General features: G+C 43.8%; 1 pseudogene; it reads left to right on the forward strand.

The window, feature by feature from the left end:
• Positions 1–4,507: 4,507 nt before the first annotated feature.
• Positions 4,508–49,870, forward strand: LOC128338958 (protein ZBED8-like; annotated as a pseudogene).
• Positions 49,871–72,089: the final 22,219 nt, after the last annotated feature.

The following is a 72,089-nucleotide window of genomic DNA, read 5'->3' on the forward strand; positions in this document are numbered from 1 at the left end:
ACATAGTGCCAAACTGAATATGTGCACAGTGACTTATATTATTTAATTTTTAAAAAAGAATTACCTGTAGCCCCTTCGAGGGGCTTCCTAAAGGCCGTGGGGGATCTACAAAGGTTCCCCTTCCCCTCTCTGGCCTCTAGGGCCTCGCAGGGATAATTTGAGCATGTGCGATGGCCATTTTGTTTTTGGCGGCCATTTTAAAAAATATTTGATTTTTAAAAATGGCGCCCCCTTCAAGTGGTGCCCAGGACACGTGCCCTGCCTGCCCTACCCCAGATATGCCCCTGGACAATGTAACAGAAATAACCAGCAGCAGTCTCAACACATTTTGAGAGGGAGGTCTTCTTCATCATTGGATAAGACAGCTCCCTCCTCAAAATAATATTTCCAAAGGAATTGAAACTTTTTACATAAGTAGTCTTACCGAAAGCTTCAGATCCTTCAGGAATGTTGTCTTGAAGATAAAATACTTCTTTCTTATCCCGTGATAAAGAATTTCATCTCAAAATGTGTTTGGATCACTAGTGAATTTTATCTATTCGTTTGTTTCCCGCATCCAAAGAATGGAAGCAATCCATTCTCTTTAGATGTGGATTGTGCTTCATATGTATAATACTGAGGTTGACCATATCCCCGTATTCCTGGGGAGCAGAGGATGAGAGGTGTGGCATGCCTATGGCCACCTAGGGAGTTCATGGCAGAGGCAAGATTGAACTGTGCAAGTTCAGATTGACAATTCAGTCTCTTAGCTGATCTGTTATACCAGCTGTCTGGTTTATCACTGCAAAACCAGTGTACCTGGATCCCACACGTGATGCAGCTCATGGGGATCAGGTGCTGTTTGTTCCCAAACAGCCTTTAAAATATTTTTTTTAAAGATTCACACCATAATAAGAGTCTTCATTTTATTATCCATCCATTTGATTTTCACTGCAATATTTATGACAATCATGAGAAATGAATACATCCTCCCATCCCATTTCATAAGTACACAGTGACTGATGCAGAGTGAGTACAATTTAGTAGCTAGTGCAGACTGGTTCTAGAATAACAAATGTGCAAAATTAAGTCAGTCTATAACAGCCATCTTGTACTAATGCGTAAATCAAATATGAAGAAGCTTCTGTGATTTGGGAAGGATTAAAATGCAGCCAGTCAATTTAATCCATTAGATTAAAAGACTCAATTTGGCAGGCTCCTTCATAGGAAGACAAGCCAGACTGGTGTTAAAATGTTTTACTATTACTATTTCCACCAAATGAGGGATGTGACACTTCAAAGGTAAGTGAAGGTCATAAAGTGGGGCATAAGAACTACCAACACAATCAGAGCATCTTTTTTGGCCTATAAGTACCAATTAGAAGAGAACCAACCTCAGTGGGGCACTATAGGGAATAGAGGGTATGTTTCTGTCCAGTTAGGACAGAAACCACTGTGCCACAGTGGCAGAGGAGTAAGAGGAGCTAGGGGCAGAAGGGAGACCCATTTCAAGAATGAAGCCGGAGAACTGCTTCCCAGAGGAAACTGCTGTCTTATCTCACTCCATGAAGAGCACTGCTGTTGATTATGTAGCTCAGATCCTCTTTCATTCAGATTACCAAAGTTTTCCTGAAGATTCAGATAGCAAGCAGATTGTGCAGATGTCTGGACCCAGGTCAAGCAAAGCAGCTGGTTATAACAGGTCAGAAAGGAAGCTGTTGAACCAACAAAGGCTACTGCCAACTGAGGGTGTTGTAGAGCTAGCAAGAGCCCTGTCCCTTCAATTTTGAGCAGGCTCACACACCCCTAAAGGACAAAATTGTTAAGCATATAGAAGAACCGGCCTTGCTAAAGGAGAACCAGAATGGGTTCTGCAAGGGCAGGTCTTGCCTCACTAAATTTTTGGAGTTCTTTGAGCGTGTCAACAGTCATGTAGATCAAGGTGATCCAAAGTGACCTGGATCATGCAAATGGCCTGTGTGCATGTGTGGAGGTCAATCAAATGGCCTCCATGCACACGCAGAGGCCTGGAATGGTCTGAAGAAGACCTGAACTGGGAATGAATTGGCCGGAGCCAGCCCTGGACACTTGGTGGGGGAGGCCAGCAGAGACTCTGCCACCCTCTCTTGCAGCTGCCATTGTGAGTAACCATTTCTAACCCTTTTAAAATGTGCAGTAGGGGCTTTGAATTGGACACAAGCTGGTTTGAATTTGAATCAAGCCAGGGGCCTGGTTCTGGAGGGAGGCAGTACCAAGATGGTCTGGTCCAGTTCAAATCCAGTTTGGATTCAAACTGGGAAAACTGGTTTTGTGCACACTCCTGTTTTCCTTAAGAATACTTTCCATCAATTTACCCAGCACAGAAGTTAAGCTAGCCTGCCTGTAGTTTCCCAGATCCCCCCTGGATCCCTTTTTGGAATTCCAAGTTACTTTAGCTACTTCCCATCCTCTGGTACAGACCTGATTGTAGGGACAAGTTACATATTTTTGCTAGGAGACCAGCAATTTCACATTTGAGTTCCTTCAGAACTCTTGGGTGGATGCCATCTGGCTCTGGCAGTTTGTTAATTTTTAGCCTACTTTCCATTAGATGTATGAGATCACCTGGCATTGTGTGTGTGTATATGTGTGTGGCCCCCGCATCAACTTCGCAATGCCTAGACCAATATGAACCAATTTGGCTACAGTTGTAGGGACACATAGGGACACCTCAGCAGTGTAGTTTTTAATGGTGTCATCCACCCCGATCCAAGGTGGCAGACATGAGGCTGACTTGTGAACTGCCTAACCAATTTGAACCAAATTTGCTACAGCTGAAGGAACACACATGGATGCCCTAATGGTGTGGTGTGTGATGATGACATCCACTCCAATTCAAAATGGCGACCACGTGAATATCTGAGGTGCAAGCGGGCTAATTTGTGGACTGCCTAACCTATTTGAACCAAATTAGGTACAGCTGCAGTGAGTGACACACAGGGACACCTCAACGGCATAGTTTGTGATGAGGTCATCCACACCAATTCAAGATGGAGGACATGTAAACTTTAAAGGTGCAAGTGGACTACCTTGTGAACCACTTAATTTTTATTTTATTTATTTAAAGTATTTATATACCACTCAAAACTTGTGTCTCTGAGCAGTTTACAATTAAAATAATTTAAAACATCAAATCAATTAACAATTAAAATCATTTAAAACATTTAAAACACAGTATTAAATTTTTTAAAACTATAAATCTAATTAAAAGCCTGGGTGAAGAAATGTGTCTTCAGTGCCTTTTTAAAAGTTGCCAGAGATGGGGAGGCTCTTATTTCAACAGGAAGTGCATTCTTAAGTCCAAGGTCAGCAACAGAGAAGGCCCGTTCCCGAGTAGCTGACAGACAAGCTGGCAGCAAATGCAGATGAAACTCTCCAGTTGATAGTAGTCAATAGCGGATTTAAGCCCAGCCTTTGTCTCAAACCAAGCCCACGTGGGGGAAAGAAAAATGCTGCATCATTCCCTCCATATTTGCTCAACAAAGGCTGTTCCTTTAAAACTTAAATTGACCCTTTGGTAGTCCAATCGCTGCCACCATGCCCACATTTTAACAGAGTTTCCCCACCACCACCACCCCGGTGTGGGCAAAATTCCAGGGAAACTCTCCTTCTTTACCAATGAAAAAGTACAGAAAAGCTTCCACGTGCAGCCTACACATGAAGAGCACCCTTGGTAGTGTGAGCTGCTGAGCAATCAACATTGAGGCATGCTTGCACCAGAGTAAAACCCCTTTTCCCGAGAAATGTAAAATGCAAAGAACAAAAAGAGCAAAACTTTATTCAAAATACTACAGACTGCTTCAGTCTGAGACACTCTCAGCTTTGAGTTACCGGTAAAAAGAAATACTCCGTACGTTGCAAGATTACTAGCAAAGATCACTCCACCACTCCAGGTGTTTGGAATGGCACACTTTAAAGTCATGGTTACCCAGCTGCATAAAGAAAAATGCAAGATAATACAAAAAGCCCCCTTGAGTGTTTACAGAGACTTTTACAATGCCCTAGTTGGAAAAGGGCATTGGCTCAGTTGGCCTTGATTTGTTAAATTACAAATAAAAACACAATAAACCAATTCTAAGGATTTGCAAAAGCACAAAATCAAAAGAAAATCTAATGCAGGCTACCTAACACATGGTCCCCTGGCTAAACCTTTCCCCGAAGCCAAAGCCCTGGCTTCCCTCCTGAACTCACCAAATCCATGGTAGAGACTTCAGGCCCTTGCAGAGCTCCTGGTTGCCACCATTGCCAGGCTAGACAACCTGCTGTTCCTCCTGCCTGGGTGTGGCTCCAACTGAGGACAAAGAACCCCCTTCACTTCCTGCCGCCAGGTCCTCCAGGAGCCGCCCACCATGTGCTGAGTGGCTGTTTTCCTCTGGTAGGAGATCATCAGTCTGAGTTGATGTACTGAGCATGCTCAATTCAGGATGGAAATTAAGCAGTTGTACTTCCTCTCACCAGGTGGCACCAACTCCAGTTTCAGTCCTTGAGCATGCTTGCTCAAGCCGAAGACCCAGTTCAGGGCTCCCTCACTGAGGGATCAGTGACTCCCGAAGTTGTTGCTGAGGACTCTCAGCCTAGCACCAGCACCTCAAGGGAAGCAGATTCAGCCTACCCCGCTCAGGCGGCGGCTGCTGCAGCGATGCCTCCCATTTCCCCACTTAAGTTGCTGAGGCGCAGCAAACTGGGCAAGGAATGGAATGGCGGAAAGAACAAGAGAGCCAAGCGCCTAGCTGAATCCATTCGCCTTAGCGAACGCCTCCTTATCCAGGCTGTTTGTCACCATTCAAAGGTGCATAAAAAGGTGCAGAAGAAAAGGAAGGATGATCAGGCCTCCATTAGTACCCCCCCCGTTGGGGTGCAAGAGGCTCAGCCAGCTCAGCCGCGTTCCCCTCCTCCTCCTTTGGATGAGCGCCCGATCTGCAGTGGAGACGATCGAGGCTCCAGGGAAGAGGTCATCCTGGTAGAGCCTTCTGGGGCCAGGGGCCCCCCAGGTAATCCCCCCGCCCCCCAACGGGTCCCGGTACGGTCATTATTCCATCCAATGTGTCCTCATGGCTGAAGGAATTTTTTACCAGGAAATGCCTGCCCATGTTAGCCAACCAGCCTCTTATTCAAGCCGTAGCAGCCCCGCCGCGATCCCTCCCTCCACTTTCTGGGAACCCTTCCGAGGATACCAGAACTTCCAGGCCCCGGTCTTCCTCATCTATAGACTCCAGCCTGGCTAGGGCGGCTATCCCTCCTTCAGAGTGGGGGCATTTTCTTCCTCAGCCGCCTAGGCACAGGCGCAAACGGCCCAGACCCCTTTCCTCTGTTGAGTCTGACCTACCCATTATTCCAGCTAAGGTCCCCAGGGGCCCTAAGAATCCCCCCAACTCCTTTACAACCTGCCGCCCCCACCCCACCCCTCCCCTCCCCCCCAATAACCTGCTTGTGTCTGCCACTACTGCTCTGGGGCAACAACCTTCAGGTCCTGAGTGCGAACCACAGGTTTCTCATAAAGAGAACCCAGATAAAGAGATGGGTGAGCTTTCTGAAGAAAAAGCTTCATCAGTGGCACCTATTTCAGCGTGCCTGTTTAATTCTTCTGATTTTGAGATTTTATTGTCCAAAGCTAAGAGGGCAATCAAAGATGTTGCACCTGCTGATGTTAACACCTCCCCTCCTGAGTTTGATCAGGAGGTGTTCCCTTCTTCTTCTGGCCTTTCTACAGCAGTGCCCTTCCCCTCCTTGTTCAAACAAATAATGCTGGCTGAATGGCAGAACCCTGCTTCCTTGAGACCCATCAGGTCCTATCCCAGGAAGCATTACAATCTTACTCCCGAAGTTACGGGTATGTTGGCTACTCCCAAGGTAGATCCCCCGATGGTCCAGATGGTCTCAGGCACTCTCCTGAACACTGAAAGTCAGGAAAAGCTTTGCTCACCTGAGGACAAAAAGTGTGATGTGCTTTTTAAAAGGGCGCATGAGGCATCCGCTACTGTCATCAGGGTGGCCTCAGCCAATTCTATTTTTGCTGGAGCCTCTATTCTTTGGGCAAAAGTTGGCGCCTGATTCCACCCGGCAATTCTAATTTGAGGCAAGGTGTTAACATGCTGGCCAAGGCAGCTGCCTTCATGGCGGATTCCAGCCTAGAATGTATACAGCACACATCTCTAGCATGGGCATATGGGGTCATTTTACGAAGAGTCCTTTGGCTTAAAGGGTGGCAGGTGGATTCTAAATCTAAAATGGCTCTTACACAGCATTTCCCTTTATGAGGGCTAATCTCGTTGGGCCTTCTCTTGATCCAGTCCTAGTGGAGACTAAAGATAAAAAGAAGGCAATGCCTGCCACCAGGAGGGAGTTTCATTGGGGCTTCCATAACACTTCTGGTTCCTTTCATGGCTACAGACAGTATCAACAGCAACCTCCCTTCCGTTATGGGGAATACAGACAACCCTCCTTCAGAGGGGCAGGTAGATACTAGTGGAGGGCCCGAGGCAGAGGCTCCTTCAGACTCCAGGGGATGTGAACTCCCAGCCCAAACTCCCAATTTGGCAAGTGGCAATGACACCCTGCCTACAGGGGGCAGGCTACAACAGTTAGGAACCTCAGCGGATATTGATCACAACAGATGCCAGCCTCTTGGGCTGGGGGGCGGTCTGAGAAAATCACCTGGCACAAGGGACCTGGTCGGCCTCGGAAAGCAGATGGAGCATTAACCGGTTGGAACTCAGGGCAGTCAGGCTCTTGCTCCTTCAGTTTCAGAAGCAAGGACAAACATGTGCTGATTGGGACAGACAATTCCACTACCCAGGACTACGTCAACCGCCGGGGGGGTGTGTGTCTCACTCCAAAGGTATGATAAGGGAATCCAATCTTCTGTTTGCCTGGGCCAAAAATCGCACCCTCTCCATCTCAGTGGTGCACCTCCGCGGAAAGGACAACAAGCAGGCAGATTGGCTAAGCCACCGGGAGATCGATCCTTCAGAATGGAGGTTGCACCCCTAGGTTTTTCAGCTGATAATCAGACAGATGGGCAAGCCTCTGGTGGACTTGTTTGCAGCCTGCAGCAATGCCCAGATACCTAGGTTCTTCTCGAGGTTTCTGACGACCCAGGCGGAAATGGTGGATGCCCACCTGGTTACCTGGCCGTGAGGCCTCCTGTACGCTTTCCCGCCAATCCTGATCACCACCAGAGTTCTGCAGAAACTGTCTGGAACAAGCAGAGATCATACTAATTGCTCCCCACTGGCTCTGGCGGGTGTGGTTCGCCAACCTGATCAATCTGTCAGTGTTCCCTCTGTGGCGTCTACCTCCTCGCCTGGACCTACTTTTTCAAGGGCCCATTTGCCATACGGACCCAGGCTGGCTCCAGCTTTGAGCATGGAGATTGAGCGCTGCAAGTTAAGCAAGGAGGGCTACTCCTCACAGGTACTCAAAACCATCCTGGCTTCCCATTGCCCCTCCACTCAGAGGATTTACCAGGCCTCCTGGGCAGCCTTCGCCCGCTGGGCTGGCAGGAAGGGCATTCAACCTCTGATGGCAGGGGAACCAGAAGTGCTCAGCTTCCTTCAGGCCGGCTTGGACCTCCATCTAAAACCATCGACATTGCGTAGACAGGTCTCAGCATTTGCCTCAGTTTTGGACATCTTGGATCCAGGCACACAATCCTTACATCCGCATATCTCCCATTTCCTGAAAAGGAGCGTCCAATCTGGCCCCTCCACCAGTGTCCCATTTCCCTACTTGGAATCTCAATAAGGTGTTGAATGCACTCACTCCCCCCCCCTTGAGCCGTTAAGTTCTATGCCTCTGAAGGTCTTATCATACAAGACTCTGTTCTTGGTGGCCATTAAATCTGCACGGAGGGTATCGGAGTTGGGGGCCCTCTTGGTCCACAAGGATTTCTGCATTTTCCAAATGAAGGAGGTCATACTCCACCTGGACCCTACATTCCTCCCGAAAGTCAATATATCTGGTTGGGGGTTACTGCTTGGGCATGTCCCAGACTGATGATCTCCAGCCAGGGGGGAAAGGACTAGGGGTGTGCAATTCGGGTGATTCGGCTTGGACCCGAGCTGAATCACCCCTGTTCTATTTTGTGCCCGAATCTGGGTCACCCGAATCACACTTGATTCGGTTCGGATTCGGATTTAATCTGAATCTGAATCAATTTGGGGGGTAAAAAGGGGCCCAGGGGCAAAATTTTGGGGTGGGGTGGTAGCGCCCAATGGGTAGAGTCTACCACCCCAATTTCAGGGGGATTGGGCAAAGTCCTGATTTTTGGTGAATTTTTAAAGTTTTAGTGACTTTGGGGCAGTTCGGGGGCATAGCATGGGATTTGGGCAAAAGGAGTGGGGTGGGGTGGTAGTGCCTAATGGGTGCAGGCTACCACCCCAATTTCAGGGGGATTGGGCAAAGGGCTGATTTTTGGTAAATTTCTGAAATTTTCATGTCTTTGGGGCAGATTGGGGCATATTGGGGCAGAAAGTGGGGGCTGGGGCAGAATAGTGGGGTGGGGTGGTAGTGCCTCATGGGTGGAGGCTACCACCCCAATTTCAGGGGGTTTGGACAAAGGGCTGATTTTTTGAGAATTTTTGAAGTTTTAGTGACTTTGGGGCAGTTTGGGGGCAGAAAGTGGATCTGCCCCAAAATAGTGGTGTGGGGTGGTAGTGCTTCATGGGTGGAGGCTACCACCCCAATTTCAGGGGGATTGGGCAGAGGGCTGATTTTTTGAGAATTTTTGAAGTTTGGGTGTCTTTGGGGCAGATTGGGGGCAGAAAGTGGATCTGCCCCAAAGGAGTGGGGTGGGCTGGTAGATAGTGTCTAATGGGTGGAGGCTACCACCCATGCCCAATTTAAGAGTGATTGGGCAGGGGTGAATTTTGGTGAATTTATTTGTATGAGGTTTGTCTTCATAAGGTGAAGTGTGCTAAATGGATTACTTCCTCATATTATTCATAGTAAAGGAAAGTGTGAAAAAGTGAAAGTGGGGTCATGAGAGCTGTTTAATTGAAAAAAATCTCATTTGCTATGATAGAATGAGAATTCACACCTTAGAACCCCACCCCACTCCTTTTGCCCAAATCCCATGCTATGCCCCCAAACTGCCCCAAAGTCACTAAAACTTTAAAAATTCACCAAAAATCAGCCATGAACCGAATCACCCGAATTTTTCGGGTCCGAAATTCGGGTGATTCGGCTCGTGCCTGAAAAATATCGGGGGACATCGGTGGTAATTCGGTTCGGCCCCGAATCACCCGAAATTGTTTGTTTCGGGCACAGATCGTTCTGTGCCCGAAATTTTTTGCACATCCCTAAAAAGGACATTGGTCTTACCTGTGAAGGGTCCTTTTTCCTGGAACTGCAGATCATCAGGACCTCCCTGGATGTCTCTCTGGCTGCCACTGCTGTGTGGGATGTATATAGTTATGGGTGTGTGTGTCTGCGTTTCTGGGTGGAGGCAGACTCCAGGATTTAGAGTTTTTCCTTCTGCCAATGTTTTCCCTGTTTGGTTCCCCTCTTTTTGTTGGCACTCTGCTTGGCCTTTTCTTACACTTGTTCTTTGTTATCCTTTCAAGTTATTCCTTTCACAGCAGAGCCAAACTGATGACTATCTCGCCTTTCATGTTGGTCCCGAAACTAGGGTTGGCTCCACCTGGCGAGAGGAAGTACAACTGTTTAAATTTCTGCCCTGTCTTGAGCATGCTCAGTGCATAATCCCAGACTGATGATCTCCAGCTCTGGGGAAAAGGACCCTTTATGGGTAAGACTAATGTTCCTATTCCTAGAGGTCACTGCCTGACAGTCAGGACAGGGTTCACTTCTGGTTCACTCTTAGGCTAGGGGAGGGCTGATCACCACAATGATCTTAAGTTCTTATTGTGCTGATGAGGCCTTAGAGGTAAATTATCAGAAAACAAAGGTCCTAGTCTTTGCCAAGCAACCCAAGTCTCACGTGTGGCACATGAATGGCCACAAGATAGAGCAAGTGAAAACATTCAAATATCTTGGTGTCATTTTCCATTCATCTGGTGGCTGGAGAGCCCACCTAAACCTTATAACTCAAAATGCCCAACAATCGGCAAATTCAATTAAATCCTTCCACTTTACAAGAGCTGCCCTCTTTATACCTGCTGCTATTAAACTTTTTGTAGCAAAGGTCTGTCTGCTGCTTTTGTATGGAGCCCATTTGATAACTTCACCCGTCTGGAAGTTGTCTGAACGAAATGTCTTAAATCAATCTTCCAAGTTCCTTGCTGCATGCCAAACACTGTCCTCAGACGGGAGGGCAGGTGTCCTTAGGATGTAAAAGAGTCATTGATTGAGTATTATCACTTTTTGGTTGAAATTGAACTTTTCACTTCCTACTGCAGTCTTAGGAGGGGAAGTTCAAAGGGATTCCATATTTTTCTTGTTTATGCCCATGTGGCTCAGGTGCCATTGAAACTACTGCCCATGTAATTCTCTATTGTGACTTTTACAAGAATACCCATTTCAATTTTATTTTTCCTTTACGAAAGAATTTTCCTGGCCACATGGATGATTTTATCTTGCTTATTTGCTGTTCAATTTTAATGTAGCAATTTCTAGTACGGTGGCCAAGTTTTGTTATATTGTAACAAAAATATCTCATAATGAATTTATCTGATGTTAAAGTTTACTGGTCAATGACCAAAATAGATTCTGATTCCTCATTTTGCCACAGGAACATTTTAGCCCCACCCTGTGAGTCAAACCAGTAGACTGTATCCTGATGGAAAGAGGTCTCCAATCTCTCAAGCTTTGCCCTGCAAGCTTGTCTTTCTTTGCCCTGCAAATTGAAATGCTAGAGATACCAAAGATTTCACCTGTGACTTTTTCCATTATTTCTGACTTCTTCCCACATGGGAGAGGTATGGGTAAACTATGTGGTGAGGGGGAAACTGCCAGCAAACTTTGTCCTGCTTGCTTCATATAATACACCATTTCCACTGTTGGAACACCAACAATGCTGCAGTACAACAGCTGCAGTGCTGAATAGGATCAGACCACCTACCTACTGTTCTGCCTACAGAAGAGACCTCTCCCAGATTGTATAAAGAGGTGTCAAACACCTTATCCAACACTGTGTTTAAAAGCTCATTCTAGTCCCAGAAATGAGTATTTCATCTTATATTCAATGGATATTCCTGTTTTCCTTCTATTTTACAATTTTTGCCACCATAACTGTTAACTTGCTGGTTCTGCACTGGTGCTTTTCTTTCATGAAATGCCATTTAGAAAAGTAATACGTTATGTGATTCACACTCCTGAAAATCTCCCCTTTGAGACAGTTTTTCTTGGTTACATGCTGGGAATGTGGACAATAGCTCAGTATCATAAATGGTTCTTTTAAGCTCTTTGCTGACAGCTAAATGCTTATTATGGATGGCTTGGAAGTCCAAGCTGCCTCCTAGCTCAAATAAATGGAAACAGAACATGCTTAAATTAGCACTACATGACTAGTGTGTGCATGTCTCCCCAGATAATCAAAAGCAAAATGGAAGAGAATATCTAGAAACAAACAATAGTATATCATTAGATGCCCAGATCAAATCATGTAGATTTGCTCAGGAAAATTCTCTCTTCCTTTCTATCATGTAGGATAAAATCAATTTCTTTTTATTATTTGTTATTTGTTATTTTCTATTATCTATGTTTATTCATCAGATTGACTAATGCTATGAGTTTATGGTTAAAAGGGGGTTGATGTATTGCAGGGAGTGGGATTGATAGAGGTACTTTTTGTGTATTATTTTATTCAGAAGTGCCTTAATAAAAAGTTAAACAAGGAACAGAAGGGAGATTAGCTTTCCAAGTGAAGAGCAGCAGTGACCAACAAAAACAGGGGCATGGTGCCTTTAGAATACTTGTCCTTTTAGTTCCCTTGAAATTTAGAGAAATGACTGCTCTGATATACAAGCATTGAAAGCCTTGTATATAGAAAGAGACACAAGAGAATAGTAAGAAAGGCAGATGTGTGAAAGATGGCAAATAAATTAAACGTGTGTAACAAGAGATCACATTACTCATCACTGTTTCAGTATTTCAGCAGAAGACAGGGGACATTGTTTCAAAGGAGCTGCATTAAGGATTTATGGAAAGTCCTAAATTTTCAGTGATTCTGTTGTGAGTTTCAGGATGCATTAATCTGAAGACTGCCAGTACAGCACATAAGCATAAGAAATCTGTGGAGGGAATCTCATGATAATTTCTCCCCCAGCCTTGTGAACTGGGTTGACCTAACCTCATCTAAAAACAATTTAAAGGATATGTGGAGAAGGAGAAAGAAAGGAAACAGATTGTGAAAGCACACTGAAAAATTAACCAATCATATGTATTGCCTATAATATCTAGAACTCCTGAGTGACACTTTTAGTTGTTAGGTGAGAAACCAAATTCGTTGGAAAGGATTTCAGCACCTGGGAGCAGTCCACAACACTGGAGATCTGTCTGTTCTAATCCCAGTTTTGGCAATATGTTTATATATATATAGCATCACAGCTAATCCACAAGTGCTCAATGCAGCTTATAATCATCACTTTGTAACCGAACCCTGTTAGGTAAGTTAGGATGACAAGTAGTAACTCGTTCAATAGTCTAGAGGCAAATCTCAGGAAAGGCATTATAAATTATGCTTGTGCATACTTTCTGTTACGATGTGGAAGCCTGAGTGTGTTTTTATTTTAAAGGAACATTTCGCTGACCAAAAAAATCCATCTTTCTTTCCATTGCAGGTATAATATGGGTGTGAATTACAGTAGCCTATGTGTTTCCAACAGTAACAGTAACTGTATGATGGCTCTACAACTTCACTAATACAATATATTCCACTGTATATGAAATAGCAAATACATAATTCGAGACCAGCAAAGTTCAACTATTCTCCATTTTTGAAGAAAACATCGAGAAACAAACACTGACTCCAATATATGTGTAGTAATTGGCTCTGGTTCAGGCCATGAGAAAATTCAAGGATGCAGTGACCTTTGGAGACAATGAGTATGCTTTTGTAGTAAACATTATTTCCTATTACAAAGAATCTTGCTGAAGGGGATATGTCATTTTTGACTGCTCCAATAGACCCATCAATCAAGGCCATTACTACAAAGCACTAAATTGAAAAAGGAAGGCAAATGAGAGTAGAAATTAGCAGCAAGGATGTCACATTGCCTGTGCAATAGAGACCAGTCATTCAAGGAAAACAAGGCATTACTTCTTACATTCCTCAAAAGGGCACTCTTAATGCATCACGCAGTGATAAAGAACTGATTGTATGTTGTGGTGATGGTTACACTGCCTACTCTACTGGAAGAAACATGGACCACCTAAAATCCATACAAGACGAGGCAGTCACCTTCATGATCTTGCATTTCTATGAGGCAAAGTCAGGAGGATATGATCGAATCATTGATACAAGCAGCAACACACATATCCTGTTCACATTGGTTACATTCTGGCCTTGTGTCAGCAAGGAGCTGTGAATGAAAGCAGACATATCCAAAGCTCAATTATACATTCCTATGCAGAAGGTGGAATGCCTCAATGAAGTAAGGGAAGGGTTGTTGGGCTTTTATGCCATAACCATGTGTGATACTAGGCTGCTTTAAGACATAGTGTGAAAATGCAAGTTGATGACCCTAAGGTTAATCGGTGAAACCTTGAACCATCCCACAAATGATTGCCCAACTGCAGCCCGGCAACCTCCAGTTTCTGGGCAGAGGAGCCCCTCCCTCTTCCTGGTCTGCCAACTTCACATCCCCTCAAGCTCTGTAGCGCTCGCATTGCCAGACTGTGGGCAAGGCATCAGCTTGTCAGCAGGGCAGCAGCCATTGGCCACCATCTTCATGGGGCTGTGACCAGTACGATCATGCCCTTTTGGCATGGACCGCCTGCCCTTGGCAAGGAAAGGCCCTTTGAATGGAATTTAAAACCTTTTCCTCACAACACTTGCACCGCCACCCTCGCAAGCGCCCCGCAGCCAAACAGTCTTGCACATGCATGATTACTGGTGACAAGCGGATGGAGAGGGGCACTATTTTTCTGTTACTCCCGGAACAGATCATGATGACTTGCTAGGAGGGAATATGTATATGAGGGCAGGCAAAGGATCCTGGGGTCTGGCCCACTGTAGCAAAGGACGCTATTTGACTCGTAGACCTGGGCGAAGCAGTGCAGGAATCCCCCCCCACCCCTGTGTCATCTTGCCAGCCAGTGATTAGCCCTCTCATGAGAGGGCCAGTTCACTGGGGAAGACCAGAGGCTCCATGAGCTTCGGGTCTCCATCAGACTGCACCCTCATCAGTTAGGCAATCCAACTATAGGGGGCCTGGCTGATGTGGGTTCCCTGGTATATGTGTTTTAAAACAGAGCCCATTTCCCAATGGGTTCGATCCAGAAAGATCAGAGATGGCTTCTAGTACAGATTCAAAATTCCTGGGCTGGGACCAGTGTTGCAGTGTATGCAGATCGTCCACCATGGGGAATCATGGGTGAAGGGAGCCCCTATTTTGAGCGATCCTGGACAAGCAGAGTGGCCATTCTGAGCAATTATCAACATGCATATGTTTCAAGGGGTGATCAGACTGCCAGAGTGAGCAATCTCACTCCTGCTGTCCACCAGTCACAACCTGTAAAAGTGTATGTGTAGTACCCTTCTCTGGGGCTTGCATGGATCTAGCAATGGGGCTGGGTGGCGACAGCCCTCTGACCTGCATGCGTGTCTCTATGGCCTGCCACCCTCATTAGAGGGTGCATGCTTGCACCCAAGGGGGAAGGCTCTGCTTCCCCTACCAACTTGTACAAAAAATAGCCACTGAAGAATTCCAGGGGCTGCCTTTCAACCCAGACCCTGGGTATCACTCAGGAGATGGTTCTGACAAAGTTGCTGCGTAGAATGATGTCCATCAATGTCAACAAATAATTGGAGCAGGTAGGCAGGAGAGAGAAAGCAGCTGCCTGTAAAAAGTTTTTTCTGTTGAAAATTGTCCGTCCTATAAAGAGATATATGAATGATTGCCCATGAGCAAGAGGGTAACCTCGAAACTGGTCCAGAACCCGGGTGCCTGTTGGGCACTATTTTTGGCACTTCTATTGATTGTTATTTGCCAGCTCATTTGAGGCATTGTTTCTGGCGCTTCTAATGATTGCCATCTGTTACCTTATCAGAGGATATTCACGGCATTGTTTTTGGCACTTCCATTGACTGCCCCTTGCTGTCTCATTTGAGAACTTTCACACCGGTGGAGTGGACATCCCTATACAGCACAGCGTGACCTATTTTGAAGATGTCTACTATTCCAGCATGTGTTTATTTACTTTCTCAGCCCCTCCACAACGGTTTATATTAGCCAGTATGGATATTGATGGACATCATTCTATGCAGCAACTTTGTCAGAACCATCTCCTGAAGCATGCATATATGTGAATTGCATATTGTTTATTCTTATTTACTGGTTATTATTACCTTTATCTTTACTTACTGTTTATTATGACCTCGTCATCTTTTACAGTGTTGTGACCATTTTCAATTTAGGTTTTGGTTTATGTCTTAAAATGTTTTAGTTCATATAATATGGTTTTTGGCATCTTCAGGGAAGGCTATTTTCTTACCATTGGTTTGAACTTGTACTCCTTAGAGAGTCCTACAGATGAACACACATAGTTGTATTCTTCAGGCATTCACAGCTTTGTCTGACACAGGGGATTTCTTTGTTTCTGGTCAAAATGATTCCTGACACCAGGGCCAGAGTAGGCACGCAATATACATCTTACTCCAATGCCCTAATTTTGTTTATTGGCAACACAATACCATCAGGATGTACTCTCCCTCTAGAAAACTGTCATCTCACTATCACTGAGGCATCCAAATTGTGACTCACCTCAGGCACTGTTGCCAAAACAGGTAAGATAGTCTCAGCTAACAAATAGGCATCTTTAGGAGGGTGCGGTTCAGGTAAAATCGATTTAACAATTTTGTCATCATCATACACAACAGGCTTTGTAGGCTCATTAGGAAATTGCAACCAAGTTTACATATGGTCATAAATATCAGTATTTAACTGCAATCTTTGTACGATGGAATCAGCCTCCACACTCCTGTCTGGGAGCAAATACCAAGTTTCAGTGCATCTGGTTAATGCCACAATTTGCAATTCTTCAATGCTAAGTAGTTTCCCATAGTTGGCATTTAAAAATATCATAGACACTTTACAAGTCCTACCTTGATTTGTCCTGACTACTGCCACAGACTCTACCACTACTATCACAGACACCCCGCAGTTTGTTTGGAAAAAACTATCTTGTTGCCACTACATCTTCTGGTAAGTCCTCTATTTTGACTGTTTAAAAACTCTTGTCAACATCAGAGTTAGCCTACATATTATAACTGTACTGTCCATTGCGAAAATTTACATGTAGTGTGTTTCTACTAAGATTAGCCAAGTCAATATGATTTCCTATGTACATTCCTCCCTTTGGCTCCAAAACTTTAGTTTGTTTTTTGTCCGCCACCAGAAATATTTATTCTGCACTTTTGTTGCAAGCTATGCAAGCTAAATACTCATAAAGCATAGATGTGAACTCGTTAACAAATATCCGATAACATCTGGACGTGGACATCGCACGGTGAGTAGTCTTGAATAAGCCATCCTAACTGCCATGAGTTTTCAGGTTTTCACAATCTGGTTTTAACTTTGTAAACAGGGCCAGGGCCAGATCATGTTGATCTGCCAATTGTCTGATGGCATAGGATTTTCCACACCCAGGTCCAGCCTCAAGATAAGAGTTCTTACAATGAACAAAAAACCTAGTCTTAGGAATGGCTTTTGCTGCTCTCTCCTTCACTACTTTCAACCCGGGGGCATTGTTGTCATTATCTATTAACTTGGTGTACGAAATTTCAACTTGCTCATCACTCATTTTCAAGTCAGTGCTAATCTCCTTAAAAGCACACGTGACAATTTGCTCACCCAGTTTCCCTATGAATTGAAAACAAATTGGACAACTTAGAATCTCTTCTTCATTACTGTTGTCACAATAAAGCCCAGTGTTAACTGAATGCCTCGCAAATTCTGTCTGCAAACAAGCTGTGCAAACAATTTGCAAAATCTCACATTCAGGATGTAGAACCAATTGTTCATACAAATTTTCACAAAGTAACCAATCATACAAAAATGTTAAAGAAAAAAAAAAAGCCAGCAAACTTAAATATGTCAAAATGTGCTCATAAACTGTACCTGGCCAAAGGTAATTGAGAACAGAGTAGTTGACTTATTTGCAAAATTTTACTAAAAGTGTGATGAGACAAAAATCATGAACCCTCTTCGCTGCAAGCCCCAAGGTGCTAACAACTCCTTGTTAACCAGAGATATCCCTCCCATCCTTCTACATCTATATCTAATGTGCACATGTAATGTGCAACCACCTCTTCACCCAAGCTTTTTCAGTTCTTTAAATTTTTAATGTTTTAATTTGTGGATGATTTTTAAATTGTTAAATTGTTTTAAGTTTTTGTATATATTTTAACTTGTTTTTATTATTTCTTGTTTACACAGTCAGACAGGTGTTATTGACTGGTTTGTTTTATCCAAACATCGAGTCCTTCCCAAGGACCTGGGATGGCTGAATTTTATTGTCAATGTTGTTGCTGTTATAGATATCGTCGCAGAATATAGGCTGTTCCCAGTAAAGCTGCTTTTTGTAATTGGCTGATGGTGATTTCTGTGGCCCCTATGGTGTTGAGGTGCTCTTCAAGGTCTTTTAGAACTGCACCCAGGGCGCCAATTACCACTGGGATTATTTTGGTCTTTTTCTGCCACAGCCTTTCAATTTCAATTTGTAGATCTTTGTATTTTGAGATTTTTTCTATTACTTTTTCTTCTATTCTGCTATCCCCTGGTATTGCTATGCCGATTATTTTAACTTGTTTTTCTTTCTTCTCGACTACAGTTATATCTGGTGTATTATTATTATTATTATTATTATTATTATTATTATTATTATTATTTGATTGATTGATTGATTGATTGATTGATTGATTTGATTTCTATACCACCCTTCCAAAAATGGCTCAGGGTGGTTTACAAAGAGAAATAACAAACAAATAAGATGGCTCCCTGTCCCCAAAGGGCTTACATTTTAAAAAGAAACATAAGACACCCACCAGCAACAGTCACTGGAAGTACTGTGCTGGGGGTGGATAGGGCCAGTTACTCTCCCCCTGCTAAATAAAGAGAATCACCATGGTAAAAGGTGCCTCTTTGCCCAGTTAGCAGGGGAATGCTATTGGTAGCCTCTCAGAGACGAAAGTTTGGGGCGGTGTGCAAATGTGATAGAAGAATACAGGTTTCCCAAAATTCCTTTTCTTGCACACTAAAATAAGATAAATCTGCTTCAACCCTAACAGTGGACTTGTTAACACACTTCACAAGTTCCAAAATTTTTGCATACCTTTCACTTTCCCATAAGGAAATCTGAACAACTACACTTTCCCAAACAGTAGTCTTCATTATCTTGAACACAACTTAGGGCTAGTTAATTCAAACAAGCAGGGAAAATTCTTTGCCAACCATCACCGGGCATCCCAGCAAATTGAGATCAGTTTTATGTCTGTAATTGTTATGACCCCACCTGAGGACTCTGAAGAGGAGTGGGGGTCAGTGGACCTACCAGGAAGCAGTGAGACGTCTGAGGAGGGTCAGGTCTGTGATTCGAGTGGGGAGGCATCCGAGACAGGCCACAGCGGTTGCTGTGGGAGGAGTTAATGGGGCAGAATGGTCTTTGGAGGGAAGGGTCGGCGTCAGAGTAGAAGGTCGAGCAGCCATTGTCTGCCAGAGAACTTAGGCAAGAGGGTTGTGTGGAATGTTTCAGATACAAAACATTTTGTGCCCGTTTCAGGTGTTTTGTAGACAAAACAAAACACCCATTTTCCAGATCCAAAAGTTTGTATACAAAACAAAACGTCCCTGTTTCGGCTACAAAACATTTTGTTTTTTTGGACCTCCATTTTGTGGTGATCTCTGAGTCAGTCTCCATTTTGTGTTTGACATCTCTTTGAATTTCCCGCCCTTCCAGCCTTCCGATCAGGGACCTAAAGCATGGGCTGACCTGCTGACAATTCCCTCCTTGTTCCCCATTGGCTCTTTTGCTTCTTCCCACTCTTTACTGAGCCCACATTGGCCAGGGGAAGGGTTGCTAACCCATGGGGTGCTGGGTTCTGTTGTTTCTGTGATATTCTGAGAGTAGATTCTCGGGTAGCATATGAGAGTAGATTCTTGTTTTTCACTGAAAATCTCATATGCTACCAGAGAATCTACACTGAGCACCTCAGAAACAACAAAACCCAGTACCCCTTGGGCTTGTGGGTATGGGGGTGGTTGGCACCCTATGTGTACTACACAATCCCTCGCTCTGGGCAACCCCAGTGCCCCCCAAATGGAATTATGGGGCTGCTGAAACCTTCATTATTCCCAATGGGAGAAATATTAAAGACATGTAAACTTCAACAAATCACAAAAAATCAGCCCTTTGCCCAAATCCTTTGAAATAATTCTGGTAATTCCCTTGCCCCCATTGGGCACTACCACCCATCACACTCCACTCTGGGCCATGCCTTTCCTCTCAATGTGAAATGATACATTTGCTGGAATCCCCATTATTTCCTATGGGAAAATTCTTAAAGATGCGTAAACTTAAAAAATTCACCAAAAATATCAGCCCTTTGCCCAATTCCTTTGAAATTTGGGTGTTAACTTCCACCCATTGGACACTTTTTTCCCCTGGGACCCTTTTTAAAAATCCAAATCAATTCGGATTCAGATTCTGAAAATTCAGCTACAAAATGAAACGGGTGATTTGGATTCAGAAAATTTGGGTACAAAACAAAACGGGTGTTTCGATTCGGATACAAATCGAAATGAGAAAATTCCAAAATGCACACCCCTAGTAGCCAAGAGAAGCATCAATGACAGGTTATGGGGTAGAGAAGAAGCAGCCAGTTATTGGCAAGAATGCAGCAAGAGACTGACTGAATTTGTAGCAACTAGCGGGAGTTGAGCTTGCACCTGGCTGGTGGCTCTAAATTCTGCAGTTTGTGCCCTGAGCAGATCTCTGGAGACAATGCATCTAATCAGCCTTCGTTACTCTTCTCTGGTGGATTCTGACTCCGGAATCTAGACCTTTGAAATTCTGCTAGAAGTCCTGGTTCATTGGATATTGATTGGGACTTTTGTGCCTTGACTATTTGCTTCTGTATTATCAGTGAGACTTTTTGCTTAAACCTGTTCCTTATCAGTAAAGCTAAAACCAGAGAAGCATTTACAACCAGCTACTGAGGCTCTTCTCATGATTACGGAGTAGAGCCTCTAGGGAGTTTGCGGGGAGAGTGGGCTTAGCCCGCTCTTCCAGCACATGAGCAGCAGTCTGCTCTGGGCAGCCGCAGCAGCCGCCCACACGACTGCTGGCTCTGTCACGGAGCCAGCCGGGACTGGGGATTTCGGGGGCCATGCAGCCCCTGGAAGCTCCAGTATGCCCTGCACAAGTGTACAGGGCATACTGGAGAGACCCCCTCCTAGTCGGGGTCTACTCATGAGTAGCCGTGGCACAGAGCACCACGGCTACTCATGATTTTTTAAACTGGGTTTGCGGTTCTCCTAGTCTGATTTTTGCTGCTCGTGGGAATAGCCCAACTGTGTTGTAAATTCATGATCAGCTCATTCAGTTTGGCAGTATCGTGACAGTAACCATTACAGTAACTCCCTTTGAAAATTAATATAACGTAGGTCCCATCATCACAAGATGAGTAAAGGGCATTTTCTGGTAGTTCAGGATAAAATAATTCCAATGGTAATGCAGCATAACCATAAACTATCTGCACCCCTGTTTTAAAAAAAATATCCAAATAAAGTTGTTTGGTTGAAGTTGTAAATAGAGTCTTCAAACAAGAGCATTTTGCACACTAGATCTGCGGGCATACTTTTTGCCCCCATGTAGTCTTTTCAAAACTTTTTCATTTCAAAATACCTCTTCACACAAGGATGAGTCTTCATGGTATCAATGTCTCCATCTCTTTCAACAAAAACACTTTCAAGGAAAACTAAAACTAGGGATGTGCGAAATGATCTGGCCAATTTGGATGATTTGTAGACAAAACAAATCAAACTGTGCTCAGTTGTCCAGATTCGGGTACAAAACAAATCAGCCCAGATCCAGACCCAAAAAATTTGGAGATCTGGACCTCCATTTTGTGGCCAAAGTGGGTTGGGTGGTAGTGCCCAATGGGTGGAAACTACCACCCAAATTTCAAAGAAATTGGGCAAAGGGGTGATTTCTAAAGAATTTTTGAAGTTGGCTTTCCCCCATAGGGAATAGGAAATGAGACTACCAGAGAATCTACTCTCAGAACACCTCAGACATTGAAAACAACAAAACCCAGTGTCCCATGGGATTGTCATTTTGGGAGTGGTTGGCACCCTGTGTGCACTACACCACAACCCTCTGGGCCACCCTGGTGTCCCTCAAGTAGAGTTATGGGGCTGCTGAAATTCCCCATTATTCCCTATGGGGAAAAAGCTTAAAGACATGCAAACTTCGGGGGGGGGAATTAAAAATCACCCCTTTCACCAATTTATTTGACATCTGGGTGGTAGCAGGCACCCATTGGGCCACTACCACCTGACCCACTCTTCTGCCCCCAAAATCCCTTTTCTGCCTCAAATCTGCCACAAAGACATGCCAACTTCAAAGTATTTTTTAAAACACCCCTGTGCCCAATTGCTTCCTTACACCCATTGGGCACTGCCACCCACCACAACCCACTCTGGGGCACCCTGGTCCCCCCCAGTGGGGAGTTATAACTAATGCTGATGAAATCCCCATTATTGCCTATGGGGAAAAGCTTAAAGATGAGTGAACTTCAAAAATCTTTTTAAAATCACCCCTTTGCCCAATTTATTTGAAATTTGGGTGGTAGCTTCCACCCACAGGGCACTACTATCCACCCCATTCTTTTGCCCCTAGAACCCCTTTTTTGCCCTGAATCGATTTGGATTTGGATTCAAAAAATTCAGGTACAAATCATATCTGGGGTGATTCGAGGTGACAAATTCGGACCCAAATCAAGGGTGATTTAATTCAGGTACAAATAGAATCTAAAAAATTGATTCATGCATATCCCTAATTAAAATCCTCTCTCTAACTTCACTAACCTTAAAATTCACCTCATAAATGCCACGAATAAAATTTGTTAATAGCTTTCCTTTTCAATGCATTATAAATATTTAAAGCAGGATGAATAATCCTGTTGTACTCTTTAACTTCACCTCCCACCTGTGTGTGTTCAAAATGTACTTCCTTATTCCACAAACATAAGTGCCTACAACTAAAACCCTCTCTCTACTTTCACCAACCTTGAAACCCGCCTCATAAATGTTGCGAATAAGATCGCGAGCTGCAGCTAACACAGGATGGTCATGAGTTACCACATTAACTCCATAAAATAGCAAGGGAAAATCGTACAATGATGACAATAATGCCATTTAACCAGGTGTCAAACTCACATTTACTTTCAGGCTATTTTAAATTGAGTTTTTGAAAATTTGATTAGCTTCATCACACCCCAAAGAAGCCACATTCATGGCTAAAGCAGTGAGACCCCCAAGCTTTGCTTGATTCCCAGGTCTCCTTCAAAAACACCCAAGGGTTTTAGTTGTATTGGGTCTTCATTCTGGTGTCCCAGTTCTCTCCCTCCACTACAGGTTTGCTACTAATGTTGTTCCTGCTAGCACCTATCAGAGGCATTTGTATGCATATCATATAAACCCATGCGAGAGAGAAAATCAATTCACAATGCTACCAGCTGTTTGAGAGAAGTTTTCTATCTTTATTTGTGCACAGTTTCCCCTGAGGAAAAGGTTCTTACTTCAAACCATGTCGGGAGCTTTTCCAGCAGTAAATCACAGTTGCACCATCTCACTTTTCTTCCTTTACAAAAATACGATGCACTATTTCAGCACATCCGTCAAGCTCACTATCAAGCCTTAATTTGGCAAAATGCAATGATGGCTAATCCACAAACTCTAAATCCTGCAGAAAATGCACATTGACCAAGGAATGCTGTTGCCTTTTATTGATGGCAACAAAAGGCCTTAGAGCTGAGTGCTTAGACATCCCAGACAGTCTCTGGTTGTACAAGTGGCTGGCAGTGTACTACAAGATACAGGTGAAACTCGGAAAATTAGAATATCGTGCAAAAGTCCATTAATTTCAGTAATGCAAATTAAAAGGTGAAACTGATAGATGAGACAGACGCATTACATGCAAAGCGAGATAAGTCAAGCCTTAATTTGTTATAATTGTGATGATCATGGCGTACAGCTCATGAAAACCCCAAATCCACAATCTCAGAAAATTAGAATATTACATGGAACCAAGAAGACAAGGATTGAAGAATAGAACAATATCGGACCTCTGAAAAGTATAAGCATGCATATGTATTCAGTACTTGGTTTGGGCCCCTTTTGCAGCAATTACTGCCTCAGTGCGGCGTGGCATGGATGCTATCAGCCTGTGGCACTGATGAGGTGTTATGGAAGACCAGGATGCTTCATTAGCGGCCTTCAGCAATTCTGCATTGTTTGGTCTCATGTCTCTCATCCCTCTCTTGGAAATGCCCCATAGATTCTCTATGGGGTCAGGTCAGGCGGGTTTGCTGGCCAATCAAGCACAGTACACTGTATACTTTTCAGAGGTCCGATATTGTTCTATTCTACAATCCTTGTCTTCTTGGTTCCATGTAATATTCTAATTTTCTGGGATTGGATTTGGGGTTTTCATGAGCTATACGCCATGATCATCACAATTATAACAAATTAAGGCTTGACTTATCTCGCTTTGCATGTAATGCGTCTGTCTCATATATCAGTTTCACCTTTTAATTTGCGTTACTGAAATTAATGGACTTTTGCACGATATTCTAATTTTCCGAGTTTCACCTGTACTCTTGGTGCAACATTCTCAAAACGATGCACAGCAGCTTGCAAACGTGTGGAGCTCATCAGGAGCAGGTTTTGTGCTGAAACCCAGACAATAATGATTATGACAGTGACCAGATGTATACAAGCACGTCAGGAGCAGGTTTTGAGGGAGTGCAGGAGGCTGTTGTGAGAAAGCCTAATTCTATGAGCAAAACACAATTCATAGGCCAACTGCCCAACACTGCACGCATGCAAGTCAAAAGTAACATGTGCAGAGGACACTTGTGCATGGAACAAAATGTATTTCACTGCACCATGTGCAAATATGTCCCTCAGGGTCATGCAGCCCTCAGGGATATATTCATGCATTGCACAGATAACTTCTCGGGCAAGGGGTACAGCATGTACAGCATTAGTTGGGATGTTTGTAGGCTCCAAGCCGTAGATAACGGAATATAGGGATGAAGTGGAGACTGTTAGTTTTTTCCACTGCTGTTTTCAAATAAAGTGTCCAGATTCAGAGGTACACACTGGACTGATTGACACATACATACAGTTTAACTGTATTTAGCGCTAACTGGAATTTAAATCCTTAACTCCAAATCGTGCCGCAGACGTACAGCTAACTACTGTTAGCCTAATTGGACTTGGCATCCCAGCCCGATCCCAGCCAGCTCCGTGGCCAGACTGTGGGCAAAGTGTCACCATAGCATCCGCTCGGCCACAATTGGACACAATATTCAGTAGGGACTGCCATGCACGATTGTACATTTTTGGAACACCTAGCCCATCGTCGGCAGGGGAAGCGCAGAGAAAGCCCTGCAATGTCAGTGCTTCCTCTCCCAGCCATGGCACTGCCACACACACACCCTCCAAGTGGCCCTGCACCGCAAAAGCACCACTCAAACGCCCATCTCCTGGGGGATTGGGGGCCCAGGGAAAATAGGGAGAGTGCACTTTCCTCAGCTTCCCCAACCCAGGGGCAGCTTGGTTGACTACAGGTGAAGGCGGCCAGACAGGGGGCTAACTTCCCTGGCACCTTACCCGCCATCACCGGGAGCAAGAAAGCAGTCACTGGGACACCCCCGCCCACTGGATCACTATATAGCATGGACTGCCTCTCTCGTGAGCAGGCATAGTCTTCATGGTCAATGCCACATTCAACATCTTACTTTGCCTGTCTCCTAGTAGATGTGGCCTTGTTCATGAGTGAGGGCAGGAGCTGTGAGACCCCCACCCGGAAGTTACTGGGCCCCTCTTCCCCACCCTTTCTTTGTTAAAAAAATAGAGTAGTTCACCCCAAAGCTCCACATACTCTTCCTATGTGTGTGCCTGAAAGCTCCCAGAGGACATCTAGATGCCCCTTGCTCCTCATCCTAGCACATGCACGGTGCTACTTGGAGTCCGAGCACAAGCATGCACCTATACACCCATTCGGGGTCCCCACTTACTGGCCCGCCCACCTGTCAACACGTTCTAATTTATTTTTTGCCTAGTCACTTACATGCAGGCACACATGTTTAGCTTTGATTTAGATGTCGCTGCACGCAGCTGTAGGCAATGTTTCTATCAGACTGGTATAAATTTAGGAAGCTCATACGAGTATACACGCTCGAAAGCACAGATAGGCTCCAGCTAGCCTGAGAAGTGAGTTATTGGTGTTATAGGAGGTTTGTAAGCACTTTTATATTGAGGTATTTTTCCTTGCAGCATTTTGTTTGGTGGGGTTAATGTCTGGCTGACTCTATTCATGCTTGATATCCAATAGGCTGATGAAGCTATTTGTGAAATGGCTTGTTTAAATATAGCCATATACCCGATTAGATACACATATCTTGTCATATGAAGGTTGGATTTATCTACTATGGCATGTGGCATTCTTCCCACCATTGTTTGATTGGTCATTAGTACATATTTTAAGCTGTTATAACAAAATAAATGATCTCTTAATACATTTTTTGTTCTAGTCACGGGTGCATTTTTCTCCTTCTGTTTTTGCACCTAGATCTGCAGGCATGGGGATGGATGGGAGAGGGGAGCACACCTAATCTCCAGACACTGCTGGAGAGTGGGGCTGCCACTCCATACCACTGGAAAGGGCACACCTGTGCACATGGCTGTGCAGGTGGGCTGGAGGCATAGGATCACGGCAGCTTGCCCATTATCACCCAGACCAGGAATGTGTTTCCCGGGATAGCAGACCCTGCTCTCGCAAACTGGAACCCATCCTCATTCCATTCAGTACACCCATTGCCTGATGCTCTCATGAGGGACGTGCTAGGTGGAAAAGGGGATGTTTTGCCATCTGGCATCATTGTTGGAGTTGACCCAAGATGGCGCCAAAGCAGCAGCTTGTCTTAAGCACTCCTTAAAATGATGTCTTTTTTGTGGAACTTGGGAGGTTTATTTTAAGTATTTTATCAGGAATTGTTTTATTTTATACTGTGGAGCCACACTGTGGAATTAGTGTTGTGAAATTGCTTTATCTTGCACTGTGGAACAGCAAAGACTGGACTGCTGAACAGAAAGTCAGAGACAATAGCCTTGGTCAGCAACTCTCTCCAAGTCTTCAGAACTAAGGAAAATAGATATAAGGATTCAGAGAATCTCATATCAGCCCGATATGAGGATGTCCTTTTTGGGAGGCAACAAGGTGTTACAGGAGACGCTGAGGGGAGCAAAGCAGTTTCTTGGGGAGTTGCAAGAGAGAGCCCAGTTCCCGGTACTTGGAATATCAGACAATAAGGATTATTTTATTGAGTTTGCCTAGGAGGGATATAATTTCAGCCATTACATTACATCCCATTACATTAATTGATGTAATTAGGGAGTTCCCCCTCAGACCCAACAGTGGAGGTAAGGAATATCGCAGGAACAGAGAAGAGCACAGATCCCTTACTAGGTGTGATTCTACACCCATAGCCCACCCCTTTCACTCTGGCACTGTCAGTGAGTCCAGCGGGTATGGTGGTGGTATCAGGCTGTACACCTTCTGGAAACACCCACTGGCAGATGGAGAGAGCTCCTTTTGCACTGGGACTTGGGAGAGGGAACACATTTTTAGCCCCTTAAGTTAGCTGTTATATTCGTTTCTTTTGGATTTTGGAAGAGCACATGAGGCGGCAATGGGGAGCGGTGGGGGAAGCAGCAGCCATATGGGGAAGCTGTGCGGAGGGCTTGAGGTGTGTGCGTGCATGCACAGCCGTGTGCCTTAGAGGGAACAGTGGCCCGGGTGGGAAGGAAGTCGCTTTTTCTCCAAAACTTCCAAATTTGTCTTTTTTATGTTAACATTTGGCTAATTGGCTTGCCTTTACTTTTGCCTCGGGGGTTAGCGGTTGCTTCATCATCATTATGGAGCTTATGGTGGGCAGCACGAGTGAAGATGGTGCCGACGAGTATAGTTGGATTTGCTTGAGCTCCTGCTGAAGATAAGGAAACTAAAATAACCCAGGAAGATTAAACAGAATAAACTGACCGAATGGTCTAGGACTTTGATTACTTCTTAATCTTCGAAGTTTTGGCTTCTGCTGGATTTGAAGGTTGGTTATTTACAGTTGGTCGAGACCTAAATGGAGATGCATTCCTTCTCCTTCTCCTTTACTGTTCAGAGATTAGATAATGCTGTTGCTTTTTAGCTATGACAGTAAGCTTATCCTAATAAGTAATTTTTTTTTTCCTCTGAAAAGATAATTCGTTACTTTTTTTCCTTGAGTAATGGTTCTAACTAGAACTTCTTATCGTTCCCTGGGTATTTTGCCAATTAATGACAGAGCAGAATTTACAAGGAAAAGGAAAAAAAGCAAACAGGCTTCCATTACTGACTTTTTTTCTCCTACAAAACCTTCTGACCCTGTAGAGCGGATTACAGGAAGGACTGAGATTATTTCTGTTTCTGACTTAGACAGGTCACTCGGCCCTTTTTGTCTTTTCCCCCCTGATGCTCAAGAGTCTCAAAATATTTGTCCAAATTTGGCTCAAGAGATTGCTTATGTGGATGCAGCAGACATTGCAGCAGATACTACCTTAATAAACCTTGGTTTGGGGAACAATGCAAGGAATGACAACACCCAAACACCTCAAACTCCTCCTGCACCTGCTAATGGAGGTTCTATGTGTGAGCAAGAACAATGGCCTTTTGCTTTGATGGAGATTTTGATTAAACAACAAGAGCAAATTAATAAACTTGCTACTACTTGGTCTACAGAAATTCCTCTTATCAAAGCCTTTCTGGAGGAGTGTAAGAATCTTTTGACTACGCTTACTGAAGGAGTTTTACAAGTCTCTGTTACTAAGAATGATGATGCAGCTATTTCACTTCCAGCTGCCTCCAATTTTCCTACGATTTCTTTACATACAGCTAAGAAGAGAATAATATGCCCAACAATATGCCCTACAAACACAGTTAATTAGTCCAAAGAAAAAGGGCTTAATAAAGAAAGAAAACAAAAATAAAAAGGAAAATAAAAATACAAGGATTTATATTCTATCAAGACGGGGGACCAAGATGAACTTTAATAGATTATATGAAATTTTAGATGCACCACAAAGCCCTCAGGCTGGTGTTAAGGATATTGTGGGGAACCGAAAGAAGAAAAAGAGTCAAAAGAAGAAGAGGGTGTCTTCCAGTAAGGATACAGCTGCTTCTCCCTTGGAACAAAATCCTGAGGTGGAGGAGACACAATCTGAGGAGACAAAATCTGAGGAGTCACCTGAAAGCCCTGAAGACTTAGCTCTGAATGCTAGTAATGATGATATTCCTCGAGACCTCCACCCTCTCCCGCTAAGTCCATTAGCTCTGGTATCAGAACCATTGAACCTTACAGTTCTAAGAGACAGTAATGTATGTTGTTTGCAACTGGTCCCTTACAAAGTAGCCTTGGTTAACTATCCCAAGCCGAGAGGGTTTTTACAACAGAGTGATCGAAAGATGCATCTGGTTCAATTAATGAGAGCATTTATTCTGACTTTTGTTACTATGCAAGATATCCTTGATATTCAATATTTGTATTACAATTATTACAATGCACGTGCAATTGTGACCTTCTCTTCTAGAATAGTGGTTTCTAAATTGTTAAGATACCAACATGTGTTTCAGGGCTGTAGGATGCGTGTGACTAGAGTTTTTCATGATTGTTATATCAGGCACATTAATGGTCCTGATGTTCAAACAAATGTCCATGCTCAAGCAACAGAGGTACAAACTAATAAGATTGCTGATAAATATCTGGAAGGTTTTTTACCTGAAGAGAAGGCGTTGATTACAAGTTTTGGGAATCTCCCTGCCATTGAGCAATCTGATAATGTAACTAGGTTATCTCTTTTAAAAGAGATTCTTGCAAGTAGAAGTCTGAATCATGGGACTATCCAGAGAGAATCCCAGTTTTTAGAGAAATCCTCTACAGGTGCAATAAAATCTGGGTCATTAACTCTGGTGGATAATATGTCAGCCCCTGCCCCTCTGGAAGTCCCAATGATATCCCATCAATTTTCAAGCCAATCTGATGAGATTTGTAATTTAAATAGTAAGGCGGATGACCAGATAATTGGAGACATGCTGGAAGATACACGATGACAAAGCAAAATAGAATTTTTACCGTGGAATGTGGCGGGCTGGTTTTCCTCTATATCTGATCCTTCTTTTAGGGAATTCCTGGTTAGCTTTGATATTATCCTATTACAAGAAACCTGGACTTTAGATGATCTAACATTTAATGGTTTCCACTTTTACTCATTAGAAGCGACGCCAGGGACGGGTCAAGGCAGATGTAAAGGTGGCTTGGGTGTTCTTGTTGCCACTTCACTGTGAGCATCTACGAGACTCCTCCCATCATTTGCTCAAATTGCTATGGCTGTCTTGATCCAATTTAATCAACATAAGTTGCTGATTATTAATATTTATTTCCCATCATTAAATAGGAAATTGCAGATTGGAGTTATGTGGTCTAAATTGGAAAATTATGTTATAGACCTTCTTTTTACTTTTCCAGATGCTTTTGTGGTGATGGGTGGGGATCTGAATGCGAGGATAGGCCCAGATGATTTTACCTTATATTTGCAACAAAAGAAGGATGTTTTGACATCCTCTAACAGATTGGAGGATGTAGGGGTCCCTTTCACTCGCCTCTCCAGGGATATGAAATCTAATTATGCGGGTTTGTTTTTAAGTGGTATGATCTTTAGACAGCTTCACTATACTGAATGGCTCATTCCCCAAGGACCATCCCACTGAGTTTACTTATCTTGCTGGCTCTTTTTCCCTTGGATGGGTAAGATCTTGTTTGTAAACTTGTATTTTTGTCGAAATCTCAGAGATATAACATTTCTGTTTTTACTTATATTACTAATAAAAGCATTTTTAAAATCTTGGAAAAAAATAATAATAATTAGCACCCTAAAAATTGACCTCAGCCCCCATGAGCCAAGTCACGGTCAGTTTTGGCCCACCAGATCATTTGAGTTGTGTAGTATAGTACTAACAGATAAACTTGAAACTCCTTTACTAACTGCTGGTCTGGTAAATTGTGCATGAATGTCCCTCCCCTAGGCCTTGTCCCAGCCCTGCTCTGCCCTGGGCCCAAAAGGGAGCTTTCTGATTGGCCCGAGGGGTGTTTGGGTGCGGGGCCTGGGACCGTTGGTCTTTGGTCCCCGCCCCGGTCTCTCGGTCTGGGCTTGGCGTCCGTTAGTGTAGGAGCTCGTCGACAGAGCTCCTACACTACAGTGAGGCTTGGGCGGGCAGCGAGTGAGGTCTCTCCGTGGTGGCGGCAGCTATCGGCTGGGCCCGTCTTAGGGCGACAGAGGCTGCAACAGTGGCAGGGCTTTGGCCTTTGGCGGCTCTGGCTCCAGAGGGATTTTGGCAGGCTTCGGCCCTGCTATTAGTGGCCGCATGATGGTCGCGGCGGCAGCAAGTTTGGGCTTTGGCCCTGGTTTGGCCCCATTAGGGGCATGGGGGGGATGCTGGGACACAGGTGGTGTGTTGGGCTTGGGGATTGGCTAGCCCTGTAGGGCTTTTTCAGCAGATCTGTGCTGGCCTGCTGGGAGTGGGTGTTCTTGTGGGCATTGTCAGCAGCACATTTAGGGGACCCCTGGTGGTTGGTGGCCTGGCTGGGCCTTTTCAACAGAGTTGTTCATGTCCCCCTGGTGGCGGTAGGCCTGGTTGGCCTTTTTGCTGAAGATTGGTTAACGGCCGACTGGGACTGGGTGCCTTGCAACCTGCTGGGGGAGAGAGGGTGTTTTTTCTGCTTATTACTGGGTTGATTTTACTAAGGCAGATGCCTAAGAAAGCCAAAAGAAAGAATGGTGGGTGGCCTATTTGGCAGCCCAAGCAGCCTGCTTCTCCCTCCTCCTTATCGGACGATGAGGAGGAGGAAATGGTCCTTATTCAGGGGTTGATTAACCGGATGGAAGCTTTAGAAAAAGTCAAGGCTGCTCCCTCTGACAAGGGTGCTGGCCCGTCTGGCACACCCAAGAAGGTTCCTCGGCGCACTCGTGGAGCTGCTAGGACACACTTACTAAAATCTATTTCTGACAGGTTAGAAGCACTGGAGAGGGATGAAGGCCTGTCTGGCCCTGTTGTTTCTGCTGATCCAGAAGATCCTAGGTTGGCGGTTCCTGGCCCTCCTGTTCCAGCCGTCCCTTTGCCTGCGGCTCCAGTGTTGCCTATGCCTTCAGATCCATCAGTGCCTCTGCCTTTGGATCCTCCAGCAACAGTTGCACTGGGTGAGCCGGTTCTACCTACACCTCCCGGTGGTACTGGCCAGTGGTCTTCTTTGCCCTGGCCGATATCTGCCATGGGGGGATGGGGATCTGCCCCATTTTGGACACCATACGCACAGCCATGGGGTTCGGGTTTCACGATGGGGTTTCCAGGGGTTGCAGAGCAAGTTTGGCTAGGTAACAGGTTCCCCTTGGGTCCCTCGGCCGCGGGCCCAGTGGCACTACAAGCGACTTCCACAGGTGCGGCTGCTGGTTCAGGGTTTTACCCCATGGGGATTTTGCCAACGCCCCAGCATGCCCCCTATGGTACATTGGGGTTGCCCTTAGGTGACCACCTGCTCCCAGCTACCAGGAAGAAGATTCTAAAAGGAGGAGATGTGGATATATTCAGTTTGTTGTTTAGGGAGCCAGAGGTAAAACATAAGGAAGGTGAGTCATGCAAGGAGCATGAAGCCACAAAGCGTAAGCCAGTTGAAAAAACTTGGAATAACTGGCTTTCCGGCTTCACAATCTATATGGGGGTGATATTGCAGGCTCAGCCTGCTAGGGGTCCTGCACTTATTAAATACATGGATATTATTCACCGGGCCATTTCAGATTTTGCCGGCTCAGCCTGGATTAGATATGATGAAAGTTTTCGAATGTGTGCCCACCCTCCCATGGGACACGCCTTTGCAAGAGCTTTGGCTAGTGATTATGTCTCCTTCCTGCCCAGTTGGCGGTGATCAATCGGACAGTGGACACTTGCTTTCTAGGGTGCATGCGGCTTGATCTGCTGTGGCAGTGGGCCAGCAGTGGGTTCAACCCCACTTGGCCTGCTGGGAGTATAACAATGGTGGCCGTTGCTCCAGGCCAGCGTGTCTCTTCAGACATGCATGTGGACTCTGTGGTGCTAAACACCCAAGTTCCATCTGCCCCAGGGCCAAGCCTAGGGGAGTGGGATCAAAGTTCAGGGGAGGTGGCAGTAAGAAGGGGGGTTCTCCTCCACCCCCTACGGGGTTAGGGCCCCAGCCCATCAGGTGGTGGCGGAGCACTTTAACTTTGCCTGTAGGGTTGTAGTTCCTGGTAGGGCCATTCTGAGGTACATTTGCGACCTCATGATGGGGCTTCGTGCCCAACACCACAGGGTTCACATTACAGAGGGTATTAGGGCCGACCTGGCTGTCTGGGAGACATTTTTGCAGGGATTTAATGGTGTTTCATTTTGGAGGGGCGAACAGCTCCTTGAGGCGGGTGAGGCAGGTGCACTCAGATGCTGCGGGTGGCATGGGCTTCGGAGTGTTCTTCAGGGGTCATTGGTGAGGGGCACGCTGGCCTGAGGGATTGGGTGCAGCGGGGGGGAACGCAAGACTTGACCTTCCTGGAGTTTTTTCCTATCGTGGTGGTGGTGCACCTCTGGACCAGGGAGTTCGCTAGTTCCACGGCTCAGTTCTGGTGCGATAACCAGGCAGTAGTCCAGGTGGTCAGCTCTCAAACCTCCGGCTGGGTGGGGCACCCAGCTTGGATTGGGGAAGTGTGCCTCTGTTTATTGGTTGAGTATGCGGGATATGGTTTGGAGCCAGTTACTTCCTGCCATTTTGGATCATATAGATAGGTTCCCTAGCCCCAATTCCATCGTTATCCATTTAGGTGAAAATGATCTCAGCAAGTAGACTGGCCTCTCACTTATTCAGCAAGCCTCCTCTGATTTTTCTGTTTTGAAGGGTTGGCTTCCTGGCGTTCACATCCTTTGGATTAGTTGGCTGCAACACAGGGTATGGAGGGGGGTGCAGAATGTTCGGGGCATCGAAAGAACCCGGCACAAGACGTCTGCTGTAACTGGCCGATTGGTGGTGGCAGACGGTGGGGCTGTGTTGCCTCAGCCTGGGCTTACTGCCCGTTCCCCTGAACTCTTTCACCCAGATGGGGTTCATTTGTCTGAGATGGGTTGTGATTTGTATATCCAAAACATTCAGAGGGGGCTTGTTGGATTTTTGGAGAGGTATGGGGCAGGGAGGTCAAGCTAGGCTAATCTCCCTGTGTGGCGGGAACAGTGTGGGCTGGGTGGTAATTTCAGGGATATAACATCAGTGAGCACCTTTTGGATATTTTAAAGGTGGATTGGTCAATTGCTCCCTTGTGGTTTGTGCGGCCCAGGGAGAATGGTTGGCCAGGAAACCGGCTTCAGGACTTCGCCAACCCTTGGGCTGAGCAGTCCGGGGTGAGTGAAGCCCTAGAAGTATTCAAGCCTCTTCACAAAAGGGGTTGGCTTTGAAGGAGGCGGGCAGGTTGCACCTGCGTGTTTCCTGAGCCAAGGTGTGTCACCCTTGCAGGGGCAGGGAAAGACAACAGAGTCCTAACCCAGCCTTGTTAGGCCCGCACTGTTGGTTAGGGTTGATTAATCCTAATCTGTAACCCTTGTAACCCTTGTTACTGTCCACTATGCCTTGATGTTATTCGTTAATAAAGTTGTGGCTCTTTACCCAATGTTATGTCTCTGTGTCTTTTGGGGCTGGGGGTCCGGGGGCAAGTATGTAGTGGTCCTTGAAACTCCACATGAAGAAGTATGTAGTGGTCCTTGACTCCAAAAAGGTTGAGAAACACTGAACTAGACAAGGTTGTAGGGACTTAGGGATCTCTCCTCCTCTTGTTAAGGAAATTTCCCTACACAGGAAAAAACAAACTGAAATCCCATAATTTTTTATTCCACTTAAGAGGAAGTAGGCTGGGCACAGAGAATACAGGAAGAGGTGGCTGAACCCCCTTGTAGGTTACATGAAGAGGTGTCCGAATCTCCTTGTGGATCACAAGAGGGGACAATTGCAGACCTCTGTAGGTCTGTCTTAGATTGGTCACTGGCTGCGTAGCCTGTTCTTTTTGTCTCCCAACCAATGAAGTTTTTAAAAATTATGTTACTTTAAATTTTACCCCAATATTAAAAAGCATGTTACTTTAAAAAATTTTGCCAGTTGCAAAACTAAAGGTACTGTCTATGTGATAGTTTGTCTGTGCAATTTGTGGTATATTGGGAGCAGTATGAGAGCCATTAAGACCTGTGTTCTCGAACACAGATCCAGGTTGAAGAACAGAATATTGGATGCCCCATTAGTGCAACATTTTGTTGAGAAATCCCACTCACCTGATGATTTGAAGTGCTTTGTATTGCTCAAATTTATATCGAGGTCATTTGATAAACAGGATATACATAGGATTCTCTTCCAAAAAGAGGAGACTCTGGGCTCCAGTGAGGTGTGCCGAGCATGATAGTGCCTTTTCGGGGCGCACCACCCACCCTTGGCAGGGGAAACAAATTGAAAGCCCTTTAAATGCCCTACAACACCAGTGCCACTTCTGCCAGCCATAGCACTGCCACCCCTGTGACCCCGCACCATGAAAACACCACGCACACTCCTATTCCTGTGGGGAACTTGGGCATGGGGGAAGGGAATCACGCTTTCATTGTGGGAGGGGAGAGCCCACATTTGCTAGAATAGTATATGCAGATGGAGCTGGGCAAAGGATGCTGGGGGGGGGGGTGTCCATGACTGGGGAGATGTCATGAGGGGAGACCCCAGCAGAGCAACCAGACCCATCACTAAGCCACTGCAAGCAGCTTGATACCCAGCAGGCTCACACTCTCCTGAGAGGGCCACTCTGTTGGGGATATGCCTGTGCCCGCTAAAGCGTGATCCCCACCCATGGACTGTGAGCTCACAAGCTGAGCCAGCCACTTAACCACCAGGGAATTCGAGAGGGCCTTTCTTTTAATGCGGACTCCACGTTTCTTTGTTGAGAAATAGAAGAAGAAAAACCTACTCCCCTCTCCCCAAATCCCTCTGCAGCCTTGCACATACCCCAGAGTACATTTCCACACCCCGTGTGCCATAGCCTGGCTGCGAAAACGGCCGTGGGGTGGGCCAATGGGACAGTACATTCACTCAAGTTTTAAAGATCCTGGGCCCTGTCCATCTGTGCGCCATATGCAGATGAATGGGTGTGGGGGGATTAGGGAGAGGGCACTTTCCTCTGCTCCCCTGCAGAGTTCAGGGGCCGCTGCCAGTGGCACACATGTGCATAGGTGCGAATGGGCTCCACTGTCTTCCTTCTCCTGTGAATAACCGTTAGAATATGCTAAAGATGATAATCTGACCAAGAAAAATACAACATTTCAAGTCCACATTTATGCAGTAGAGGCATTTCAACTTCAATAGAAGTATCATCAAATGGGATAATGAAATCATGGCCCCATGAGAACCTTCAATATCCTGCATCAGAAAACATATACCATAATGGGGCCTGATAGTGATTTTCCAGTTCATTGACTTGAGTAAAGGAAGTCCTGATGTTATTATTTAGGCTAATAGTCTTCATTATTAAACTGTGTCAAATTGTGTGTCCTGGATCCTTACATCTTTCAGCACTTTGGTGATGTATACAATGCTGAAGCTGTGAACAGCATGCTAATTAACCTAAGCTTTAAATTAACTAAAACAAATTGCTAGTACTGTTTTGTTTGTTTTCTGGCACAGTAACAATGAAAGACCTTGTTTTTGTTTTGGATCCTGAAGGAACTTTTTCACTTACCGTATTTTTCGGACCATAAGACGCACCCCCCCCACAAACAGTGGGGGGGAAATGAGGGTGCGTCTTATAGTCCGAATGCTGTCCAGCAAGGCTATTGTAAAAGGATATTTGTTTGCCCGTGGTGTCCCAGGCACTGTCACCCGCTGCTGCGTTCGCTTACTGTCGCTTATGGTACTTACAATTTACAGTTCAGGTGCTGGAGGTGATGTCAGCCCTCCCCGCCCCTCATAGCCACAGCCGCTTAATCAGCAATGCCATACGGACGGGCGCCGAGGGAACGCCCGCCCACCACTCAGACACACCAAACCAATCAGGTGCTGAAGGTGATGTCAGACCTCCCCGCCCCTCATAGCCAGAGTCGCTCAATCAGCGATGCCGTACAGACAGGCGTCGAGGCAATGCCCGCCCACCACTCTCCTGGAGTCTCAATGGTCAGTCAGTCATTCAGGTCACATGATCAGCACAGAAAAACAACAATTCTCTAACGGTACAAAATGTCAAAGATGAAAAGATTAGCATATAAAATTCCGTTTAAACTGTAGGTAGTAAAATATGCAAAAGAACATGGAAACAGAGCAGCGGAGAGACATTTTGGGCCACCTCCAACTGAAAAAATGATAAGAGAGTGGAGGAAACAGGAGGATCAGCTGCAAAAACTTGATAAAACTAAGCACGCTTTTCGTGGGCATGCTGCAAAATGGCCACAGTTAGAAATGGACATGAAAGAATGGATCACATGACACCGGAATATGGGCTTCTCAGTTTCTACAAAAATGATCATCTATGAAGCCAAACACATTGCTGTAGAGAAAGGCATTAAGGATTTTACTGGCTCACCATCATGGTGCTACAGATTTATGAGGAGAAGCGGCCTTGCTATGTGTGCCAAAACTAGAATTGTACAAAAAATGCCACAAGAATATGAATAGAAGATTCTGTCTTTTCATAAATTTGTAACTGATGCTAGGAAAAAAAATGATTTTCCAATGGACCAGATTGGGAATATGGATGAAGTCCCGCTAAACTTTGATGTGCCATCTAATAAGACGGTTGACCTCAAAGGTGCCAAAACAATAACCGTGAAAACCTCAGGACATGAGAAAACACATTACACTGCTGTGTTGTCCTGCTGTGCTGACGGCACCAAATTGCCACCGATGCTAATTTTCAAAAGGAAAACCTTTCCAAAAGATGTTATTCCACGAGGAGTTGTTGTGCATGTTCATGAAAAAGGATGGATGGACGAAAATGGAATGAAAGTATGGATTGAAAAAGTGTGGTCCAAACGTCCTGGAGGGCTTCTGAAAAAATCTGCTTTATTAGTGCTTGACCAGTTCAGAGCACTAATATTAGCGAAACAACAAAAAACAGATTTAAAGAGGTGAAGACTCATCTAGCTGTAATTCCTGGGGGTCTTACCAGCCAGTTGCAACCTCTCGACGTTTCAATCAACAAACCATTTAAAGTCTTTATGAGAGAAGAGTGGAACAAATGGATGGCTGCTGGGAATCATGATCTGAGTCCTACTGGACGAATGAAGAGGCCCACTATCACTCAAGTTTGTGAATGGGTTAAAACATCCTGGCAGTCAGTGAAGGAGGAAATCGTTGCACGATCATTCAAAAAATGTGGCATTAGCAATGTCTTAGATGGAACTGAAGATAATATCATATATGAAGATAGCGAAGAAAGTTATATAAGTGATTGTGAGCAACTGAGCTTCCTAAATTCTGACACTAGTGATAATGAGTTTTTGGGGTTTCCAGAAAACTAGAAAAGTGCTTGAGCCTCTAAGTCTTTCCTCATTTGTTAATGGAAGTGATGATGGTTCTTAACATCACTGTTGAGTTTACGCTGTTAAATATTACCGTATTTTGCTATACTTTACGGTAATAAATATTTTAGTATACCTGTACTATTTGGTTCAGAATATTTTTTTCTTGTTTTCCTGCTCTAAAAACTGGGTGCGTCTTATTGTCAGGTGCGTCTTATGGTCCGAAAAATACGGTAAAATACAGGAATTAAAATAAGAAGGTATATGTGCAGGAGTACTTCTCTTATTAACCAACTGCTAATACAAATATGATGTGTGCCTTTATAGTATTGGGATACTATATCTAGAGAAAGTTCCATTTGCCCCATATTTAAAAAAGCATCAAGAGAAAAGCTGCACAAAAAGGCAACCAAAATGATCACAGATTGGAGCATTTTCACTATGAAAAAGGCTGAATTATCTGAGGCTTTGTTTAGCAAAGATTAAGCACGGGGAATGATAAGATGATGCATGAAACAGAGAAAGTGCTTCCTCCCCATCTCCTAATAGTAGAACTTTGGTCATCGGATGAAATTAATTGGCAGTAGATTCAGGACAAATAAAAATAGAACTTCTTCAAACAATGTATAATTAAAATATTGAATGCACAGCCACAAGATGTGATGACGACCAGAGCTACAGCTCGGTAATTTTGGACCCTGGACATAATGAGCTTATGCCCCCCCAACCCCCCGCAAAATAATAATTTAGTTGGTCACATGATGGTCATAAGGGCAGGAGAAGCCTAGTAAGCTGCTATCCACCCCCAGCTTCTATTTAGATAATAAATGCCAGTTTGTTAAGCAGCTGGACTCCAAGGGCCCATAATAGGGGCTCTCTCCTACATCTCCAGCCAAGGCCTCTCATAAGAAGTGTGAAGTCCCTTCATACATAAAATGCTAATTAAAAACACCGCATAAACTGCCACTCCTTTGTTGATCTTCCATATTAGTTCAGCTCACACTGTGCAAGAGACCAGTTTTTGTCTCATCTCAGCTAAAAGATTAAAATGCATCTAACGTGTATGAGCTGACTGGGGGGCTTTGTACCATCTGGGGAGACAAATGCTCGTTGTGATTTCTGACAAGGTCTCAACTCTAGAGATGGAAAAGAGGTGAAGGCATTGCAAGACTTTCAGGTTTTAGTGCATTATTGTGCTTTTATTGTCCTGACCATGGGGCCTAATTTGCATTAGTGTTTAAAAAGTTTTTAAAAAAACCAAAGAACCCTATAAAATTTTGTCAAGGTTGTCAGGGGAATGGAAATTAACACTGGCGGGAATGTCCTCCAAAGATTACTGTGTGGAGACAGTACATGCATTTATACACTCTTACCCTTTACTCTGTGCAAAAATGACTGCAATTATACCCTAATCCTTTGCGGGGTAAGGATAAAGAAGGGGCGTCAACACAGAGAAGGCTGTAAATGCAACCATGCTGTCACTTGTTTTCCACCTCCAGCGGGGAAAATGTTGCCAAAAGTCACTATGGAATTTCAGAATCTGCATAATAAGAGACTCTAACAGACCTATGACCTTCTTCACTTGTAGCAGTAAGGGGCTTATCTACCTCATTCAATGTCCATGCAAACATGTGAGTCAAGATCATCGGTAAGCTTGTTTTATTCTTTCCACTTGGTGATAAGGATAAGGATTGTCTGGGGATCATAGAAACTTTCATATAATTTGGTTGTTTGTCTACATAAGTCTGTAAAAGTGATGTTTTTATGAAGGAATGGGTCACTGAGGAAAACATACACTGAAATGCCTCCGACCTGTTGGAAATGGCCCACTGAAAAGGACTCTTACACTTTGAAAATACGTTTTATTGTTTGGTGGAAAGGCATTCGGTCTTCATAAGGATTTTGGCTCACACTGTGAGCCAACTTTGTTCAGAAACATTTTAATATATTCTCTCATGCGATTTTGTATTATGTTGTTGTCTGCACAGGAATGTTTTTATGGTGTGATTTTAAATGAGTTTAGTTGTTCTATGTAGAACTTGTAAATTATATTAATATATCCATTTTCAGGTACATTCTGAATTTTTGGCAGCCTGTTATTACATTAGTTTCTTGTTCTGGTCTTTTTGGCATCTACATTCTTTTTTTTTGGATCAGCAATACACACTATTTTGGGTTGTGTTTACTTTAACCTGTATTTAACTTCTACCTTTTTAGGGGGCTGTCTTAAATTCAGAGTCATCTTTGATTTGGGTCAATATGGTAGACTCATCACCCAATAACATCAACATTAACACCAGACTAACGTAGACAACAAACTTAAAAATCCACCCCTATATATTTTATCTTTTCTGGTATCTGTTCTGAAAAAGCACACATCTTCTGTCAGACTTTGCTTGCTATTAAACAAAATGTGGCAACACTTTAAAATATTTCATTTGAATCAGATAAAAGCCAACCTGAGTACTCAGCCAACCTGAATAATCTTTTTTTTAAATGGCAGCAAATAATGATTACAAATATCTCTATAAAAATTGCAGTATAGCACTACATTATCAGGAATGTGGACTTCATTCCTGAAAGGTTGCAATTATTATTGTGGAATCTACCATATGTGTTAGCCTGTCGGTCTCCAGAAGGCCAGATCAAGTTGGTTTGAGGGCTGACATGCATTATGCAGAGAGAAGCAGAGATTTCCTACATCATAAATGTGTTTTGGAAATTCCCCATAAGTGAGAATAGATTAAGAGGCAGGCAGGTGGATGGTGAAGGTGCCCACCCTCAAAACTTGGCCGAGGGCCACCTCCAACCTTGCTATGCCCATTCCATGACCTTTAGAAGTCTACATAGAGGGGGAGAATACCCCAGAACTGAGAATTTGATGACAATATTGCAAAAGAATATTATATTTACTGAATTTACCTGAATCCAAGACTAGGTTTTTTCCAAGTTCTTTGATGTTAGAAATTGGGGGGATTGACTTAAAATCCTGTTCCATTTGGGTAAACAGAGGTTTATGCTGTATTAAACCTTTATTTTTAAGGGGGTCATCTTTACTTCAGAGTTGTCTTCTATTCAGATAAATACAGTCTTGGTAAAGACTGTGTGGGAAGCAGCAATGAAATAGTGGAATCTGTGGGAAATGTCTTTGGCAGCCGAAGAAGAAATGAGTATATTTGACCAGGGTCTGGGTTCTAGAGGAGCCTGGGCTACCCACTTGACTTTTCTCCTGCTTATCAGCCACTTTCTATATCATCTAATATATGACAATTCAGGCATGCCTTACATTTTTGAATTGCACAAATGTTCTCTTAGAACTGCGCGTTGTTTTTTTAGTTGCATGTTTTGTGTCTGCTTGCACACTTCTTGACCACCTCACAGATCAGGCAACCTCACCTCCAATGGTATTCAAACCCAAAAAGCAAGCTGCTGAGAGTTCCTCGTGAGGTAACCTTGTCCCATCACTTCCTTTCTCATGTAGACTTCATGGCCTACATGAAGACACTGTGGGGACAGGGACATCAGCTGTTCATGTGGCTCTGGTAGAGCCCATTCTCTCAGAAGAGAAAGCTGCCTGAAAGCACAGAAGAGGGCAACAGTGAAGCTTTAGTTCATTTATTTCCAGTGCCAATTAATACAGATGGGGTGCCAGAGTACCCTAGTACCCCATATGGATCTTCCCCAATCTGTTCCTCTAAGTAAAGCAAATTCTATCAAGCCTAGAAACTCAGAGGGCTGCATGCCCTTCAGAGATGTATTTCTGGGAGCAAAAAGGGCTTCTAGGGGAAGGTGTGAGAAGTGAAAGTGAGTTCTCCATCTCTGTACACTCGGCAATATGGAGATAACCGTGGGCTATACTTGCACTGCAATGTTTGTTTTCCACTTAAAGCTACTTTTAAAAAATGAAAGTTGCATTTTTGCCTATATAAAAAGACTTGGGTTTGAAAGCCTACGCTCCTGACTGTGCTTGTACTTTTGCAAGGAAGAAAGACATGTTCTTGATAAATCACAACTACGATAAAGTTGGCAGTTCTCCACTGAGGACCGAATGAACAGCTATATTTTGACTCCTCAAAAATGAATTGCATTTTTTAAAAAACTGTTTTATTTTACTGCTATTTTTATAGCAAGCTGCCTCAAGCAGCAATGTGATGGAGGGGCATGATATAAATATTTTAAACAAATTGTATCCCTCCAATCCAAATCCAACCCTCAGTTGCATGCAAAAATGTGTCAACCCATCAGCCTAGTGCTGGGGGAATGGTGTTTTGCCTCACCCCATCTTGGAGCCGCCATGGGGTAGGCTGGACTGGTCCTTGCACTGGCGGAGGGTGGAACTAGGTGGCCATTTCTGCTTACCTGCGCTCCCGAAGCTTCAGTCTCATCAGAGAGGCTCTGAACTGTTCCTTCCTCCAAGCCTGTGTGGAGAGGCCTAGCATGAGGCAGCGGCATCTTTGGAGGAAGTTTCAGCGGCTCCCTTGGACTGGGAGCATTAGGCTCTTGGGGCAAGAGGCAGCAGCAGTGGCCTGGGATTGTTGGCAGAGGCAGGGGGGAGGGTTTCAGGCCACATGGCCTACAGGCAATGGGCTGGAAAAGCCTGCTTCTGTTTGGAGAGTGGACATTTTTTGACACAGTTCCCTTCCAGGATAGTGCTAGGGATTAAGCAGGGTCTGTCCTGATTGCTGGTTTTGGGAGGGTGCTTTTGTTCAGGCCCTTATTGACCACTGTGAAAGGCATGGTGACTAAGAAGGCAATGGTCAAGAAAGGCAGCCACCCTGTGCGGCCACCATGGCAGCCTGAAACTCCTCAGTTGTGTATGCTGCCATTTGTCTGAGGATGAAGTTGATCTGGGAGAAGTTAGGTTCTCATTTGGAAACTCTTGAGAAAGAGAAGAAAAATGTTAGCAAGGGTGATAGTGCTGGGCCATCCTGGCCTTCTTGCAGAATCGCAAAACATACCCAGGGAGTGGTAAAGGCTGAACTTCTGAGGACCCTTTCCGGCAGGTTGGAGGCACTGAAGCAGAGCACTGAGCACCCAAAGGGGGTGCTCCAGATGTGGTGGATGTGACACCTTTGCCAAGGACTCAGGACTCAGTTGTGCCTCCGATGATGCCAGCTCGAGGTCTGCTGGCGGAGGCCCATCTACAGCCAGAGGTAGCTGTTCCATATCTGAGTGAGAACATGGGCAGTTTACTGGGTGGTCAATTTGGGGTGTGGCCTATGGGCCCTCCAGTGGGCGGAAGTTACCTGGCAATGGGGTTTTGGCAATAGTGGGCACCCACTTCTCAGGTATGGCCTCACAAGGGTATGCCAAGTCCACTGGGTGTGAGTGCTTCCCCATATGAGGTTTCTTCTCAAGCCTGGCATGGTGCTACTTCACCAGCTGTTTCTGGTTGCTGGTACTGTTACAGTGCAGCTTGGTGCCCACCTCTTCCCAGCGAATAAAGAAAATATTTGGTGGGGGGAATATGTGGATATGTTTAGCCTTTGTCTCCCATGAGCCAGAAGTGAAACCAAAGGAGGGTAATCTGGGTAAAGAGAAGGAGACCATGAAGTGCAAACCTGTTGAGTGTACCTAGAATAACTGGCTCACAGGTCACAATATCTACATGGGGGTGGTCCTGCAAGTTCATCTCTTCTGGGGCCCAGCTTTGGTCAAGTAACTGGACCTTATTCACCACGTTTTCATGGATTTTGCGGGCACCTCTTGGGCGAGGTACAATGATAATTTTAGAATGAAATCAGCCCTGGACCCCTCCGTCCCCTGGGACACACCACTTTGAGAGCTGTGGCTGTTGATTATGCCCCCTTCAAGGCCCATACAAGGTGAGCAGGCAGATAGTAGACATCCATTGTCTAGGCCATCAGTTCAGCAGCTACTACAGGGGTGGATCAGCAGTGGTCCAGCCCCAACTGGTCTGTTAGGAGTACAACAGAGCGGGGCATTGCACATGCAACCCATGTCAGTTCTGACCCATGTGTGGGGTTTTCAGAGGCAGACACACCAGTCGCAGCTGTGGCAGGAACAAACCAAGGAGTGGGGCTCAGGGGTGCAAAAGGGGAAGCCCCCTAACTCAAAGGGGGCAATAGTTTCGAACCTCTGTCAGAGTTTATTGCTTAGGAAGATCTTCAGAGACCTTTCACACTATAGGAATGGTCCGTATGGGTGTCTATTTTACATTTTGGGCTCTTACACACAATCAGAAGGGTCTAGTTTGGGGCTGGGAAGAGTTCTTACCCTGCTTAAGGCAGATAAGCAGAACCTCTGGTTGACTCTGCAAGCCCAGATCCTAGACGAGCTCCACAGCCATGTCCTCCATTGCTGCAGCTGGGAGCTGGGGGAAGAAAGCATCTCCAAGCATCAGGGAAGCCTCCCCCGTATGTTCCATACTGCCAGGAAAAGGAAAAACTGATGTTATCAGTGGCCCTCTGACTGGCCTCAAGGGAGAAGATGGTGGGGAAACTCCCATTCAAGCCATTTTGAGTAAGTGATCATAGAATGAGCTGTGCAGAATGGCATATTCACAGTTCACAACCCCTCCAGCTGCAGCGCTCCCTAACAAACATGGTGGCCGCCTGCCGGGACCTGCAAAACCCAAGAAAAGCAGACATTTAATCAACAAGCAGGGTCCCTGCTCTTCACTAAACTGGGTTAAGATTGAGGGTTAGACGCAGGGTTACCCAAATTCAGACTACCAGGGGTTGGGGTTTTTGCCCTGATTCACACGAGCATGCCATCCTGGCTTAGAGGCAGATAACCCAGATTTAGATGTTTGTGTGCAGAGGCTTTTTGTATTGTACATGTCTTTAGGTATTCAGATGATTTCTCTCATTTTGTATTACACAGTTTGGACTTTTTAGGAATCTTTGGAGTTACATTGTAAGTACTGAATATTTATGGCAAGGTGGGACCTAACCAAATTTGCAAGATGTCTGTTCGACCCATAACAGATAAATACTACAGTACTGGATTGTCTGCAGTTTACATGACTTTTTCAGTGTCATGTCTTCCTCTTTCCTCACTCTAGTTGCAAGACTTCAGCATCAAAGTCTGCAGTTTCCATCAATTGTTTAGAATCAGTTCTGTTCTGGTTGTTAATTAGCTATAGAATAGCATTTTTATAATAAGGAGCACGTAATTACAATGGAGAAATGTAAGCCATTTTATTTCATGGTGCAGAAGTTTCCTACTGAATGTTAATTCACTCACTCAAGAGGATGAGAATAGAATACTATAGTTTAATTTATTCATTATGAAATAATGTTCCAAAAAGAAAGCAGCCCAAGCACTGGCGAGCATGTGATAGTAGCTAACTAATGAACAAAGTGCAGAAGACCAGGGACACAATGCAAGGACAGATCCCCTTTTAAAGCCTATTTTATTTGCATGCAGGTTAAACATGTCCATTAGATAGAACTATATGATAGAACCCATGTATGATTTTCTTTGGACAGTGCCTGTTTTACTGGCAGTGGCAATTTTTGACACACACACACACACACACACACACACACACACACACACACACACACACACCTACCTTTGTGCCCCTACATGCAGTGCTGGCATGGAGGACCTGTATTTTGAAGTCTGGGAAATAAATATTTCCCAGACTTCAAGTTCAAAATAAAAATTGTCCAAAAAAATGGATAGTACTCCTGAATAAAAGGAAAATATCATCCATAAGCCTCCAAAAATATTGAATATTTTGGGAAAGGTATTGGCCTCTGGATTTAGGATATGTTTCAATTCCAACAAGGACACAGGTTGGCTATAGATGGGGCCACTTTACTGCCCATAGCTACTCCATATTGTTGTATATAGATCACATCCAAAATATTTTTCCCCCTAGTACAATATCTAGAGGGTCCAGAAGAAAATGTGTTGGGGGTGACTGATTGGTTCTTTATGACAAAAGGTATTCAGCTGAAATCCTAACACTATCATGGAATACTGAAATGTACAAAGCTCCCACAGCCAAAGTACATAACAAAATATCCCCTTTAGATGTCAGATTCTGCACAATGTTGTTTTAAAGAAGATTGGGTACCATTATTGCTTTACTTCAAGAATTATTTTTCTAATATGGACTTTTCAGTAGGGTTTGAAATATAGTAATAACAGCAGGTTGGGTTGGGTAAAATCGAGTAGTATTGTGGAGTATGTATGTTTTGAATTATTATAGCAATGGTTTATATGTATAGTTAATGTGAACCACGCAGATAGGTAAGCAGGAAGTCAATATTTACTTATGTGTAGAATTAGATAAATGAATGTAATTTGAATGTAAAAGCTATTGTAAAATACAATAAAAATTTAAAATGCAAAAAAAAATTCTGCACAATATTAATAAATGATTAGTATCTTTAATAAAACTTATTTGTAATTCCACAAAAAAACGAAGGGAAAAAATCCAAATAATCTGAAAGGGGTTCCAATAATGAGTTGAAACCCAATATTATAGGAGGAGGAAGAATAGATTTGTGCATTTTTGGCAATACATAAAAATAGGCATCCTATATTCTTCTGTCATCAAGAAAATTTTGGTGTCTTAAGAACATAAGAACGGTCCTGCTGGATCAGGCCCAAGGCCCATCTAGTCCAGCATACTGTTTCACACAGTGGCCCACCAGATGCCACTGGAAGCCACAGGCAGAAGTTGAGGGCATGCCCCCTCTCCTGCTGTTACTCTCCTGCAACTGGTACTCAGAGGTATCCTGCCTCTAAGTCTGGAGGTGGTCTATAGCCCTCTGACTAGTAGCCGTTGATAGAGCTCTTCTCCATGAAGTTATGCAAACCCCACTTAAAGCCATCCAGGTTGTTGGCTGCCACCACAACTTGTGGCAGATAATTCCACAAGTGGATTATGCGTTGTGTGAAAAAGCACCTCCATTTGCTGGTCCTAAATTTCCTGGCAATCAGTTACATGGAATGACCCCTGGTTCTAGTGTTATGTGAGAGGGAGAATAATTTCTCCCTATCCACTTTCTCCACACCATACATGATTTTATAGACCTCTATCATGTCTCCCCACAGTTGTCTTTTTTCTGAACTCAATAGCCCCAGGTGTTGTAGCCTTACCTCATAAGAAAGGTGCTCTAGGCCCCTGATCATCTTGGGTGCCCTCTTCTGCACCTTTTCCAGTTCTACAATGTCTTTTATTAGATGTGGTGACCAGAATTGTACGCAGTACTTCAAGTGTGGTCACACCATAGTTTTGTATAAGGGCATTATAATATTAGCAGTTTTATTTTCAATCACCTTCCTAAAGTTCCCTAGCATGGAATTGGCCTTTTTCACAGTTGCCGCACATTGAGTTGACACTTTCAACGAGCTGTCCACCACGACCCCAAGATCCCTCTCTTGGTCAGTCACCGACATCTCAGATCCCATCAGCGTATACTGGAATCTGGGGGTTTTCATCCCAATGTCTATCACTTTACACTTTCCAACACTGAACTGCATTTGCCATTTTGTTGCCCACTCACCCAATTTGGAGAGATCCTTTTGGAGCGCCTCACAATCTATTTTGGATTTCATTGTTGTAAAGAAAGAGTTTGGTAACATCTGTAAATTTGGCCACCTCACTGCTTACCACTACTTCTAGATCAATGGTTCTCAAAGTGGGCGGTATCGCCCCCTAGTGAATGTTGGAGCAATCCAAGGGGGCGTTGGAAGCTCCATGTAAAATTAGGGGGCGCCAGGAACCAATCGGTGGGCGGCAGAGGATTCAGCCGGCTCCCCTGCTGCGCCTGCGCAATGAGCCAAGGGAGGGGCTCATTGCGCAGGCGCAGCAGGGGAGCCGGCTAAATCCTCTGCCGCGCACTGAGACTCCACTGAGATGCTGGAGGACTGAAGCCCAGGGCGGCAGCTGCCTGAAGACACTGGAGGTCTTCAGGCAGCTGCCGCCCTGGGCTTCAGTCCTCCAGCTATCCCACCCACCGCCGGCCAAAACTTTTCAGGGGAAGGCGGTCACTAGTTTTACATGCAGTTGAGGGAGCCCGCCGACTTTTTAAATGCTCCCGCCCCTTGGAGCTCCAGCGCTTCTTGTTTCAGTTATTACCATGTCTGAGGCAAAGAAAAAATCCAGGCAGTACAGTGTTGATTATTTGAAATATATTCCATCTCCTTCAAATAATGCATTACCAATGTGTATAATATGCCAAAAAGTTTTCTCAAATGAAGCTATGAAGCCTTCTAGACTCCAAGAACATCTGACAAAAATCCATTCAGATAAAAAGAATAAAGATTTGCATTATTTTCAAGGACTCAAAGAAAAGTTTGTAAAACAGCCCAAATTGGAAACTATCTTTTCAACAGCTTCCAAACAAGGTAACGATGGGTTGCGTGCTTCTTACAATATAGCTTTACTTATTGCAAAATCAGGGAAACCGCATACTATTGGGGAAGAACTTATTATACCAGCCATAAAGAAGGTATTACAGACTGTGCTACACAAGTCACCAACTGACATTGTCAAAAAAATCCCTTTGAGTAATGACACAGTCCAAAGAAGAATTGATGAGATGGCTGAAAACATTGAAAACTCTCTATGTAATTATTTAAAAACATCTCAGTTTTCAATGCAACTTGATGAGTCAACTTTGCCAGGGAATGAAGCCTTACTTCTCGCTTATGTGCGTTTCATAAGGGATCAACAAATCTGCCAAGAGTTATTGTTTGCCCAAACTTTAGAAACTGATACTAAAGGAGCATCATTATTTCGTGTAATGAATGGTTTTTTTTGAAGAGAAAGAAATTCCCCTGAATAACATATTGTCTGTTGCTACTGATGGTGTTCCAGCGATGGTTGGACACTACAATGGTTTTATGGCACATTTAAAGGAAGAGGTACCAAATATATTGGCCGTACACTGTGTTATTCACCGGCAACATCTAGTAGCGAAAAACCTGAGTGAACGCTTACATAGCTCACTTCATCTCGTCATCAGAGCAGTGAACAAAATCAGAGGTAATTCTTTGCAGGACAGGTTATTTGGACAACTCTGTATGGAGAACGATGAAGATTACAATTGTCTGCTTCTTCATACAGAAGTTCATTGGCTATCAAAGGGAGCCAGTTTGAGCCGTTTTTCCAACCTTTTCAACTCAGTGCTAGAGTTTTTGGAAGACAAAGATGCTACTTTAAGAGCAGATTTGATAAAATCAAAACCAGATATAGCTTATCTGACAGATTTGTTTAACAAATTAAGTGAAATGAAACTTCAGCTCCAAGGTGATGACCTGAATCTAATAAAAACTAAAAATGTAATTTCTGCATTTGTGGGAAAGCTTCAAATACATAAAAGAAACTTGGGATGGGGAGAATTTATCCACTTTCCAAATTTGTCAACAGTAGAAAAAAATGATGAAGATTTACTTGAATATTGCCAACATTTGGAAACTCTGGAATTGGACTTCAAAAAACGATTTCAGGATATTTTAAAAATTGATGTACCTGATTGGCTTTTGGACCCATTTTCCTGTGAAAATTCAGAAGCATCTCCAAACTTAGAAGAAGAGTTGATTGAGTTAAGAACAAATGAAGAACTGAAATTCAAATTTAAATCTGGATACCAACAGTTTTGGCTGCAGAAGCAGATACCTGAACTTTATCCTGGTTTATGGACTATTGTTCAAAAACTTATTGCATTCCCTTCGTCTTATTTAGTGGAACGTGGGTTCAGTGCAGTAACAACGCTAATAACAAAAAAAAAGAAATAGGCTGCAGATAGCTAATCGTGAAGATTTGAGAATGCTATTAACAAACATGGAGCCGAATATTGACAAATTGTTAGAATCTCATCAGGCTCATCCTTCTCATTAAAACTTATTCTGTTACTAGTTTAGTTCGTATTCCTGTCCTCTATGTCCTCACCATTACTCGGGGCTGGCCCAACTCCCAGCAGTGCCTTAGGCAAGGGGCGGGGCATTCCAGGGGCGGGGCTTGGGCAGCTCACCCCCTGGGGGCGGGGCTTGGCAGGGGGGCATTAAGCATTCAATTTTTTCTAAAAGGGGGCGGCGAACCAACAAAGTTTGAGAAACACTGTTCTAGATCATTTATGAATAAATTAAAAAGCACTGGTCCCAGTACAGATCCCTGGAAGACTCCACTTCTTACTTCCCTTTGCAGAAGACATGCTGGTCCTCTCCCAGCAAGGCCTGTTGTTCTTCATCTATATGACCTGATAGGAAAGCTTCCTGGACAGATTTTTTAATAATAAATTTTATTTTACTACTTGGATAGATAACGGGATTAAGTGCTGAAAAAAAGCTTTATTAGTTTATTAGTAAATTATTAATTTTCTTTGTAATGTTGCCTTCAAAAATATTGCATTGGTATTTTAGATTGTACCTTTTTATTTTTAAGAGTCCACAATTTGAAGTACCACCTATTTGAAGATTGAAAAAGACTTTGTCAATCTATTGTGTAAAACTTCAAGACCACTTGCTCCCTTTGCGTTTAAGAAGGACTCTGGAATATGCTTAAAATTTACCAAAAAAGTGGCTGGATTATTAATTGTACTTGATTGAGGAAGATTTCAAAACTTGATCTTAGCACTACAAGTTTCACATTGTTCAATTTATTTTGTTCAATTCATTGTTGAATTTATTTACATTGTTCAACTCAGCCTCTTGTTTGTTTTACTATCTAAAGGATTGCCTATATTGCATCATATTTCTATGTATATTTCAACTCCATTGATAATATAACCTATTCCATTATCAGTTAGGTACTTTATTATTGTCTGTTCAAGACTATCTTGTTTTTGGTACCCACTCTACTTCTTATCTCTGATTGTCCAGGCAGGAAAAGCTCATCATCTGTCTGGTGCCAAGATTGGCACACTAACATATGGCTTACCCCAAAATTATCTCCCAGACCCACCCCAAGAGGACCTGGGACCCTTGGAATATTACAGCTGCATGATTCCAACCCTATTTAGGGAGGCTGCAGTGGGCGCCTCCCTCTCTTGCTCTCCGGTCCCAGGCCCAGGACTCCACATCAGCCCAAGTCTCAAGGAGGTGTGTCAGAAGATACATCCTCCTGTCCTCCCCATGTCTCAGGGGATTTGTTATTATCTTCCTCCCCCTAGACCCCCTTTCCTTTCCCTTGTATGAGTGGTGATAGATGGATAGGATAAGGCTGCTAAGGATAGGTTAAGAGTATCTAGGATTTGCCCCTTTGGGTTTTTTGGTAACTTTGTTTCAATTTTTTTTAACCAGGACAGGTAAGGAGGCCACAGCCCTTCCCCTGGGGTGAAAGCAAGCCCAGTCTCAGCAAAACGTCATGAGCAGAAACATCTGTCCAGAGCAGGATTTCATCTGAAAGAGATTCTTCTTATGCAACAAAGAGGGATCTTGCTTCAGTGTATGAGAGTGCCTGGCCATAGAGACATTCATGTGGGCTGGAGGGCTTTTACTGCCCAGCCTGAATGGAATGTTCCATCCAAGCCCTGGGGACGATCTCCCAGCAACATCTTTCTTGGTCCTGGCAACAACTGTTGGAGATGGACTTCCAGTGCATCGACCCTTTTGCACCAACTATCCTAATGATGAATAGGGGCACTGGGAGTAGAGATAGTGAGTAAGGGTCTCCCTGACTGTTCTACCTGTCTGTACTCTATGACCCCTGATCTGACTCTTCCACACTTTCTGTGCCGAGTCACAATCTTTCCCTTCCTCCTGGAGCGCAGATGGAAACATCTCTCTCTCTCTCCTTACCTATTCATTATGTAGTCCTTTAGATTAGGTTTAGGTCTTTCCTATCCAAGTGTACTTAACCAATAAATACTAAGTATTTAGTTCTACAAGGATCTCCAATGTGTTTTCTTTAAATAGCTGCAATAACTAAACCATCCTCTGCTACCCACTCTGTAACTGGAGTGTGTGCCCATTCCTTGGTGCTCTGCTGTTTTACCCACGGGGATAAAAATTAACAACCTCTAACAAGAACTGCGAACCATGAGCACCCCTTCAAAGAGTCTGGTCTTCCCGCAAAACATCCCCATGCTCAGTTTTGTTGTTCACGGTCACCTGGCTAGCCAGGGACCACTCTAATCCACAGGTGTCCTGCTCCAGAGTTCCCCACAATGGTTTATTTGTATCTGCCACAATGTCGGACCCGGCCCAACCTGATTCAACCTGAACATAGGATATATCCCTGGTCTTGATTGATTGACCTTTGTTGGGATTTTTCCTTGCCTGCTTAATACTGACTTCTCCTGCTTGGCTGCTCACTGCCTCTGCGGCATCAAGACCGGGAGGCCTCTTATTTGCTCCTATACCACTCTCTCCTCTGCTGCCTCTATCCCTCTCTCACCCTAGGAGGCGGCTTTATCTGTGAGGAGAGGTCCTGTCACCTCTCTCTGCAGACCTTGCCCATTTGATGAGTCATATTTGATGAGCCAAATGGCCGCCCTGAGCCATTTTTGGAAGGGCAGTATAGAAATCAAATCAAATAAATAAATAAATAAATAAATAAATATAGTCCAGCAGCCATCCCATACCCTGTTTGAACAATCCTGTGGGTGGGGCCCATTGCTGGGGTCGGGCTGGCTGCCCAAACTAATCTGCCTACCCAAGGCAGATCAGACATCTGAAGTGGACTGCTCCTTGGAAGTCTAGAAGGGTCGAATAGAAAAGAGCATGATTTCTATTGTTAACCAGAGGCAGCAACGTAACGAGGGTAGGGCAGGCAGGGCACATGCCCTGGGCGCCATCTCAGGGGAGCACAAAGTGCTTGCCATGCCCCGCCCTCAACTGTGGTCTGGAGAGGCATCCCGCCCGGGCTACTAGGAGCCCCCTCAGCGAGACTTGGCATTTATTTCAGGAAGTATTTGCTGCCTGAAAGCATCTATTCCCCTTTCTCTCCCTCCAGAGAGGGAGAGAAAGGAAGAATAGATGCTTTCAGGAAGCAAGCGCTGCCTGAAATGACGCCGAAGAGCTTGCTCAGGCTCTTCAGAGCTCGAGGCCATGCCTCCTTTGCATGTGATGTCAAAAGGGGCGTGGCCTCAAGCTCTGGAGCTCGAAGCCACTCCCCAATTGCATGTGATGTCAAAAGGAGGCATTGCATCAAGCTCCAAAGAGCCTGAACAAGCTCATCGGCGTCATTTCAGGCAGCACTTGCTGCTTGAAAGCATCTATTCTTCCTTTCTCTACCTCTCTGGAGAGAGAGAAAGGGGCATAGATGCTTTCAGGCAGCAAACATTGCCTGAAATAAACAGCAAGTGCTTGCTGGGGGGGAGGTTCCTAGTAGGCCAGGTGGGCAGGACACCGAAATGTTTGCCTTTATTGTTCCTAAGTGAGGGAAGGGCAGCCTTCTTTGTAAGCAACCAATTTCCTCTGGGTGTTTCTTTGATTAGACTTGGAAAGGGGTCATAAGGCAGAGCAGATGCTTAGTCCTGGGACTGATGCCCTGGCTCAAAGTAAGGCAGGTTCGTATACTTGCTTAGACACTAAGCAATGCTGCAGCCATTACACCCCTTACTCAATTCCTGTCCACTTTTACACACCTCTCGCTTACCTACTGTAGGACAAAACAGGAGGGGAGAGAAATAGAGGTGTTCCAGGGGCTGTAGCCTCAAGCAGTACCTAATCAATTTAAAGATATAGGCTCTGCTTTAAGGGAAAGGCGACTACTGATCTTATTCACCTTTAACTTCTAACTGTGCAATTAAAGCCCTTGCCTTGCATATATAATTTTTACTATGAGACTCTCTGCGTTGTTTTATTTTAAAAAAATGGAGAGATCCAGTATATATATATGTATATAGGTGAAACTCAAAAAATTAGAATATCGTGCAAAAGTTCATTAATTTCAGTAATGCAAATTAAAAGGTGAAACTGATATATGAGATAGACGCATTACATGCAAAGCGAGATAAGTCAAGCCTTAATTTGTTATAATTGTGATGATCATGGCGTACAGCTCATGAGAACCCCAAATCCACAATCCCAGAAAATTAGAATATTGTGAAAAGGTTCAACCGTCTGGGCTCCAGGCGTCCCACTCCAATCAGCTAATCAATCCATAACACCTGCAAAGCGTTCCTGAGCCTTTAAATGGTCTCTCAGTCTGGTTCATTAGGAATCACAATCATGGGAAAGACTGCTGACTTGACAGTTGTGCAGAAAACCATCATTGACACCCTCCATAAGGAGGGAAAGCCTCAAAAGGTAATTGCAAAAGAAGTTGGATGTTCCCAAAGTGCTGTATCAAAGCACATTAATAGAAAGTTATGTGGAAGGGGAAAGTGTGGAAGAAAAAGGTGCACAAGCAGCAGGGATGACCGCAGCCTGGAGAGGATTGTCAGGAAAAGGCCATTCAAAGGTGTTGGGGACTTTCACAAGGAGTGGACTGAGGCTGGAGTTAGTGCATCAAGAGCCACCACACACAGACGGATCCTGGACATGGGCTTCAAATGTCGTATTCCTCTTGTCAAGCAGCTCCTGAACAACAAACAACGTCAGAAGCATCTTACCTGGGCTCAAGAAAAAAAGAACTGGTCTGTTGCTCAGTGGTCCAAAGTCTTCTTTTCTGATGAGAGCAACTTTTGCATCTCATTTGGAAACCAAGGACCCAGAGTCTGGAGGAAGAATGGAGAGGCACACAATGCAAGATGCTTGAAGTCCAGTGTGAAGTTTCCACAGTCTGTGTTGATTTGGGGAGCCATGTCATCTGCTGGTGTTGGTCCACTGTGCTTCATTAAGTCCAGGGTCAACGCAGCCATCTATCAGGAGATTTTGGAGCATTTCATGCTTCCTTCCGCAGACTAGCTGTATGGGGATGCTGACTTCATTTTCCAGCAGGACTTGGCACCTGCCCACAGTGCCAAAAGTACCAAAACCTGGTTCAATGACCATGGGATTACTGTGCTTGATTGGCCAGCAAGCTTGCCTGACCTGAACCCCATAGAGAATCTATGGGGTATTACCAAGAGAAGGATGAGAGACACATGGCGGCTAGAATTATATATGCACAGAAATGGAAGTCTAGTGATCTGCCTTCAAAAGAAGACTGGCTGATAGAAATTTTGGAATATGTGGAGATGGCAAAACTTACAGCACTATTGAGAGATCAAAACTTGGAATGTTTTAAAGAAGATTGGAAACCATTTTTGTTGTATCTAAAGAATTACTTTCCTACTATGGACTTGACAGCAGGGTTTGAAATTTAGTATAAATCACAGGTTGGTTAGATTAATTATGTTTGTAAGGGTTTGAACTTATGTTTTGATTTATTATCATAGCAAGGGTAAATTTTATAGTTGTTGATTGACGAAGAAATGTGAGCGGGAAGTCCTCCCTTTTTGTGTGTATTTTTAATGAATGATAATATTGTTATTGTTAAAATCAATAAAAATTGAATTTGCAAAAAAAAAAAAGAGAGAGAAGGATGAGAGACATGAGAACAAACAATGCAGAAGAGATGAAGGCCGCTATTGAAGCATCCTGGTCTTCCATAACACCTCAGCAGTGCCACAGGCTGATAGCATCCATGCCACGCCGCATTGAGGCAGTAATTGCTGCAAAAGGGGCCCAAATCAAGTACTGAATACATATGCATGCTTATACTTTTCAGAGGTCCGATATTCTTCTATTCTTCAATCCTTGTCTTCTTGGTTCCATGTAATATTCTAATTTTCTGGGGTTGTGGATTTGGGGTTCTCATGAGCTGTACGCCATGAGCATCACAATTATAACAAATTAAGGCTTGACTTATCTCGCTTTGCATGTAATGCGTCTATCTCATATATCAGTTTCACCTTTTAATTTGCATTACTGAAATTAATGAACTTTTGCACGATATTCTAATTTTTCGAGTTTCACCTGTATATATATGTGTGTATATATATATATATATATATATATATATATATATATATATATATATATAAAATTCATGTGTGTGTGTGTGTATGTATATGTGTGTATATATATATCTCAAACTGGATCTCTCCTGGACAATAATTTATTTTTACATATGCAGTAAAGTTTTATAGGCTACCTTAAGTGGCGCAGCAGGAAATGCTTGACTAACAAGCAGAAGGTTGCCTGTTCAAATCCCTGCCGGTACTATATCAGGCAGCGGCAGCAATATAGGAAGATGCTGAAAGGCATCCTCTCATACTGCATGGAAGGAGGCAATGGTCAACCACTCCTGTATTCTACCAAAGACAACCACAGGGCTCTGTGGGCGCCAGGAGTCAAAATTGACTTGATGGCACATTTTACTTTACCCTATCATTATTTCCTGAATACTTTTAATCTCTCGTTTCCAACATGTTGAAATTATGCAACAAAACATAATTTGTGATATATAATATTATGGTAATATACAAGTTTTCTGAAAGATGCGTGTCAGATGTTTGGACGGGGGGTGCATAGGATGGCGCGGGGGTGGGTGGGCAATTTCAGTGCTTGCCCTAGGTACCATTTTCCCTAGTTATGCCCCGACCAGAGGTACCAGGAACCCCACATTAGTGAGGAGCCCTGTAGTTGGAAGGTCTACTTCATGAAAGTGTAGTCAAACAAAGTTGAAATATATGCTGCTTCTGTCTTCTCCAGTGCACTGGCCCTCTAATGAGAAGGTAATCCTCTGGCTGGCAATCTGGCATGAGGTCAAGAGTGTATCGGGTCTTCCTGAACCACTGCTAGTCTGAGAACACTCTTCGTTACAGTAAACCAAAACCCAAGAGCCTTTGCCTCTGTGTGTGTGTGTGTGTGTGTGTGTGTGTGTGTGTGTGTGTGTATGTGTGTGTGTGTGTGTGTGTGTGTGTGTGTGTGTATATATATATATATATATATATATATATATATATATATATATGTATATGTATGTATTTATCTCCTCCTAGGAAGTCAGTAAATGTCAGTAAGAGTCCTTCCTGGAGCACCAGATAATCAGCCCTGGAGTCTTCCCCTGGGATTCTTAGGCACATTCTCAGGTCTGGTTTCCCCAGGGGCGTAATGATGGGGGGGGCAGGTGGCGCCAAAAAGTGCCCCCCCCGCTTCCCTGCCTTTGCCGAAAAATTTTTTGTGTGTGATTTTTTTTTTATTTTTTTTGCGCAGCAGTCCGCAAAGAGCAGTCCCCCTCCGGGAGTCATTACTGAGATCTCCGGCGGGCGGGCACTCCCATTGGCTGCCGGAGTACACATGCCCACCATGCCGGTTGTCTCAGCTCCTCCCTCCCTGCTTGCTGCACACACGAGGAGTGGAGCGGAGGAGGTTGCTTTGGTTGAGAGAGCAGCTGCTGCTGGGGACGTTCACATCGTCCACCTCCTTCGTGCTGCCTCTCTGACTCTGCCTGCCTGCCGTTTGCCCACCACACTGCCCTCTGGCTGCATTTTATTCTTCAGTTCTGTTCTGCATTAACAAATTAAGTTATAATTCATTGCTCAAATCTCTCTCTCCCATGTGTGTTGCGCATGAGAGAGCGCCCCTACTCCCTTGCATAACAAACTAACCGCTTCCGGATCTTCCTCATTTATTGGCCAGATTTACCCTGCAGTCCCTGTGAGCGATCAGAAAGCACTTCACACAGGATTCCGATTGTTCAATTGTGTGTTAGAGTTTAGCCCGCCCCAATTTATATCCAGGGACCAGGATAAAAACAACAACAACCCACTTTTTGCATCAGCAAGCTTTTTTTGGCAACTAGTCTTGGACCTTGCAGTAAAGCCCCTTGCAGTAAACTCTCGGTAAAGCCTGCTGCTGACTGTGATTGATATTTCCGCGACCTGAAAACTCCAGGCTGATCCTGGGCAGCTCGTTTTGGCAAAGAAAGTTTTGTGTCCAAAGCTTCCGTGAACCAATGACACACATGACTGTGTGTGTGGTGATGGGGGAACCCTTGCTTTTGTCTCTTGAATAATGTAATTGGGTGACTTGGGGAGAGCAGTGGGTGGGAGAAACGCTGTCTGTGTGAGAGAGACCGACCGATATCAGATGGGGCGGAAAAGAAGGAGGCTCCTTCGTTGGTGGCTCCTGGAAACTGCTGCCCATTTCAAAAGGGAGGGTGCTTTTATAACACCCTCCAACTCCACCAAATGCAGTGTTTTGGGAACCCTCTGTTAGCTGGCTGACCGTGGAAGGAGGATTCCCCTTGCCTTGTGTGTCCTGTGGCTGTGGGCTTTTGAATGCAGCCGTGTGGATTCGTTGAGAGCAAGACGAAAGTTTTTCTCCCCAGCGCTTTGCAGCTCTCAGACCCAGTGATTTCCTTGGAGTCTGGAGGAGCTGGTGTCGGGTGTCACTCACAGGCTGAATCAAGCTTCAAACGTTTAGCATCAGCATTGGAGTGGGGGTTGGGGAACAAGCAGATCTTCTTTCCTTTTATTTTAAAGTTGAAAAAAGGGGGTATGGGGTGGGGAGTAGAGAAGAGGGAGAGAGAGACTTGTCTGCCTTGTGAAACGTAACACACGTGACTCAGCAAAACAAACTTCTGAGGAGAGTTTGTCTGTCCATATCGAATAACCTCAATGTTCAGCTTTTGGAAGGAGAGCCTCTCTCACTTTTAAAAAACCCTTCTATATTATGTGTGCGTGAGTGAAAGAGAGTTCTGATTGGGAACGTTGCATTAATGTGTGAGGTATTGAGGAGGGGGACTGGAGCTGTGTTTTTCCTATGGCTTCTTCCGTTTCAGTAGGGGTGCATGGAGCAAAATGATTTGTTTTTAGGACCCTATTTGAGAAAAATCTGCACTCGTTTCTTACACAAAATCCCTATGGCACTTACTGTCAAAATAATAGTGAGGTGGTAATTATAGAGATCCAGGGGCTGCCACCAAAAGGATATTTCTATTTCTCCCATCCCTTGTGTTAGTTGCTTGCTGAGAACTTCCAGTTCACAGGAACCCTTCTGATAGTCAAATCTGCTTCTTTTCAGCTTAGCAGTCAACAAACTGAAGTTTTGATGCATGGATGTTAATTGCTGTAATTTCCTAAGTAGCTGAAGAAATATAGTAGTGTGACCAAAAGTCAGTAGAGCTCCAAGGGGCTTGACAACCCTTTAGTATTGCTGTGATTATGAAAATGAAACCAGAGACAGCATTGTATGTTTAAAGAAAAATGAAAAGTTGCAACCTGTTCCTAAATGTCTTGCATTGAGTACATTTCTGTTCAGTTTGCTAAAATTTCTTGCAAATATTTGAGAATTGTAGTCTTAGTAATGTTCTGAGGGAGATCTGTAAAAGCTGGACGGGATAAACTTTATCTGCCTAGCCTTGCCCTGTGTGTGTGTGTATACACACACACACACGTGTGTGTGTGTGTGCAGTCAAAGGAAGGGAGAGTTAGAGAAAAAGAGGCAGGCAGGCAGTAAAGAAAGAAAGAAAGAAAGAGAATGCAGAAAAAGGAAGGAGACGGAGGGGGGATACAGTGAAGGAAGGAAGGAAGGAAGATATTTGTTTGGATTTGGTGAGGGGTTTTTTTGTTTGTTTGTTGGGGTGTGTGTGTTAAAAAATATTTAAAGCTCCCTCCACAAGGGCTATCCAGAGATGTCTTTCCAAAATGTGTGTGGTCTCTCTCTCTCTCTCTCTCTCTCACACACACACACACACACACAACCAAGCATACAGACAGCAATGCATTCTTTCTTGTCTTCAGCTTTACTTTAGTCGCTTTTCCTTACCCCCTCCCAAGCACTGTGTTACTTCATGAGATATTTTTTATTTGGTGAACCAAGCCAAAAAGTAGTATTACTGAATTGGAATAGCACTGCATTTCTCAGTTCTGTGTCATGAGTAGGCGAAGCACGTTTAACACCACTTAAAGTTTGGATCTACTACCTTTTTCTTCTCTCCTGAAGATGGTGATTCTGTTAATATGCACTTGAAAAGTATTAAGTATTATGGAAAGGTCCAGTTATATAACTTGTGAGGTCTTTTGGCTTGATGTCAAAGAAAAATCCAAGGCAACCCTCTAGTACAGAGGAAGAAAGATTACTGTACATAGTGGCAGGTTCAGAATATACAGAATTCCTAAGTAGATTTCTACCAAGAGATTCAATCCCTCAATAGGCCTTTTATTGACAAACCATGGAGAATGCACTACTAGTTCTGCCATTGCTTGAGTTAAGGATGTGCTCTGTGAAAAAATTAAAATTCTGAGCTCAAGCAACCCAGATTCTGTACCAAGAAAATACAGATTCTGCAAATTTGCATATTTTTCTTATTTCATGTTCATTTGTCTCCAAGTTTTATAGTTATATATGTTTTTTAATATATATATTAACAAATTATGGAACCTAGATGCCACACCTCTAGCTAGAAAAAGCAGATAGATAGATAGATAGATAGATAGATAGATAGATAGATAGATAGATAGATAGATAGATGCTTTTTCTAGCTAGAGGTGTGGCATCTAGGTTCCATAATTTGTTAATTAAAATATTAAGGAGCTTGACTTGTATTTTTGAGCTGATATTATGGTTAAGTTATCTCAAAGATGGGTGTCAGATGTTTGGGACGGGGGGGGGCAATTTCAGTCCTTGCCCTAGGCACTATTTTCCCTAGATACGCCTCTGCCCGTGTCCCCGCTTTTTCTTGTTTGGACTCAGTATCAGGCAGCTTCCTATATATTCATACACACACTCACTCACTCACTCACTCACACCTCTAACTGATGGTTAAAACTGTGACAGTGCTGCCTATTCACTTCTCTGCAGCATCCCTTCCCATTTGGAGAAGCAGTCATCTGTAGAACTTATCTTTGTATTAATGAATCCCTGAGCAGGACAATTACCTATGGGCAGAATAAGAACTGCATTTTCCCCTTCATTTCATAGCTTGAAAGTATGGATGAGTCACTTCTGGACTCTTCTGGTAACTGTGTGCTGAAAACCTAAAAACTATCATTTCTATAGGAAAAATGAAGTAATTATATTTCAAACAGCATTGCTATGTGTGAAGTTAGTGTTGTCCTAAACCATTCGCTGGCAGCCTGGAAAACATCTGGGTGAGGAGTTAGGCTTCTCTCTCTTTTTTCCTACCACGCCTGAAGCTGGCAAGTATTTGATCGGGAGACTTGATTCTAAGGCTGTGTTAAGCACTATTAGATATAATTAAGTAGTGAGAGGAAGTTTTTAAAAATGCTTTGCACACATCCTGCCCCTAACCATGGGCCTAAACCCAGCCCAACACCACCCACCCCCATCCGCCCACCGCATCCCCCGCCAAAGTCCATCAATCCAGGCAGGCCAAAGAAGCACCACTGGCCACTGTTCCCAAGCTCGGTCTGAAGAAGACTGCAGGGCAATCGGCAGAGGTTGACAGAGCATCAACATCCACCATCTCTCTCCCTGCCATCTAACAAGATGCATTCAGAGAGGCGCACGACCCAAAGCTACAACATCAATAGGACAGATCAGACGTTGAAATCTCCACTGTTACCAACAGAAGTAATATTCTGCATAACATCCACGATCAAGCTAGATCATCATCGCAGAGCATTGGAGATAATTCGGTCTGTACCTAGCCTGTTGCCATCATCCCTCTACTATGGGCGTTTATACTTTTTCTACGCCAGAGATCAAGCCTGCTGAGGCACAGTGTCACCTGCTGCAAGGAAAATATGGGACATAATCGCTCGGGCATGGCGATGAGATAGCAGCTTTAAGGAGCTCGGGTCTGCTGCATTCAGTGCATGCCTGTCCTGCTATGAAATCATGTCTATAATAGAGAAACACATCAGGGTCCAGGAGATTATAAACAAAGTGAGCTTCACACACACAAGAGACTTCCTAGGAATTAAGCTTGGCTGCCTTGAGCTAGACTTTATCCAGCCACTTGTGATTGTTCACTGCATCACTCCGTCCGTAGAGTGCTTAATGACCTACAATCACTTTCTATCATTTGCAGATACTGTATGCTCAAGAATGAATCTTGCCATCTTGAGCATGATTAGTGACTCAGTGAACAGAAGTCTGACATACACATTTCTGACCATAATGAACTTTCTCTCTTGGTGTGATGATGCGGCTATGCAGCATGACACAGATGTTTGCTTCAATGGGATCAAATCCATCTTACCATTTTGTCAGGGATGTATCACTGAGATTCATAACAGTGCAGATTTGCCCTCGAGTTTCAGGACAGTCTCAGCACTAAGAGTGAACTTGTTGTCTCCCCTTCTCACACAGTCAATTGAGACCTTGGCAAACACCATGCGAACTGTTGCTTCGGAATTGTGTTCAGTTAACAAAGTTTACTTCTCTCCTGAGATAGACATTGCACAAAGGGCAGCAGAACAGTTCTCAAAGATGAAACCAGATCTCAGTCTGATCTAATGGCATACGGTGAGAAAATTAGAGATGTTTTTGTTGCAGGGTATATTAGGGGGTACTTACATAAACATGGGACAATGTAGGCTGTACAAGACTAGCTTATTACAAGACAAATTCCCTTTGGCCTGAGGACTTCACTTATAACGAATTCTCCCGTGTCGCCCTTCTTCTAGCAGATGATCCGCTTGACCAGGATCCAGACATCAATGAACTAGTCTCAGACAAGTCAATAGTAGAAAGCAGGCTACATTGGACATTTGAGTACAATTCTGCTGCTTATCGCGAGATATGGCATCAGCCCTTAGTCCATCCAGCAGTTAAGGGTACCAAGCAGCTAGTAAAAGCTTTAATAGAAGGGAAACTAGATGACATCTCAGCAATCCTTGAACCCTATTGTATGGGTGAGTTGAGCCCTGAAAACTGCTTAACAGTCCTGGTTCCAAAGGAAAAAGAACTTAAACGTAAGGTATGGTTTTTCAGTGTCCAGTCCCTAAGCAACAGGGCTTACCAAGTCATCACCGAACTCAACATTAAAAATAGAGTGATGCCATATATTCAGACACACTCGATGACCATGACCTCTACATGACTCAACCATGCCCTATCTAAGCTTGCCCGCGTAGCATCATCACAACATACGTTTGTGATCAATCTAGACTACTCTTCTTGCTGTAATCATTTCCAACGTGAAGTTCAGCATGCACTTTGCAAAGAGATTAACAAGCTCTTAGGATCAGGCCAGTTTTACCAGATAGGGAGTCTTTTGGCAAGATACACAACGTTTATAGTCCAGGACAGGTTCTGCCTGCCCAAACAAGGGCCAGACATGCTTCCAGTTGAAGATGGGGTGGCATGTATACATGGAGCCGGGTCATCAGGAGAGGGCATGAGACAGAAACTCTGGACAATTATGGCCTCCTGCTCAGAACTTTTGGCACTTGAAGAAATCAATTTGTCAGGCACTATTCTTGGCCAGGGTGATAATCAGACAATAGTAATCGATGCACATGGACAATCTAAAGAGGTGTCTTGCACAGCTGCTTTGGAAGCTATATGCAAGCCTGCAGAAGCAATGGCTCACGACCTGAAAAAGGAGTGTTGGGCAAGTAACTGCCTTTATGAGTATGGGAAAAGGCAATATTTCAAAGGAATTGCTGTCCCATATCTATTCAAAATAATGTCCAGAGTTTCAGATAGTACTGGTGAAATATTCCCCAACGTTTATGCTAAGCTGGCCTGCATTGTGTCATTGTGTGAATCTGCTGCCCAAGCTGACCATTCTCCATGGACAACTATCATCATTAGATGTATTCTGTACCAATCCCAAACTCCAGGATGCTTAAAATAAGATGTAAGGGATTTGATTTTGTTTTGGAATATATATATATATATATATTGATATTAAACAAAAAGTACATGAAATGTTTTACATATCAGATAAATGGGGGAAAAACAGGGTCCCTGTCCTACAGGATGCACAATCTTCAGTCACTTCCTCTCCCCCTCCCCTCCATGCTCTTGTCTTTCCAACTGACCCTCAACTTTCAGTAGCTTGACTGCTTCCATAGTTCCTGGGAGCTCACAAGCTCTTGTCAGGCATTTTTAAAAAATCATTTTCTTTTAATTTATAAACTAATGTACTACTGCATGTCTAGCCCCAAAAATCCACTACTGTGTTTCGAGGAGGTCCCATTTTGCATCCAAATCTGATAGGCATGGGATCACCCAAGTTTGATACTAGAGGGAATTAAGATACCATTCATTTTATCTTCCTTTCACCTACTCATCTCATGCAAATAACAAACACCATGATAATGAATGAGTTAATTCAAGTTGAGAAAGAAATCTGATTGCTGTAAAATCAGAGCCACCTTGAGCAGTAATGCATTCGAGGGGTGGGGTATAAATATTTTAAATTGAAAGAAAATGAAAGAAAATGAAAGGAAGGAAGGAAGGAAGGAAGGAAGATGAGCAATGATGCAAAATATCTATAAGATAGTGATGACCTTTCTAAGGCCCGGTTTATACAAAATGGGAAAACAGAGATCCCTTCACCTCCAGTTTTCAAACCTGAATGTATGAACCTGGGGAAATTGAGCTTTTGGGGGAAATCAACGCACGGTTTTCCTTGCCAAACTCCACTATGAATCTTTACATACAAATGCTGACACCACAGTTTAGGCCCCATGGAGCCGGAGTTGAGGGAGGAAGCTCTTCCCTCAACTCTGGCCCAATTGGCTGTACGAGCTGTCCTTCTGTGAAAAAGGAAGCCCACATAGCCAGCTTCCCCACCTCTCTGCAGTCTCACTGACTGCAGAGAGGCTGCTCTCCAGTACATCTGCATGGGGATGGGAGAGTGGGGAAGAGGGGATGGAACCGTGGGTCCATTGGACCCGCAGTTACGTATTAAATACATATTCTGCCTGCCCATCATGGAAGATAAGATGGCATATGTGGGGTTCAGGCAGTCTCCTTATATAGACAGTGGCCAGACTCAGACCTGCTTCACTTCAGCAAGGTGCCTGTATCATGTGCCTTCAGACCATGCCCTGGGATCACCTTGTGAGATAAAGATGACAAGTCAGCTCTATAATTTCATGGCTTTAAAAAGTGTAGAATAACTGCAGTGAGCCTTTGGGGCAGGTGTTCTTCCCGCCTTCAAGATAAAAAGGGCATTGTCTAGCAATGTATAGCAGGTAGCAGATGTGAACTGATATGCAGGAAGCTGGTATGCTCAGAGAAATGAATGTTAATTCTGTGCCAGAACTCCCTGGGGCCAAAGGGAACCCAGAACAAAGCATTACTCAAGACCAATTTGTCCAGCTTCGCATTGCTTCTAAAATAATTACATCCTGCTTTGTCCCTAGGACATGTTGTTCAGTAACAGTCTTGCTTTCATTATACAAAAGTGACTAGAGCAACAGGTTGACTTTTGTGTTAAAACAAACAAACCCGTCTTTTACTGCAGAATAGAAATCAAGAAGCAAAGTGTTCTATATGGTTCACCCTGTGAGGTTATCAGGAACCTCAGCTTTGCACAAACTACTGCTATCATCCCGACATGTTTAACCTTGGAAGGTTGAGGTCAGATTAAATTTTAACCTCTTTATGCTATACAAAGTTCAGCAACGGAGAATTAACACATCATTTTCTTGATTCTGCAGACTGTTTGCTGCCCAACTCAGATGACCCAGGTCAGACAAGAAGATGACCCAGGTCAGACAAGAAGGCACTGAGGAAATCCTTTTAATAATGGCCAATATTCATTAAAGTTGAAACTACTCAATAGATGGTTTCACAGCAGCAAGAATGCCCATGGCTCTCTTACAACCAACTCTTGACCATGTGTCCCAAGGAGTATTTCTTGACATATTTAGTATTCAGATGCATTCAGCTCTTACACTCAGTGCTGATTGTGTTCTGGAACTGCAGCTCACCTATAATGAGAATTGACACCTCAGAAAATAAGGGAATAACATCCAGAAAAACTTCTGAGGTGTGAATTCTCATTCTATGATAGCAAAAGAGATTATTTTTCAATTAAACAACTCTTGACCCCACTCTCACTTTTTCACACTCTCACTTAGTATGAATATGATGAATGAATGAATCAATCTAGCACACCTTATGAAGAAAAACCTCAGAAATTCACCAAAATTCAGCCCTCTACTCTGAAATTGGGGACAGGTGGTAGCCTCCACCCATTAGGCACTATCTACCAGCCCACCCCACTCTTTTGGGACAGATCCACTTTCTGCCCCCAATCTGCCCCAAAGACACCAAAACTTCAAAAATTCCCAAAAAATCAGCCCTCTGCCCAATCCCCCTGAAATTGGGGTGGTAGCCTCCACCCATTAGGCACCACCACCCCACCCCACTCTTTTGGGGCAGATACGCTCTCTGCCCCCAAACTGCCCCAAAGACACAAAAACTTCAAAAACTCCCAAAAAATCAGCCCTCTGTCCAATCCCCCTGAAATTGGGGTGGTATCCTCCCCCCATTGGGCACTACTACCCCACCCCACTATTCTGCCCCAGGCCCTACTTTCTGCCCCAATCTGCCCCAAAGAACAAAAACTTCAGAAATTTCCCAAAAATCAGCCCTTTGCCCAATCCCCCTGAAATTGGGGTGGTAGCCTGCACCCATTAGGAACTACCACCCCACCCCACTCTTTTTGCCCAGATCCCATGCTATGCCCCCGAACTGCCCCAAAGTCACTAAAGCTTCAGAAATTCCCCAAAAATTGGTCATGAGCCGAATCACCCGAATTTTTCAGCCCCAAAATTCGGGTGATTCAGCTCGGCCCCGAAAAATATCAGGGGGCATCGGGGGTGATTCGGTTCGGCCCCGAATCACCCGAAATTGCTCATTTCGGGCACAGATCGATCTGTGCCCGAAATTTTTTGCACATCCCTAGTGGGGAACTTGGATTGGCTCTGGGAAAGAGGTGTGTAAGAGAGAGACCTTCTCCCTCCTGTACTGTTTGTCCAACTAAAATAATCCCTGCAAAGTTGCTATTAGCAGTGGAAGAGACTTAGCCAAGTACACATATTGAAGCAGGCACACTTTGGGGGGGGGGCTAATTTTAAACTTGAATGCTGTGCTTGTGTCACACAATTATTCTGCTCCTTATGCCAATTTAGTGGAGTCCCAACATTCTATATTTAATCACAGCTGTAAACATGGCCATAACATGTCATTTATGGCAAAAGGCACTGCAAAAAGAAAAGAAAAGAAAAGAACGGTACAAAGGAAGTAGGACAGACATTGACTCTTACAATTATAAAAGGTTCCCCAAGTTACCTCAGACTACCCTTTACTGTATTTAGTGTAATTCTTAATCAGTTTCCTAATCGGTTCAATCTATCCTTTGCAGGAAGTTTCTAAACTTAACCAAATAAAGAAGCTGGCTTATGAGAATTTTGCAATATTTGCCCCATATAGTTCCAAGAATCTATCGGTTATGCCTGTGCAAATTCAGATTCTAAAACTGGAATTTTATCAAAAATTGGCCCAGATCAGTAATAAATAGTCAAATCCAAATCTGATTTTAAAAAAAATTGAATTGGTAAAGTCAGAATTAATTCTGAAATATCAAAACTAATTTCAGAAATATTTCAAAATTGGCAAAATGGAATAGGATTTTCCCCATAAAGGTGAATGGGATTTTTTAAAAAATCACCAAAAGCCCACAGCTGGTCCTAGAGTGTTTAAACCTGCCATGCATGTGGGGAAGGAGGTCAGGGCCCCCTGTAGTGAATTTGAAGATAATTGGTCAATCCCCTGTGGTTTAGTGAATTTCTGAAATTTTTGTTTAAAATGGCTGAAAATGATGAAATCTGGCTTGTTTCAAGCCAGAACTTTACAACTGCTTCTGAAACTGAAGATCCCCCATGGACCATCATTCTACCAGCATGTGGAGGAATCTGCCCTTTTCCTTTATGAAAAGAAGTAACAGCAGGCTCCTTCCCTCACGCCCACCACTCCATCTTCATATCTTTTAAATGGATGGGCCTACAGTTATGAAATCTGACACACATGAAGTCCACACTGGCAGGACTCTATGTTATATTTTTTTTCTTCAAGGCTATGGGTGACTCCTCTGATTTGTGGGGAGGGACAAAATAGGGGGAAAGGGCTAAAACAGGCTTGTTTCAAGCCAGAACATTACAGAATCCTCCCTAGGACCATCATTTCACCCTCAAGTGGAGGAACAAGGATATTCCTTTGATTTTATATTAATTATCTTCCCCATTGTAGAAGCAGTCAGTCAGTTAAAAAAACAAAACACTCTTAATGTTTCTGTTTTTGTGGTTAGAAATAATTTCTCACTTTCCCTTCTAGCCGTTAAGGAAGTAAAAGGTGTGAAGTAAATTGGCCTGGCCTTCCAAGGTTTTTAAATTGTTTTTAAGTATTTTAATAGGTTTTGACTTGTTTTAAAATTGTTTCTACATTGTTTTAAGCAGTGTATTTTAAATGGTGTTTGTTTTTGTCTTTTTAAACTTGTTATGCACCGCCCAGAGCCTTTGGATGGGGCAGTCCATAAATGTAATAAATAAATAATAATGGATAGGGTGTCATCTGGATAGGGCTGCTCATGTGAACAGCCTCAATGTGTTCTATGTAAACAAAAGTAGACCAATTATAAACATAGGAACATAGAAAGCTGCCATATTCTGAGTCAGACCATTGGTCCATCTAGCTCAGTATTGTCTACACAGACTGGCAGCGGTTTCTCCAAGGCTGCAGGCAAGAATCTCTCTCAGCCCTACCTTGGAAATGCTGCCAGGAAGGGAACTTGGAACCTAGATGCTCATCCCAGAGTGGCTCCATCTCCTAAGGGGAATATCTTACAGTGCTTACATGTAGCAATAGCAATAGCAATAGCACTTACATTTATATACCGCTTTATAGCCGGAGCTCTCTAAACGGTTTACAATGATTTAGCATATTGCCCCCAACATTCTGGGTACTCATTTTACCGACCTCGGAAGGAAGGAAGGCTGAGTCAACCTTGAGCCCCTGGTCAGGATCGAACTTGTAACCTTCTGGTTACAGGGCGGCAGTTTTACCACTGCGCCACCAGGGGCTCTGTAGTCTCCCATTCAAATGCAACCAGGGTAGACCCTGCTTAGCTAAGGGGACAAGTCATGCTTGCTGCCACAAGACCAGCTCTCCTCCTTTTCTTTTCATTATGGTGTACTTCACATTCATGACCAGTAGTGAGGGAACCACATCAGTACAATGTGATTAATTTGTTTATGCAAATAGTGACCAATTGACCTTGCCCATGTGTGTACATTTATTTATTCTCCTCATCCACCCGTGATGGAAGGGCTCCTACATTGTTGGCCTTGCATATGAATTGAACCAAAGTACCATAAATACCACACCACACCGGTCACCAGATGTGTTTGCCCAGCACGCCCACTGTTTAAGTCTCTCAATAATAATGCCAGGTATCCATCTTCTCTTCATGTCCTTCTAACACCGTATTTAAGCCATATTACATTATTCCTGATTATTCATAAATTTAACATACATAGATGAAACACACAATTACTGAAGAACAGTCCGGTCTCGCATTTTGTAACATTGTTCCCACATTAGGAATCAAAATTTGGAATGCCCTATGGTTGATCATTTCATGCAAGCAGGGCACTCTCCGAATGACTTTGAATTTTTTGTCATCTATAGGCATAAACAAAAATAATGTTCCTATGTAAATATTAAAACTGTCCTCCAACAGAGGGAGGCATTTTTAATACGTCAGTTTCAGACTCTAGAGCCTTTTGGTTTAAATCAGGTGAACAACCTTTCTAGTTATCTATAGGTATCATGTGATAATTTTCTGATCCTCGTGCTACTTACAGATTTGGATGTGGAAAGGGGTATAGCAGGGCGAGATCTAACACTGACACAAAATTAATGGATACCCTTTTGAAAAAATTACTATCTCTTCTGCTGGAGAATTGGAATATTTTATACTTTTGATAAGCCTTCACAGCCTCTATGTTTTGGTTCCATATTATATTTAGGAATTTAAATAGAACAAAAGCCTAGGGCTTCTTTTGAAGTTTTGCATTGCTGTTTTTTCACACGCGCACGTAATATAATTGATCATTTAGACATGAGATCGGATAAGGAGCACATCCCTTGTGATTAAATGAGAGTGAAAACATCTGGCAGATGCCGCAGGATATATTAAGCATCATTTGAAGCTAGCACAGCTTTTGTATCCAGTAGGATTTCCAACTTGAAGCCACTGGCAAGTGCAGAGTCACTTTTGAATAGTTAAATGTGAGTAATAAAAAACAAATTTCTAACCCTTTGAGTTAACATAGCAATTTGGTACTTTGGTACATCCTGGTACTTTTATGTCAAAATGATACATGTGTTTTTGTGATTTAGTTTGCTTCTCCTGATGAAGTCCTGCTCAAGCAGGAAGAAACAGGTAAAAAATTACCTAGGATACCTGTTGAGTAACATTTGGACAGAGTAACATTTGGACAAGGAGCAACAACTTGAATAAGAACTTGCAGAGTAAAGCTCTGGAAGGACTTTGGGAATCTATGTGTAATAAGGACTTGTAGACTTAACTGACCTTCAAGCAACACCATCTGGGGTTTATGAAATAGAAACCTTTCCTTCTTCAGTAATTGTGTGTTTCATCTATGTATGTCAAATTTATGTACACTCTATGTATGTTGTGTGTGTGAATAGATCTTTATACACGGTATATATACTATTTCATGTATATGGTTTGTTCCCTTGGTCCATGTATCCTCTACTTTTTCATCTTATTGTCCACCTTAGCAAGGTGTATTTAGCATAAAGTACCCAGAATGTTGGGGGCAATATGCTCAATCATTGTAAACTGCTTAGAGAGCTCCGGCTATAAAGCGGTATATAAATGTAAATGCTATTGCTATTGCTATAATGCCCTCAGGCAATAATTTGCCTATAACCAGTGAAGACACCATCAATCAGTGTGTCTTCTGGGTCACCAATGCCTTCTGAATACCTCAGAATCACATTCTTTCCCCCATGTCTTGACATCAGCACTTCAATTTTGCCCTGCCTGGACCTACATCTCCATACCGGCTTTTCCTAAACTGGTCTGCCCAGCACTTGTGGCTGCAAGGTCCCATTCATTTTTGGATTTACTCTTGGTTCCTGGATCCCTGTTGCTGCCTTCCTCTCCAGAGAAGAGAAACCTCTTGGTAGAGACTGAGTTGCAAGGTTTTGACGCATTTCTCTTGAAAGGAGTGAGGTAGTATATAACCCCTATCTTTTGCTTACATTTTTCCTTATTTCTCCTAAAATCCAAAAAAATGTTCATTTCTCTCTAGCCAGCCTTGAGTAAACCTATTTCAAAAAATCAAGCCAAAATAACTCCTTGTGGGCTGTAACATATTCTTTATAACTTGTTGGTTTGCTAGTCTTGCAAGTTTAATCTTGTTACTTCATAACCATTATTTTTCTCTTCCTGTATCCCTAAACCCTTCAATAAAACTCATTATATTTTGAACTTTAACCTCTTCATTCAGTTCTTCCCATGACCAAAGCTTTGAACAAATTGATTCTGAAGGTGGGATTGCTCCATTGAAGATAGCGATCCTCCCCCCACCCCAAGAATAAAACGTAGCTCGAGGTCCCCGCCAAATCCCTGGGAGCAGTTCAATTAACAGCCTCCTGTGGAAGAAGAAGTTGGAAGGATTGTGACTTCTGCCAGATGACTTGGTGGCAAGGGATTTGAAGACATCTAGCCACCTAATGGCACAGAAGGGAAGTAACTTTCCTAGGGAGCAAGAGGTTGCTGGTTCGAATCCCCGCTGGTATGTTTCCAGACTATGGGACCTATATCAGGCAGTAGTGATATAGGAAGATGCTGAAAAGTATCATCTCATACTGTGCAGGAGATAGCAATGGTAAACCCCTCCTGTATTCTACCAAGAAAACCACATGGCTCTGTGGTCGCCAGGAGTTGACACTGACTTGAAGGCACAACTTTACTTTACTTTAGCCGACTGAAGTTGCTGGAGTCTGATCAAATAATCCTATGGAACAAGCAGCGATTCCAAAAACACACATGAAGGAAAATATTTTGAGCTTTCCATGGATCCTGCAGAGGATGCAAACCTGAGACTGGGTGATATCCCTATTTATTTATTTTTTAGCAGAAAACAAAACAAGCTGAGGAACATGGCTCTCAGTTTCTTGAGAAACTGAGGGGCTAAACTTGAGGGGGCTAAAAAGTAAAA

This window comes from Hemicordylus capensis, chromosome 1, assembly GCF_027244095.1.
Source record: "Hemicordylus capensis ecotype Gifberg chromosome 1, rHemCap1.1.pri, whole genome shotgun sequence".
Classification (NCBI taxonomy): domain Eukaryota; kingdom Metazoa; phylum Chordata; class Lepidosauria; order Squamata; family Cordylidae; genus Hemicordylus; species Hemicordylus capensis.